We start from the raw sequence: 72,089 nt of genomic DNA, 5'->3' as shown, positions 1-72,089 counted from the left end.
TTTTATTTCATCAAGGATAATTACAGTATTAAAAAATGACAAGAGGAGTAGTGGAATCTTGGTGATAATCTTCAAGTTTGCATTAAGAGGTGTGCTAGTATGACATATGAACTTACTTCATCAAATAAGTGACAATGTTTAAAACAAGTTGAAGAGGAACAAAACAACACTTTAGGCAATCGAGTAAGAAATCTCACTTCAAGGCTAGGAAGAAAATTATTAAGAAAAGCACTCTTGAGACTTGGAAACATGAATGCAATAGAATATGGCTCAAGTTGAAATAATCAACAATCTCAAGGGATGATAGGTTTGAACCACATAGAGAAAATGCTAATGGAGAACCTCGAGTTCGAATCTGGTGTGACGAATGTAACTTGTTGTATGGGAAGGGCTTAGTGGAAGGAAAGCATGCCGCATATACTTGTTTTTCTAACTTCATGAGAACTCACATCATGGAAAGTAAGTGGCATGAAGAAAATTATCTTATGTTTCGAGGGCTTAAAAAGGTGGATATGCAAAGTACTGTAGTGGATCAAGAACTAGATGATAGAAAAGAAATAGAGGCTTCAATAGAGAAGTTTCATTCTTGCATGAAGAAACATCAAGGTATTTTTTTTTTTAATTTTTTTGAGTTTAGATATGCAATTTTATTTTTAAAAGAATAGATCACATATTAGATTAATCTTTTAAATATCAAACATGTTATATGATACAAGTCTACTTTTTTTGTAGGTTAGGATTTTGACATCATTGAAGCTACATTACAAACTTCTGTGACAAGAATTTAGCTTGTGTAAGGTGCAAGCATGATGACACGTGGCTACATTTGTGTCCTCCAAGGTCTGATCTGTATGCAATTTTGACAGAACATACAAAATCAATTTTGTACACAAAGGCATTTTTGAAGAAGGAAGAAAAATCCAAGCCATTGCTCACAAGATTATGTGGATGTCCTCGAAAGGGTATGGTGCATGATCCAAAGCAAACATCTCTTAGCAAGTTCATGGTCTCTACAAAGGTTGGAAATTCAACTCAAAATGATCCATTGGCCTCATCTCTAAATGACGATGAAAATAATGAAAATTCCTTGGTAAGTTTAAACTTGTTATGCTAGGGTTTATGGAGTCAAATAATTGAGGTGAACAAGAAGAGTATCAATGTGAAATCTTTATTAGATGATCAATGTAGCAGCAAACTTTGGTTTTTAGAGTGTTTTACTCATGTGCAAAACTAGATGATGAAAATACATACTTCCAAATAGATAGTTGCTTTCGTCACATTAATTATCCACATATTTCAAATAATGGCCGACCATTCACTAGCTTCTTTTGTGCTCATTGCAAAGGTATATCTAAGATTTTGGACTTTAGGATGAGAGTATATAGGGAGAAGCTAGTACAAGGGAAGAGAGGGAATAGGGAAACTAGATCTAGCAAAAGATTAGAGTATCTTACTAAACAAGAGCTCAGACAAACAACACTTGTTGCCACAAGGCATGCAAGAGAACTTACTTTCAAATTATGCAAGTATAAGCTTTGTCTTGCAACTCTTTCAGTGAAAATAAGGAGCTTGCATAAAGCTAGTATAGAGTCTCTTAATAGAAAAGATGTAAAGAGATTTTGTAATAATGTAAAAGAAGCCCATAGATTGGGAAAATTTGGTGGAAAACCTACTCTATGGGATTTTTTACAAGACATAGCTACAAATATGTTTTGGCTAAAGGAAGATCAATGATATAGTGCAAATATCAAAGCTCTGTATGACGTTGCAAAGATGGGTGGACCAAGGTTGCATAAATTCCTTTACTGCTAACCTCAATGGCCCTTCTCTCTCAATGACAAAGAGAGGCCATACACAAGCCACCCACTTCATACTTGGTATACATGGATATATTTTTTAATGCCATTACTATTGTATATTAGAAGGAGAAAGAAAAATTGGCATAGTAAAGATTCCCTTTATTTTGGTGGAAGATGAAACTACCATAGAGAAGCGAATAAGGAAAACATGTTGCACTATATGAAAAACATATTATAGTATTTATTTCTTTGGGTTACAAAAATTATTCTTGAGAACTTTTGGATTTTATGAAATTTATTGTTTTAATCATAGATGGAACCCTAAAGATGATATGCTTGTTGGATTTGATGGATACAATTCCTCAAACCATGAGTGTGGAACTTCATGCATGATTACAGCTAAAAGAGAAAAAGTGGGCTATGGTGTGATTATTCATGCTTTTGAGACTCGTATCATTGGTGGTTATGCAAGATTCTTTGTTGCAAATCCACTTCATGAAGCCCTTCCACGCTTAGTTGTGGGTACTCATTGCACTTGTAATTGATTTGATGCAAGTTTTTTTCAAAAACAACGGATTGAAATTTCAAAATTTTGGATGAGAAGCTCACCTCAACAATAGATCCTATTATTGGAGATGCATCAAACGGAGATAGTGGACAAAGAAAATTGATGTTGGCCCGATTACAATCACAAACACAGCACTAGATATAGGGTTGAGTGGGATGGGTGGCATCTTTCAGCCAAATTATTAAATGGAGAGTTTTCGGGTCTACATGATCAAGATTTTATACACAATGGAAAAATCTCATATCCTTGATAAATAGAAAAGTCAACTGGCTCTTGGTGATGTTTGGGTTACCTTGAATCATGTTACTATTTTTTATGATTCTTTTTCTATTGACAAGCACATGCTTAAGGAAGCATATATTAGATGAGATGACTATCAGAATCGGGTTGAACACAAAGGATATGTAGCAAGCACGTCCAATGGTGTTTGGAGAAGCTAGCAAACAATGGAAAATATAGAAAAGAGTGGAGCATGGTGAGAAGACAAGCCTGTCATGAAATTGTAGGAGACTATATTGATATTTTCTTGTCTCCACACTTTAACTTGGTGGAGAGAGTCCATAGCAGCAAAAGTTGCATTATTTTTCTAAATCTGGAGATCTTGGATCATGAAACATGCCACATATACATTGTCAAAAAAATTATTAGTAAGGAGGCATTTCTAGATGTGCAACTCTCATGCCACTTTGTTAACTGCTCATTAAATATTTCAAAGACTTTCATTCAGATAAGATGCTTCGGATACATTTGGCTAGATGTGATGCAATGGAAATCTTCTTTAGTAAAGTTGGGAGCGTGGTTGGGCAAGAGCACACTTATGATTTGATGGATATGTTACACAATATAGGGGCCTTAAATAGGCTTTCATATTTTGAATGCAATGAGCATAGTGTGAAATTTACACAAGCCATAAGAAACATGAATATGTATGGAGCGATTTAAATTTCAAAGAGACCATGGAAGAAGCAGATTTAGGTGATTATGGTGGTGTTTCAATGGATGAAAAGATCATTGATGCCTTAAAAAGGGGATCACAAAGTGCTCACCACATTTACAAATGTTTACAAATGAAGCCAAAAGGTAAACAAGATAAGCAATGGTGGCTAGAGCCTTGGTCAAAAGGTGTTTTTGATGCCTATGTCGGTTCAAATTTGCAAGATTTTGATACAGATGAGGAAGTTTTTGTTCTTGCAAATGATGGAGTTGATTTAAAGGAGGATATATCTACAAGTGAGATAAGACATAGAGTAGACTCTCTGTTGGATGAAAAAGACAAAGTGAGTCCAGTAGTGGAGTTTGATAATGGTATGTTTTTTTAAGTCAAAATTGGTAAGCCAACTCAATGGAAATCCCACGTTGTCCAAAAATAGGCTTACAAGGGTGCAACAAGGAGTATATTATAGTAAGAAGGAAAAACATCATACTCAAACGAATAACAATCTATTTGGCATTGGTTCAAACAATTGTGATGTGCTCTTTCAAGAAGAAAATACAATTGAGAAGTTCACAAGGTCATTGAAGACAAGCTCTTCAAAAAGTATCAAAAAAAACCAAAGTGTGTGGTACTTAGGGTAAGTTCAAAAGATGAGAAGAAAAGTTATTGGTGCCCATGTGGAATACAAGAGAGGATTTAGTCTCTCAAATAGGCCATCAGGAGCAGAGGTTCAACTTGGATGGTATCAAAAATCAAAGGAACCAAGGAGTTTTACATATGATTTGATAGATACTGAAAGTGTCATTCCCCTTACAAACCTCACATATGATTGTAACAACAATGAATATGAACTTGATGAAAATGATTGGAAGATCTTCAATGAATTCTTAAAGAACCATTTTGAGGATAGTTGCTAGATTATTGAAATATTTTTGTTTTCAATTCTCATTGGAGCCTAATTGGAATAGACTGTGTGGAGAGGCAATGTTTCCTCATTCTATAAAAGGAAGCCATGGAAATGCCAAGTTGTAAGTTATATAATCTAGGGTCTCCTTGATATTTTGATCCTTTTGTTATAGGTAATCTAAATATTTTGATCTTTCTTTTGTAATAACTCTAAATTTTAGTGCCTTTTTGGTACAAAGTTTGCAAAATATTGATTGAAGGGCTAGAAAAAAGGCCTCCCATGCCTTTGGACTTACTTGCAACAATGCAATATAGACAAGTTGCGGTAAGTTCTTGATTAATATGGTTGGAACATACTAAGAAAATATATTCTAAAAACTACCATAAACAAGTTACTCTTGTTAATTGCAGTGTCCTTATCAGGATGATAGTTACTCTTGTGACTGGAGAGTAATTGTAAATGCCAGAAGATTGGTTCAGTTTATTTATCTCAATGATGATAAACTTATAAAGGTAATGTGAAACATACTGAACTTTAAGATAGAGTTTTATTGCAAAATAGTCCATTGGAAAAAATAACAACGAACTATAAATAGTTTTTTACAAATGTATGACAGTTTACAAGGGATTGCTATACAAGTGAGCACGTTTAGTATATAAGAGCAAAGCTCTTGAAGTACATAATGACCAATTGTATACAACCAACAAGAAGTGGAGGCTTGGACATTGAAGGAGAGGAGGTGCATGTAGCTATAGCAGGTGAAGCTATGCCTTCAACAACCAAAGCATCAAAGATAGGCAAAAGGACTCCTAGAAAGGATGTTCCTTCTCAAAAAAAGTAGCTTTGCCTCAGATTGTAAGCCTTGTGTATAAGTCATGGAGATGGCTGACAAAATTTTGTACATGTATTTTATATTGATAGTAAAGAGATCTTTTCTTCAATATCCTTGCATTGTATATTCTTCTCTCTTCTCGTTGATATCTGTATTTAAAAAAAATATTATAAATGTTTATTAATCAAGAAGTGAAATCAGATATATACCTAAATGAATATAATATGAAATAAAAACTTACTCGTTTATTATTTGTCAGAGAGAGAACTAGGGAGAGAAGAAGAGGAGAGAGAAAGACTGCAGAGGAGAGAGAAAGACTGCAGGAAGAGAGAGAAATAGAGTGACGAGGAGAGAGAAAGACTAGAATTGGAGAGAGAAAGACAGGAAAGATGAAGAAACCATGGAAGCTTGGAGCAAGAAGGGAGAGAAAGATTGTAAATGTATTGATATGTCAAAAAGATGTGGAAAATTACAACTTATCTCCTTATATACCAATGTCAGTGTGACATGGCATATTATCAACATTTTAACTATTTCCAACTTCTTACAATCCATCCCTTCCCAAAAGTTTTTGTCCTCAAAAACAAACCTAAAAGACTAGAAAAGGATAGATGAAACAGAGTACTACTCTGATACAAGGGCTACAAAATAGGAAAAGCACTAGTTTGTACAAAGTAATGGAGAGGATCGTGAGTGGAAAATGAAGGTGCAAAATCCTGCTTAAAACCTCCTGGATCAAAAGGTATTCCATCATAATGATTGTCCAAGAGAATAGAATGCCTCTCAACCACATACTCCAATCCACCCGGATCAAATGGATACAATGAAGTATCCCCATAATCAAATCCATGGTCACATCCATAATCCCCTGGATCATAAGGAAGCACAATGCCATCTTCATATTCATGTATGCCCAAATCATATATTATATCATCATCAAACATGTGCTGGTCATCATAACCATGATCAAGGTACTCATTATCAAATGCGTTCAATGGCTGTTGTAGACCTTGATTAAGTGTAAACCGATGCCCAAAAATATCATCATGAGATTTCTCTAAGAGTCTAAAACCTTCAACATGACCATCTACATCTGCAAGTGTTTCATGTGATTCATCAACGAAGATACCATCAGCTTGTACATCTTGCTCTTCATTGTTCACTTCTTGTACATCTTCTTGGACTCGTACATCTTCTTGGTCTTCTTCTTGCTCATCCTCTTGTTGATCATATTGTTCATTATCCAAATCTTGTTGTTGAAGAAATGGATGCTCATAAGCATAAGCATGTGGACCATAGTAACCATTCTGCTGCCAAGGTTCAATGGGATGATACTCTACATTATGATATGGTACATCATATGTATAAGCATTAACATGCTGTCCAGATGTACTTGCATACTGCTCATATTCATTTGCATGTTGTTGCTGTTCATATTCATAAGATACATGTAGATCATAGTGTGTACCATCAGCATATACATGTTGTCCATAAGCATAAGCATTTGATTTAGGTGTACCATCAGCATATTGATGCTGGCCATGAGCATAACCATTTTTTTGAATGCCTCTTCTTCCAATGGTTCCATCTCCATGACCATTTTGGTTGGATGGCTGAAGTGGAACTGAAGGATCAGTATTTGAACAGGCCTTTTCATTAGCTTCTTTTGATGCCACTTGTAATTGTAAAAGTTTAGAGACTTGTGCCATGAGTAGTTCATTGGACATTACCAATCTATCAATGGAAGCCTTAGTCTGATCAGTAGATTGAACCATCTGATCCATTCTTGATAGCATGGCCTCATGTCGCTCTCTATGCCTTAGTTCATGGGCACACAAAGTATCATTGAGCATGCTAATTTCTCCTTGTTGAGGCTCTTCAGGGTTCTCTTGAAATGTGCTTTCCATCATAGAATCCCTGATTTGCTGTGCATAGTCCTCCTGGACCTTATTTTTGCCTTTATGCCCTGCCATACTAGTGCAGTCCTGCAGTACCCCCTGTCAGTAAAACGGCTATAACTTTGGCTAGAAAACTCCGATTGCAAAACTTTTTTGTGCGAATCGAAGCTTACAATGCCCTCTTCGAGATGAGCTATAGCACGCTATAACAGGTTTAGGACAGAAAATTCTGTAACTGACTTTCAGAGTCTGAACTGTCCAGTCCTGCACCCTGTTTAGACCTGTAAGTGCCCTGTTTTGACCCTGTAATGCAAGAAAGTAACCTCCAAAGGCTACCAAACCCTGCAAAGGGGTATATAGGACCTGTAGGTACCCTGTAGTACCTGCACTTGTACTTCAATATCAAAGGGTGTACCTGTATCCACCTGTAAATACCCTGTGGGTAACCTGAAAATGCCCTGTTTTACCCTGTTTTACTCCAATAGGTACTTGAGTCGTTGGAAAGTCTTCAATCTTCAATTCTCCACTCGCTGTACCTGTGTGAGGGATAAAACGGCAGGACGGGCTCCCTACACGGGCTCCGAATCACCGGGAGGTGGGCAAAGTTCCCCCCGGGTCGGTTGGTTGCACCCCTTCGGGATCTTCGATAGTGAGGGAGGGTCACCTCTCTTTTGTCCCACTATCTCCCCCGGCATCCACCTTTTTCCTCGGTGGGAATATCAACATGGCAGAGGCTAGTGTACTAAGCAATCAGCATGATATGCATTTGGAAAATATTCATTCAGCCTTTCATGAGATGCAATTGATTGAGATAAAAGACTTGAGATGGGAGAAGGGTTTTACCTATGCAATTCAGTGACTCACTGATTGCTAGTACTTACCCTTTACAATTTTCCAATTTAGGCAAAAGAGAATCAACCAATCAATTGGATTAGAGTAAGCAAAGGAATCAATGAATGTATTCAGTCTATAGGATTCAAATGTTATGCTGAAATCTCAGATTAAGGCCCTTCATTCACTGATTGAAGCTAATATGCATTAGACAAGCATTGCATTCATGAATAGATGAATTCAAGCAAAGGTTGGCTGAGAATTTGATGACAATGTTCAATTCTTTAATCTCTCAGTCAAATGGCTTAAGCTCAGCAATTGGATTAATGAGAGAGATTAAAAATTGAAGAGAAATACCTTGACATGGCTGAAAATAACTTGCCAAATGCTTGATAGGGCTCCCGGTTGTCCAATGTTAGCAAAATAATCCAAGAAGCTTGCTTATCTGATGGTAGAGACCAATCTTGAGGCTTCAAATGCTTGAAATTGAAGCATTAAACCCGTTTCCCCCAAATTTTTGCTCCATAGAAGCTCTTGATCTTCAATCTTAAGCCATCCCGTGCTTAATCCTTGCAATTTGTTGAAGAATCCTTGCTGAAATGATTCCACGGGCCAAAAGGATGAAGAATCTTCAAGAAATTGTCAAGAAATGGAAGCTTGGGCTGAAGCTTTCATGGCTGCCCATGGACTGTTCATGTAGGGTTTCAAGAGAGTGAAAAGCTGAGAAATATGGTTTTATTTTGGAGTAAACACACCAAAACCTTGAAGGAATCACTGCCAATGATGAATTAGAAGCACCATAGCTGAAGATTGGCTGAGAACTGGAGGAGAACAGGGCTGGAAAAATCAGCGCAAATTTCGGGCTGCTGTCCAGGCCACGTGGCAGCTTCTACAGGGCATGATTGGTACTCCACTTGTTGCATTTGATGTCTAGAGTGCCATTATGCAGGCCATTGTTGATGGAGAGCAAAGATCAGTGAGAAAAGAAGAGATCTCAGCCAGCAAACTCCATGAAAGCTTGGGCAGAGCTTGAGGAAAGAGGAAAGGAAGACCTCTTTTGAAAAGTAACTGTAGTTTAGTCTCTAACTAAGCCCGGTTAACCATTCTTTACCCTAGTTACCTCCATTTTTGCATAAAATTTGATGATGTCCAGCCATTTAAGCCTTTACCCGCCATATCTGACCTTGAATAACTCCAGATGTAGTCATTGCTAACTGTAGTTGTCCTGCAGCACTCCATTAGTCACTGTCTTGTACCATTTTTGTCTGAAATTGGTTTTGAAATAGGAAAATAGGAGTGAAAATGGAAGAAAATAATGGATCAAAGACTGAAGCTCTGATACCACTTGTCAGAGAGAGAACTAGGGAGAGAAGAAGAGGAGAGAGAAAGACTGTAGAGGAGAGAGAAAGACTGCAGGAAGAGAGAGAAATAGAGTGACGAGGAGAGAGAAAGACAGGAAAGATGAAGAAACCATGGAAGCTTGGAGCAAGAAGGGAGAGAAAGATTGTAAATGTATTGATATGTCAAAAAGATGTGGAAAATTACAACTTATCTCCTTATATACCAATGTCAGTGTGACATGGCATATTATCAACATTTTAACTATTTCCAACTTCTTACATTATTAAGTTGGAACACAAATGAGTATGGTAATTCAATATCTTCATTCTGTAAATCCATCCTCACTTGATGTAGTATACATGATGATCTAACCTTTAGGATTGCAATAATGTCCTCATGGTACCAAACATCAAGATCCACTATAGGATCTTTGCTGAAATTATCAAGATTTTGGTCTAAAGCAACCAGATTACTGCCAACATAATGCCATCTATTATAACAAGAGCTAAGGATGAAATTTTGAGTAGCAATCATATATTTACAAGCTATAGAGTCTTGATATATCTTACATATAATTTTTCCTTCTATCCTAGTGTCCCATCCCTCATCAACAAATTGTATAACATGATCATGTGTTAGTCTCTTCACTGAAAGCATAGCCTTTGATTTTCTTATCTTAGTATTAGAAAAGAAGTCAACAAATATATTAATAGGCATGAACAAAGTAACTTTACTTAGCCTACTTGAGATACTAGGTTTTAATGCTCTTTGTATCTCAAAAAATATTTTACATCTATAGCCCTCACTAGTAGTGGACAATATAAGAATGGTCATAGAAGAATATTTCATTCTTTGCAAGCTTTGTCTTCTTTCTACCTTTGTACATCTCTTCTCCAATCAAGCCATGCATCACATCAATCACATCAACAATAGACTCGACCGATTGCCATTTCTCAAGATTAGAGGGATAGACATCTACAAGACAAATGAACAAATGTTATAATGGAAAACCTTAAACCAAGAAAAGAAAGACTTTAAGAATTAAATCCTTACAATTTGGTTTATGCATTGGAAGATTTGAACTTCTAGGTTCCAAATAAAGCTCTCTATGCATAAACACATGTTGCACCAAAACCTCTTTTATGCTATTCTTATTTACTCCAAGCTTGAAATCTCGGATCCTACCCTTCCAAGCAGAGATGAATGAGCTCTCATATCTTCGCCTTTTCCCACGTTTTGCCTGTTGCATGGTGATCCAACTACCTTTGCTAATGATTGTAGGAATCTATCTTCCATATTTTTGGAATGAGTTAGATACTGATATGGATGTGATTTGGGAGCTTGGACGCCTTGTTGAAGGTCAAATTTCTATATCCATAACACACAGAGAGAGAGAGAGAGAGAGAGAGAGAGAGAGAGAGAGAGAGAGAGAGAGAAGACTATGCTACCACGAGAGGGACAAAAGAAAGGAGGGAAAAACATGAGAGGAACAAAAGAAAGGAGGGAAAAAAATATGTGCCAAGCTTTTTACTAATTTGAATTTAGAGTAAACATGTCATTATCATTAAATCATACATATCATTAAATAAAAGAGGTCGGGACTATATATCATTAATGCAAAGAATGTCATAATCACAAATATAAGAGACTAAAAATAGATATTGATAATACAAATTCGTAATATTATTATATATGTATCTTTTTGTAAAATAATTTTTTACATTTTTTAAAATAGAAATTCCGTTACGGAGGCTTTACTCCTATTGGTCTAGAGCACTCTCTTTCTATCTCCTAAAAGGCATTTTCGAGACCTCAAAACTCCCCTAATGGATTTGGGGTTGAAACAAAGACAATGGATGGCATACAAGGATTCCATGTAGTGATGCGATAGATGATGTGCCTAAGCACTAGTTAACAAACAAGGTTTGTGTCACACAGATGTAGTTCTATGTATACTATATTCAAGTGCATGATGACTCAAATGCATGTCTACTATGAGGAGGAAGGCTATTGCAACAATACATGGTGGATGCATATTGTTGTATTGAGCAATGCAGGCTTGCATGATTTTGTCAAAATCAGCAAAAGTTGTATGCAAAACTTTACCTGGGTTTGAATGACATAGTTTGTGGTGTTGCTGACAATGCTGATGCTCATGTTGTTGGGTGAATGTTGGTAAGAGAATTGTTCTTCCTTCCTCTTTCACTAGTGGCCCAAGGTTCATGCATCAATTGTATCAGGATGCAATGGGAATTGTGTGCAAAGGGGAAGCGAGATCTTTTTATAACTGTTACATGCAACTTGAATGGGCCAAAGATTTGACTTGCACTAGCACATGATCAATCATCCCATGATCACCCTTGGATATACTTATTAATAGAAAATTATTTGGTAGCAAAGCTGGATATGTTAGTGTTATAAAGTTCCAAAAGAGGGGGTTGCCCCACTCTCATACATTGTTGATTTTGGATGAGCCATTCAAGCCTTCCACAACAGAGCATTATGATGAGATAGTTTGCACAGAGCTACTAGACAAACAAAGATTCCTAGCATTACATGCGAGACATTTGTTAGATGTAACATACATGGTCCATATGGGCCATTTAATTCATGCAATCCATGTATGCGTGAGGGAAAGTGTACAAAGAGTTACCCCAAAAAAATAATTAGCAAGATTGTTGTGAATGATATTTGTTATCTTGTTCATAGAAGATGAGATGATGGTAAAAGTCTTGACATTAGGGGTAGTGTCATTGATAATCATTGGATTGTACCTTGCAATTCGTACCTTTCAAAGAGATATAATATACACATAAATGTTGAGATATATTCCACCATAGCAGTTGTGAAGTATCTTTTACAAATATATTTACAAAGGCCATGACAGAGCTATAGTTAGACTTGCATCTGTGAGACCAAAATGTGGCGATACAAATGTGGTGGTTCAAATGGTTGATGAGATCAATAGATAGCTTGATGCTCGTTATATCTTTGCCTCTTTGAGGCATATTTGTGTATTTTGGAGTATCGCTTGCACAGTGAGAAACTTGATGTTCAAAGGTGACAAAACACTATGGTTTTTGATGATGGCGACAATGTGCAGGATATGGTTGCTATAATGTTGGGAAGACCACTAGACTTATGGAGTAGTTTTCCTACAATCCAGTAGTATTCAAAAGCAAGGACGTTGTTGTACCAGGATCTTGGAATGTGAGTAGAAGGGTGTGGACAAAAAGGAAAAAGGGTAATACCATTGGTCAGATGTATTTTGTCTCTCCAACATGTGGTGAGTGGTGTAGTGATGGGTATGTTGAAGAGATGATGAGTGGTTTCAATGTTTGCAAGAAACCTCGAACATGCAGTTGGGAGTGCAATTGAGGAATTTATTTGTGGAGATATTGGTGTTTTGCGAACCATGCTCTCTAGGAGTGTTGTGGGAGATATTTGAGGAGTCTCTTACGGAGGATATTGCTAGAAGATTCAAGATTGGTGGCATGCAAGGTGATTGCCTAAGGATAGAGGTAAGAAATGTGGCATTGAAATATCTGAAATCACTCTTGAGATAGCATGGTCAAGACTCTATCCAATTACCCTAGGATGCCTAAAATACAAATGCAAGGTGAGGTGTTGGAAAAAAATCCTATTATTCTTGAGGAGTTTGAATATGATCAATGTGAGGAGGCACAGACTGTTGAATGATGAAATCAAAACTAAATAATGGACATGCTACTCCACTTCATGCTATTCTTGATGCCTTGGATGCTAGTGAGGGCCACCTCTTCTTCCTTGGATGGGTGGGCCAGGGGGATTAGGGAAGACATTTGTTTACAAATGTGTTTTGGTAACATTGCGTGCAAGCAGTCAACATTTGGCTTTGGCAACTGCATCATTAGGGATTGCCACATTGCTATTACCAAATGGTCAGATAGCCCTCTCAAGATTTAAGATACCATTGCAATTGGAGGGAAACTCTACATGTAATATACATGTGTAGAGTGATATGGCAAGCCTATTGAAAGACATGCCTCAAATTATGGGACGAGGCTCCCATGATGCATTATTATGCTTTTGAGGCCCTTGATAATAGTTTCCAAGATATCATGTCATGCAATCAACCATTTGGTGAGAAGATTGTGTTGTTTTTGGGGGTGATTTTAGATAAAATTTGCATGTTGTGATCAAGGGAGGTTTTAGATAAATTTTGTGTGTTGTGATCAAGGGAGGTCATGAGTGCATGCATGATCAAGTAGCATTCTTTGTAGAAAGGGCGATTCTTGCTCCAAGGAATGTGGAAGTTTAACATTTGAATTTGGAAGCTCTACATTTGATGCCAGGAGATGTGAGATAGTATTACAGTGCTGATAGTATAGTTGATACAAATGATACATCGTTTCTTTACTCAATACAATATTTGAATTCTCTTGATCTAGGTGTAGGATTTCCACCTCATTTATTGCTCTTGAAGGTTAATACACCTATTATTCTACTCTAAAACTTGAATCCTACACGAGAGTTGTATAATGGAATGAGGTTGATATGCAAGGCTTTTAGTAGCAAGGTTTTGGAAGCTGAGATCATTATATGTACAAACATTGGTGCAAGGGTATTCATTCCAAGGATAACCTTTATTCCCACAACACTGCACTTTCTCTTCTCTATGAGGTAGTGACGGTTTCCTATGCAATTGGCATTCGCAATGACAATTAACAAGGCTCAAGGATAGACATTGAATTTAGTGAGCTCTATCTTAAAAGACCTGTCGGGCAGTTGTACATGGCATTTTCATGGGTGAAGTCCTCTACTAGCCTAAAAGTCTTGCTACCTGACAACAATCTCTATGGGTTCCATTATTAATATTGTGTACAAGGAAGTTTTGCAAGGAGTTTGATTGCATTAAGCTACTTGCAATGTGGGTCCTACTTGATTGTTTTGAACATTATTTCTCTTCATTAATTCATCTTATGTATGCTTGTTTAAAAATTTTACTTTTCTTCTATAGGGAAATGAGGACACTAGTGTTTGGTTTACTATTGCGCATCTAAAACGCACATGATATCACAAGATAAAATTTTGCCTTTGGTGAAAGAGTCTAGAATGCGTAGACCTCTTGTGCAAGTAGTTGAGAGTCTTTAGAATCTTCCATTTGTTCGAACATAGGAAGGCCTATTTATAGAGATTGTTTATGAGGGATACATGCAGTGCTACTATGTGGCACCCCCTGTTTGTAGAGCCACATTATGTATCGATCACACTCGAGTAGGATTCCTCCTTCGTGGCAACGATCAGGGTGTCATGACCTGTGTTACTTGGTTGTGCTGCATCAATTGAATATGGATATCAACCAAGGTATTTCTTTACCTTTGATTAGATTGCTTTTGTTGTTTTGTGCGTTCCTGTGATATATTGTTGCTAATGTTCTATTGTGTTGTTGCAGCACTTCTCATGTTTTCTATGGAAGTGAAGTCCACTTCCAATGCTTCGACTGTAATTACGTTGTTTTGTGCGTTCCTGTGATATATTGTTGCTAATGTTCTATTGTGTTGTTGCAGCACTTCTCATGTTTTCTATGGAAGTGAAGTCCACTTCCAATGCTTCGACTGTAATTACGTCACCCATGCATGTGCAGATGTAGATACTTGCCATCTTTGATGGCAATGCTTGCAAAAGAAGACTATTTGAAGAGTAGATGATATACTTTTGGATGTGCAAGTGTCTTACAAATGTCGCTGATTTTATTTCCCTCTTGCAAAAGTGCACTTTTAAAGTATGTGTACAGAATGGTGCTATTGATTTGAGACACTTTTGCGATTTCGGATAGCGTGCAAGTTGCTCGGTATATAGAATGGATTGATTATGGTTTCAAATGGTCGATATACTTGGCTTTTTAGTAATTCTTGCAAATAGTTTATGGTGGTTTGATAGTTTATCTTTTGTTGGTTTTATGTGTGGATTATCTGACATAAGCTTGAAGTGCTTTGGCTGCTCTCTCCAACATGCGTTGTGTTGTTGTGAGAAGTAATATGAGAGAGAGAGAGAGAGAGAGAGAGAGAGAGAGAGAGAGAGAGAGAGAGAGAGGACTTACAACATCATGTTGCATGCTCCCTTGAGACCTTCTCTTACACGTGCCCTAGCATTTTGTGCTAGGAGATAATTAACATCCGCGCTTGCGTAGGAACTAGCACGGAGCATTCCTTTCAAAATTTTAAAAAAGATAGAAGATAGAGCTAGAGAATATATCGCTCAATGTACGATGTACAAACCAAGCGGTTATAAAATTGGCTACTATGGTGCAACCACAATAAGTATACCTTGCAAATTATGCTCTTAAAGTGTTTTGACGAGTTATTCGAAAGGTTAATTAGAAACAATTGCAGATCTTTTGATCGTCACTGAGCATCCGTCGGGATCATGGCGACTGATCAAGGCCAAGGTATACACGATTCTCTTGTGCATGTTGCTGGTTGTCTGTTTCTGCATAGCTCTGTAAGGTCATGGCCCTTGCTTTCCATCATGCAGACGATGTGAGCCTAGTGGTGGTGCTGCTTGATGTAAATCCTTACTTTTGGGGGAGAAGAGCAGCATCAATGACAGGTTCTAGCAGTGGTTTCACATTCAGCGAATTCATGAAGCAGGTAATTCCATTCCAATCATAGATAATTCTGCTTCTACTGAAATCTGAAGTCTAATGGCCTTTGAAAGGGCATTTGAAGCGCCAATTGACTCATCAAGGAAAACATACACTCTTTTTGTAGCTGATCATTCACCCCAAAATGGATTCTTTGTGATGATTGTTTGAATGAAAGCAATGCAAGTTGTTTTGCCTTCCTTTTAACGTCCTTGACAGGGCTGCACTAGTCAGGTCTGTAAAAATAGGCATTCTTCTATGAGCCATTGCTTGTCACTTCAACCACAGGTTTTGATATAATGCTCAATTATGAGGTTTCAGCATTGTAGGTAAGGCCTTTAAGCTTCTTCTTTGAATACATTTAATAGAGCATATGCAAAGGATGTAGGCTGCTGAATGGTCTTCATTGGACAGAATTGAGGCTTTTAGTTCTGCAGTGTGTGCCATGCTGCCATTCCCCATGCAGCTTATCTCAGTTTGGATGGACTGTTGTTTGGACATATGTTTGAGCATAATCAAAGGTGCAGCTTATCTCAGTTTGGATGGACTGTTGTTTGGACATATGTTTGAGGATAATCAAAGGTCCTCAGGGTTTAAGTTGTGGATATTTTGAGGAAAATTTCGGTCCTCAAGGTTTAAACTTGGATTTTGTGGATGTTTGAGGATAATCAAGATCCTCAGGGTTCAAAATTTGGATTTTGTGGATGTTGCAGGTTGCTCTATTTTTAAACTGCATTTTACTGCTTAACAACCTCAACCAGGTTGTTGTTATAGCTTCTGGTGCTCGATCCTGCAACTTTATTTTCAACTCGCATGATGGTGGTGGGGAAGGGAGTAAGCACAAGAAACAGCACGTCAATCCATCATCAAGGATCTTAAAGCAAGTAACCAGGTTCTTAGAAAGGGAAGATGTTTCAGCTAATGATGTGGACAATGAAGCTTTCAGTGATCATTCCCTTTTGTCAGGCTCTCTCTCCATGGCATTGTGCTGTATCCTGTCTTTATTTCATGATTACAAGCATTTTACAAAGCCTTGATTAGATTCCATTCGTATCCAATCATGCGAGTATGGAAGGTCCCAAATTAAGCTTGATATATGTTTATATCTGTGAACATGTAGATGCATCCTCATGCAGACTTGGGGACTGTAAAGTACATCCAATCTCATAAGCTTCTCCATAACTTGAACAGACATCCAGAGAACTTTGAAGGCTGGTCCACCTCATCCTCAACCTAGGGTAAGTAAACATAGACAGAGTGTTATGAGTAGTTATGGTTCAGTTATGCATAGTTTTGAAGTGCACATTTTAACTTCAAAGACATTATAAGGATACACTTGAGTCTTGCTGTAGTATATCTTCTAATATTCTAAGATTGCTATTTACTGCCCTGTGCATGGGTACCACCTAGTGTTTCTGGCAAAATCATCTTATTGTCCCATCAAAAGCCATGAACAAGACTTTATTCAATTAAGGGGATGAAAAATTAGGGCCTAATTCTGCATGCTGGATTTGAGGCTTGAGCTGTCTCTGAGGTGATGCTATTCAAAACTAGGGGGGAAGTTCAGCATCACGTACATGGAGTTTTTGGGGCAGCTTGAGTAGCAAGCTGCTCCAATATAAATGGTTCTTTAACTTATGCAGAACTGAAAACAGAATTAGTACCTGATGGGTAACTTGCTCATTGATCAATAGTTTTGGTTCAATTTCTCCTTGGATTCACTTCTTTGGTCAAAGCTTTCATTTCTAGTGTTTGATCGTGCAGATTTTGTGTCTACAAGGTAAATCTGATGCTCCTCAACAGTATGTATCAGAATTATGATGCTATTTTCATTAGTCTTTCACATGAGTACAACATTTCTAAAAGATCCTTTTTCTCACAGATATGTGGCTGTTATGAATGCAGTGTTCTCAGCTCAACGCTCTATGGTAAGTTTATTTGTGGTGTGTCAATTCGTTTTTATTGTTTCTATAAACAATCCTACTTGTCACAACTCACATAACACTTAGTACTTTCTAGACTTTGCTTCACACATGCATTTGTACCTATTCTTAGACACTTTCAAACCCTATAAACCCTTCAGTTTGATGCAATAATTGAAGACTCCTCTTGGAAAGAAAAATGACCTAGTTATTTCTTGTGATTTTGTAGTACATTTGATAACGAAGGTAAAGGCCTTGATTTTCATGCAATAAAATATTGTGTCCATAGTGACATGCAATGGGTGAGCTGGGCTTAGGCATGTCCCAAACTAGGGGGATCTCCTTTGTCCTGCCCTTGACAGAAGATGTTGGAAATGGGGGTGGCTAGGGTGTGTTCACATGGTTCACAGTCTTTTTTGGGGTGACAATGTGCTGAATGTACGATATCAATGCACAATAGGTGCTATGTCGAGGGAGGACACAACACACATCAAAAGCATTCAGAAAAAAGTGAATATGTATGGTGGTCAATCTTATGAAGAGAGAGGTAATTACACAGACTGTTGAATTGATCTTTAAAAGAGTGTATGAGTCAATACATGTGAAACATCCCCCTAGGATCCAACCTGCATATGAAGGACACAAGCTGTATCCAGGATAAAGAACATAAAGGGAATGGGCATTAGACTTACTTCCCACTCTTGACCTTGGTGGTGATTCAATACTGTTGGCAAGTGCTAGAAGTTAATTTGGAGGTATTGTGGACTTTTTTCTAGATTACCAGGAAGATTTGTAGCATGCCTTACCATAGATTTGAGTTTAGAGGCAGTGGTTAGTAATATCGTGAGCTCCTCAAGCACGACTTGAAGCTGTCACCCTTGCCCATATGAGTTGCTGTTGCTTTGCCCTTGCTTGTTTTTGCCACCCTTGTAACCTCACACCTTGGCCCACACTTTGCGCAACTTGCAACCTTGCCCCACACTCTATATTGCCTACTTGTACTACTATTCCACTCTAGCTCCTTCCCTGCCCCCTTGCTCGAGCTTGCTACATTGCACCATGCACCACCCTACTCCAAAAATGCACCAAGTGTAACTAATGAACATATACAAATGCTTGCTTTGAGACATGGACTAGAAAGGCAGGGAAATTTTAGAAGTGCATACTCTGTGCCCTTGGAACATCAAGCTATGTCTCAACATGTGGGACACCTAGGATACTTTGGTAGTGGATCTGTGTTTCATGCTATGACTGGTCATGTTATTGGTTCTGTAAACTTTTAGCATGCATAATACAAATGTATTTGGCTCTTGGCGAGCAATGCATGGATGCTTGAACAAATATATCTTGGTATGGCAGCTTGTGTGCAAAGTCCCATGTATTATCACATTGGTATGAGATCTAGCAACTGAAATGTTTGGCAATGTTCATGGAGTTCCTGGTATGTTTGGTACCTATGGAATTGGGGCTGGTCCACAAGAAATCATGTTTAATACTGGTTAGGGTGGCATGGCAACAAAATTTGCAGCCACCCGTTTATAGTAACTTCGCCCCCAAAGGGCAAAGCAAAAGACTTTACAAAAGGGAGCAAACTTGTGAAGTTTAATATTTTCATTGGTATGTGGCTCCTTCATCGACTCTTGACCCCTTAGATTGATTCAAATGGTGGTTTGATGTTAGGGAGGGAAGCTGACTTCTTCCATGGCATGGTTGGGCCAGACTAGTGCTTGGGGTTGTGCCTATGCAAGTTGTAGCATTTCTTGATCTCTTGTATTGTGACACCTATTCTTCTTTGGTGCATGACGTGGCATGGAGCGGAGATATCCATGTCATATATGTTGGGTTTTCCCTTACGCCTCACTTCAGCCTACGCTCACATAGGAGTGTCAGTGATCAGTAGGACATTGGGGCACTTTTTACTCTTGATACGAGAGGTCTTTTCCTCGAGACTTATTGTTTTATTTCGTATGTGCCTATGTCACACACTTACGGGCACTTATCGTGTTCCGGTGTGAACACCCCCCTACAACCCTAATGTTTAAGGGTTGTACCTCGTACTTTCAGATTACACTCTTTTAGTCTATTGCATTGGGTGTCGTGCTTCACTCTCCACATTGTCTACTACACTTTGAGCTGAGCTTCGATTCTCTCTTCATCTCACATTTGGTATCAGAGCTGAGTTTAGCTCAGCTGTCACGAGGACGTGAAAATTTGATGCTTTTCTTACGTTTAATTGACATTTGATTAAAGGATTAATCAAATGTGCAATTAAAAGATGCACATGTGTTGCACATGTGGGGTGCAAGCTACTTTTTCATAGTTGAAGGCCGAAGGACCCTGTGAAAAAGATGGGTGTCAAAGGCAAAGGTTGTAACAAGTTACACTTGTTAGATTCTAGGTGAATTTTGGTGTCAGTTTGTCTCTAGGACCATTAATTGGCCATTAAGTGTCAGTGGTGACACTAGGGACTAGGCATTAATTAATGGATTAATGCTTGTCCAAGGGTCAATTAATGCATGGGACCACTTTGGGTTGCAAATGGCCTAGCCAATTAATTTTTGGATGGGCAAGCTCAATTTTCTTGGCATGGATTAAGGGCTGAATTAATTAATTCTGAAAATTAATTAAATGACTGAAAATTGCTGAAAATGGATTAAGAAAGTTGCCACTTGGCAAAACTTTCCCATGCAAGTGGGGGAAAGGCTAAATAGTGCTGAAGGGAGAGGGAAATCTCGTTTTTTCATTTTGGAGCTGTTGGAAAGAGGTGTTGGACTGTTGCTGCCAGCTTTTGGTGCCATTTCCCAGCCATTGGAGACCATTTTGGTGGTGGAGATTGCATATTCTTGACCTTGGGAAGCTGACAATTGCTGCTGATGCACTTTCTTCTGAAGATCACAGTCTCTGATGCTCCTATTGTTGTTGGTGCATCCGTTTAGGACTGGTACAGCAGGGCAGCTACTGATTTTGATCAGTTCTTTGCGACAGATCTCAGAATTTTCTCTCTCTACAGCATTCTCTCATCTCCTTCAGCCTATGCTCAGCCATTCTCAGCAATTCTCAGCCATTCGGAGGAGATCTCAGCCATTTTTGGTGGGCTGATCTGTAATTTCTGCAGTAAACTCTAATTTACAGCAGAAATTAGGGTTTAGCAGTAACATTGGGATCCGTGCTAGAGATTGAAGGCTCAAGGGACTGAAATCAACAGCTGATAATTGAAGATTATCAAGGGATTTCAGGAGCCAGCCCATCCTGAATTGATTTGGGGCAGCATTTGGCCAGCCAAGGGTCAAATTGGAGAAGAAGTCCTGGGTGAATCAAGGGGCAAATGACCCAAAAGGCTTTCTGGTCATTTATGACAGCAAGAGCAATTGGTTAGCAGGAGGAGGTTGAAGAATCTCAAGTTGTACTCCTTCCAATTGAATGAAGCTAAAGAAATACTGCAAGGGGCGCCCGTTTTGGGGCCAACAGGGAGTCTACTGTCCAAGAATGTTATGGTAAAGTGTGTATTTCATTTTATGTGCATTTATTTATTGCTGTAATTAACTCTTAAATCAGGTTATCACCACCCATTCCAAGAAGGAAGGCTGGTTTCATCAGCTTAGCTCTGCTCAGTTCAACTCTGTTCAGCATTTAGGAGTGCCTGCAAGCTCTAGAGGTATGCAACTCCACTTGCTCTACTCTCAGCACCTACAGAGTGCCGTCCTGTGGTGCTCTTTTTGGAGCCTCCTAGCCAGTGCCAGCAGTCCTGTGCCCACTTTGTCCGCTTAGACTGCTTGCGCCGCCAATCAACCAGTCAGCTCGCTCGCTAGCTTTCCCGTACTGCAGTGATCTTGTGCCGCTTGTACGCTTAGGAGCCCGCCAGCTCGCTTGGAAGCACCGCTGTCTGGTCCTAGCCCTCCCCCACTTGGGCCGTCTTCACACCCTTTGCGCTGCCCTAGTCTGCCTGCGCAGCTTGTCTCCCATGGTGCCTGCCGTCTCCTGCTCTCATCCGCTTGTGCAGCGCCGCTGTTTGGTCCTAGCCCTCCGCCACCTAGTCCTTGCCGTCTTCACACCCTCTGCGCTGCCCTAGTTTGCCTGCGCAGCTTGTCTCCTGCGGAGCTCGCTGTCTCCTGCTCCTGTCCGCCTGTGCAGCGCCGCCTAAGCTTATACCTGCGCCGCCGCACCCTGTGGTCTGCACTGCATCTGCTACCACCAGCTCGATTGGTTATACTGATGTATTTTTTTAAAAATTTATCTTTTTTACTCCAGATTCATCTCGTGAAGACGGGCTTTTGCCCAACAGGTATAGCGGTCTAGATACTTGTCTGGGACACGTTGGATGCAAATTTATCAGAAATTTTGGGGCTTTTGAGTTATTTGGAGACATTGGCACGTGTATTGCAATCTCAGTCAGAGATAGACTGTTTTGGACAATTTTAGGGTTTTTGCTTATACAGTGTTGCTGATTTGAATGCACCTTGGATTGCGTGCCTAACATACAGTTTTGATAGAGTGTACCTCAGTGTACTAATTGCAGCAAACTTTGCTGAATTTTTGAAAATTTTAAGATTTCCAGGTTAGTCCAGCTTGGACATTGCTCTTTTGCTTCTTTTGGCATTGATTATCATGGCAAATTAGGGAGGTGATGTCTTTACCCATGTATCCAAAGAGGACAGATTGGATGGTAACAATTAGTCACTTTGGTCCTTCATGATGAAGAATGTGCTTGTTGCGAAAGATCTTTGGGACTATGTCAGTGGAGAAGAAGTTAGGCTCGGAGTTGTGGCTCCAGCTACTCCTCCAGGAGGACGTGGACAACGGGCACCTCAGCTTGTTCAGCCTGTCTCACTTCAGCCACTTCCACAAAGATCAGCAGCTCAAAAAGCATGGGATACATGGGATGCACAAGCTTTGTCGTTGATTGCATTGGCAGTTCAGCGGTCCATCATCCCCCATATTCGTTCAGCAGCTTCTTCACGTGAAGCTTGGCTAACATTGGAGCAGATGTTTGCTGGTAAGAATGAGACCCGCGTCTCTTTCTTAAAGAAAGAGCTTGAGACATTGAAGATGGATGAGGGTGAATCTATGCAGGATCACTTGAACAAAATTCAGGACTTGCATGAGTAACTAATGAATGTTGATGAGTACTATTCAGATGCACATATGATATCTAGTACATTGAACTCATTACCTCCTTCATACTTGGCTTTTCATATTGCCTTAAACCTCACCATGAGAATTGCCGCACAGCAGATTACTTTTCTTCAGTTAGTAAGTTTGCTTCTAGAAGAGGAGCAAACAAGAAGAAATAGTGGTATGGATGTCATAGCCTCTTAGCATGCTTTTATGGCTAGACAGAAGGGCAAAGGCAGCCAAGTAAAGAATGCTCCGCAGAGCTCTGGGACTTTTGGCACCTCACAGGGAAGTAAAAAACAAGGGGGCACGCAAGCCAAAAAGGGCAAATGCCATTATTGCAAGAAGCCAGGCCACTATATCACTGAGTGTAGAAAGCACAACGCTAAGGAGAAGGAGTCAGGAATGTCTGTTTCTGATGCTCCTTTCACTGCTATTGAATCCGCGTCCTTTGTTGCAGACAGGGACGATTGCTTTTACACATGCAGTTATGACACTTCTTGGGCTGATCAAGCATTAGCTCTACTGAGGATGCATACACTTGGTTTTTTGACAGTGGTGCTTCTAGACACATCACATCTCGCATAGATTTATTTGCTTCTATTGGCGTAGCTCCAATTGGAAAGTTTGTACAGTGTGCCAATAATGCATCATACACTGTTAGAGGTATTGGGGAGATTGTGCTCACAGCCATTGATGGCTTTATTATCCGCCTACAGGATGCTTTGTTTGTGCCCGGTATAAAGAAGAATCTGCTCTCTATTTCTTCTTTGGCACGTTGTGGATTACAGGTCCCATTTGATGATGATAGATGCATGGTGAGAGACAAGGAACACATGCCTTTGGTCTTGATTGGCACTTTATGTCATGGGTTATGTGAGTTTGGATGCTCTTTCAATTGATCAGTCAACGTACTTGGCATCCACTCTTACTCCTGCTATGATACAGACAGAGTTATGGCATGCTCGGATGGGGCATGTGAACTTTGGTAGCTTGATGCTCTTACAATGTACACAGATGCTAAATGGATTACCTCTTCCGGAGAGACTTCCTGAGCACTTGTGCGAAGGATGTATTTTGGGAAAAATGCATTGGTTTTCGTTTCCTCGTGATGTTGCTTTTAGAGCCACATCTAGGTTACAGTTAGTGCATTCAGATGTATGTGGGCCTATGCAGACAAAGTCATTGGGAGGATGTTACTATTTTGTGACTTTTATTGATGACTTTACTTGATTCTGCTAGGTCTATTCTTTGGCAAAAAAGTTAGAAGTATATAATGCATTCTTGGCTTTTGTTACACTTGTTGAAAACCAATCTGGCTGTAAAATAAAGACTCTCCGTTCTGACGGAGGGGGGAATATATGTCCTCTATGCTGAATTCGTTTTCGAAGCAAAAGGGCATTGTTCGTCAGCTCACTACTGCTTATACTCCATAGCAGAATGGGATTGCAGAGAGGAAGAATTGGTCACTCATGAAGATGGCGAGATGCATATTGAAAGCAAAGAGCTTGCCTCACAGTTTTTGGATGGAAGCTGTTATGTGTGCTTGCCATGTTTTGAATAGATGCCCCACCAAAGCATTAAAGAAACCTTTGAGGCTTGGAACAGCCGGAAACCTTCTGTTGGACACTTTCGTACCTTTGGGTGTCTTGCATATGCACACATTCCTCAGGTACTCAGAAAAAAGTTGGATAACAAGGTTGTCAAATGCATTTTTGTGGGATATAGTAGTGAAAGCAAAGGCTACAGACTCTATGATCCTGTCTCTAAAAAGGTGTTTGTTAGCAGGGATGTACTATTTGATGAAAAATCAGAATTGTCCCTTGTTGGTTTTGACACATATGAGGCTGCCCGTGATGTATTTGAAGGGCTGCTATCCATTTCATTTGGTGATTCAGCTGGAGTTTCAGCAAGTGAACTTAATGTTCAGGCAGTTGCTCCATTGGAAAATGCAGAAAATCTGCCATTGGTTGATCTGAATGTTCAGCAAAGTGCTGAAACTGAAATTCAGTAAGAGCTTATGCACAGTCAGGAGGCAAGACAAATACCTAGATAGTATTTATAGACTATGAAATATAGCCATTTGGATGCATCCATGGCTGGTCGTACTAGAAGGCAAGCTCGTATGCATGATACTGCACATACCATGGAGTTTGTTATGGCAGCAAACATAGTTGATGATGAGGAGTCTGAATGTTTTGAGGATGCACAACAAAGTGTGCATTGGATGGTAGCAATGCAAGCTGAATTGGATTCTATCACTAAGAATCAAACATGGGATTTAGTGTCTTTGCCCTTGGGAAGAAAGCCATTGGAACAAAATGGGTCTACAAGCTGAAACAGAATGCAGATGGTGTAAACGCCCCGAACAATGTAGTATGCTTAACAATTATGATATTCGCTTGTTTTCGAGATTTAATATAAAAGAGAATGAACACTTAAAGCTGAAAATGAAAATTACTCACAAAATTACAGCCATGAAAATGTAAAAGTAATGGAGACAAGATTGAGGGTTGAAGATGGCCCCCCCCCCCCCCCCCCCCTCCCCGAAGTAATGTATTTCTGCTCAACCCAATCAACCTGAGAGTGAGGAGAAGTAATTCTCACTCTCAAGATCATGCAAAGATGTACAAACACACATGCATTATCTATTATGCAATGATAAGAACTGATTTCTTAACAGTATGAGAGAAGAAAGAGGGAAAATCAGCCTTTCCTCATCGTTGATCAGCAGTACATGGATAGGGCTTGCTTCTTGTTGCTAAAATGGAAGAAAGAGCTCGAGAAGGAGGTGCTATAATGAATTTATAGGCTTGCTGTCCTGTAAAACAGCAGTGATAGAAGAGGGAATATGGAGGAATTTGATAATGGAGAAGTGGGGGATGATGATGGGGATGGATGGGGCCAGTTTCTGGCTATCTGTGGGTGCTGTACATGAGTTTACAGCAAAGAGAAATGATGCTGAATGAAGAAAAACGAGCTCTTATTTATAGGAGAGGGAAGAGCTAGTACAAAAGGGGAAAGTGAAGTAGCACAAGACAAGTGTCCAACCACATGTCATGAGATGTGACAAGTGGTGGGACACTTGGAAACTTGTGTGACAAGTGTCTTGACACTTGTCTCTTCTCTATGTCCTTCCTTTTTGGACTGAATACTGTCAAGAATAGAAACAATCAAATTTAGTAAGCATAGTCAGAGTACAGAATTTACTATTTTTAGAATGATATCCCTATTTTTTAGGACTAGCATTTTTAGGCTAATTCGAGGCTCCTAAAATTTAGGGACCTCCTAAAATTTAGGGACCCCTCCCCCCCCCCCCCCCCCCCCCCCCCTCCCCAATATGGGTGTCATATGAAAGCTTTTTCCGTGTACATCGCAAAAACGGTATCAGAATCTTCATGTGACTTTCCTATGCAAAGAAATGTGCATTTCAAGCTTTCAGCCCACACATGCATATTGTACAAGCATTTCATGATTATGCCATCTTGTTGATTGTAATTGTCTGTTTTGGCGGATCTAGCCCACAAAGGCATCAATCTTTTCTGTGTGCAAGTCTAACCCTGATATGCGTGAGTTTTGGTCACAGGCGCCCAATCGGGCCATATAGGTGGAAGTGTGAACTATCTTTTCTCTAACCCACCGCGTGGGTCCACCATAACCTATGACCACTCATCAGTGGCCAGCTCCAATGCACTTTTCTTTATATCTAATTAGTGCAAGGAAACAAATTTAATAAATCATTATATAGACAAATTAACGAAAAAGGATACAAATTCTGTTTCTATAGAGTTGTAACAGTCCTCTGGCTTTTATTCAGCTATCCTCAGCTGAAAAGCTTCTTGATATGGCTGAAGAATGTCTGGGTAATCCTTCATGAATTTTTCATCTACCCACTGTGCATATGTTGTGGGTAGATTCTTGAATTTTAGTAAGAATTTTCGTGTCACAAGGCCACTTCTCGTGGTTCGATCCTTGTGAAACAAAATCTGTTCAGGTTCCAAGAGTTGCTCTGTTTCTTCAACTTTTGGGGGATCTTCAGTAATGGGTTCCTTTGGTTTTGGTCCTAAGGTTTTAGCAAACTTACATGAAAAGCATTGTGTATTTTCCAATGAGCAGGAAGCTCAAGTCGATAAGAAACTTCATTTATTTTCTCAATCACTTTGAAGGGTCCAAAGTATCTACTGGAGAGCTTTGGAAAAGATGAATTTTGACCGGAACCTTGTTTGAGCCTGCTTTTATCAAACTTTAGCAAGACATATTGACCTTTTTCAAAAGCCAAAGGTCTTCTTCGTTTATCTGCTTGCTTCTTTTGTCGCTCTTGGGCAACTTTGATAGTGGCTCAAACTTGATCCATTGCTGTTTTTAAATCTGAAGCAAACTCATCAGCAGCAAAAATCTTATCTTTAGTGCGAATAATTGGAGGAGGAATCACTTTACCCTGTACTATTTCATTTGGAGCTTTCCCTGTGGATGAGTGCATTGTATTGTTGTAAGCAAACTCCAATAATGGAAGATATTTCTTCCATTGTGACTTATGTTCACTAACATAAGCTTTCAACATATCCAAAAGAGTGAGATTCATCACCTCTGTTTGGCCGTCAGTTTGAGGATGAAAAGCTTGTTAGATATGATCAATGCCCCACCCTCATTAGGTGCTACCAATGATCCATGGTGCTCAAAGTTGTAAGGCCCCCATTATGAGGAGAAGCCAAATGTGAGCCCGGACATTGGTTGAGTCCTGACTTGTATATCAGATGAGGTCTATGTAACCGGATGGCAAAAAGGTGACGGTTGTGGGTCTAATCTTTGGGTTAGACGGAGTGGTTAAGCTGGTAGCAACTCGAGGTACATTGCATCGAGTTGTGGGGTCCGATGGTAAAGGGAATATTCCCTGGCCGACTAGTGGAGGCTTATATGGTAGGTCGGTCAGGCCAACCTCTCGGCCTTCGCAGGCTATAAAAGCTAAATCCCTTCACAGCCATTGATCACTCATCTTTCACCCAGTCAGAGTTGTTGTTCCAGCTAGCCTTAAGCTCTTCACCTATCTTCTGGCTAGATCGCCATCTAAGCTTCACACAGTGGAAGCGCACGGGTGGACAGAGCCATCTTTGTATCAGTTGTTTGGAGTTAAAGAATTTACTGATTCTCCTCTTATTTGTTGTGTACTCTCGATCTCTTTCTCAGATTTTGTTCGCTACGCCGTGTAATATTTTACAAAGCTGAGGAGAACTTTAAAGTGGTTCCCAAATTCTCAAATAAAGCACGCCAAAAGTTACTTGTGAATTTGGAGTCTCTATCTGGAATGATCTCAGAAGGCATACCATGTAATCTGAAGATATGTTGAATGAAAAGTCTTGCAGCTTGTGCGAATTTCAATGTTTTATGACATGGAATAAAATGTGATTGCTTGCTGAATCGATCAATTATGACCCAAATCATATCATGACCTTGAGGTGTTCTTGGAATACCTAAGATGAAATCCATTGTGATAGATTCCCATGGATCTTTGGGCACTGGAAGAGGTTGCAACAATCCTGGAGTCTTCTGCCTATCATACTTGGATTTTTGGCATACTAGACAAGCCTCAATGAAGTTATGTGTATCTCTTCGTAATTTTGGCCAATAAAAGTAGTGCTCAATTGCACTTAGAGTGGCTGCCCTCCCTCTATGCCCTGCATAAGGGGGTTCATGACTTTCTTTAAGCACCTTTTGTCGAACAGGAAGAGTGACACAAAGGCGATTGTTCATGAGAAGGTAACCGTCTTTGATGGAATAATCTAGATGAGAACCTCCTTGCTGTAAATTTGACCAAATTGCTGCAAAATCAGTATCTTCATTATAAGTATTCTTCATCGTTTGAAAATCTTCATGATGAGCCACTGTAATAGTTGCAATGCGAGGCACTCTAGAAAGTGCATCAGCAACTTTGTTTCCTTGGAGTGTACATAATTTGAAAATGAAACATAGACAAGAAATTTTCCCATCTTGCATGTTTCTCCTACAAATGCTTTTGAGTCTTGAAATACTTCAAGCTCTGATGATCAGTTTCAATAAGGAATTCATTGCCTAAAAGATAATGTTTCCATATCTTCAAAGCATGAACCACTGCTAAGAGCTCCTTTTCATAAATGTCATACCTTTTCTCCACATCATTTAGACGATGGCTTTCAAAGGCTACGGCATGGCCTTCTTGATTTAGCACTGCACCAATACAATCAGCGCAAGCATCTGCTTCCACCACAAATGGTTTTACCAAATTTGGAATGATAAGAACAGGTCCAGAAGTAAGAGCTGTTTTCAGCCTTGTGAAGGCTGCCTTCTCTTTTTCCTTCCATTGGAAAGAGGTCTTCTTCTTTGTAAGGTCATGAAGTGGAGAAGCCATATGTGCAAAATGCTTGATGAAGCGACGGTAATAAGAGCATAAGCCAAGAAACGATCGCACCTCATGTACATCATGAAGATGAGGCCATTCTTGGATTATCTTGATCTTTTCAGGATCCATCTGAATCCCTTCAGAAGAGATGACATGCCCAAGGTAATTTATTTTATGCATGAAAAATTCACTATTTTTACCATTTACCAAGGGTTGATTTTGTTGAAGTAATTGTAGAACAATCTCCAAGTGCTGATGATGCTCCTCTTCATTCTTGTTAAAGACAAGAATATCATCAAAGAAAGTACCGACATATTGTCGATGCTCTCTAAAGATGCGCTCCATCATTCGATTAAAGGTGGTTGGTGCATTGGTTAATCGGAAAGGACCCACCAAGAATTCATAAAGACCGTATGAAGTGCGGAAAGCAGTTTTGTATACATCTTGTGGTATTACCCTAATTTGATGATAACCACTCTTTAGATCAATGCGGCTGAAAACCTTTGAGCCTCCTAGACGATCCAATATTTTGTTGAGGGCTCGATAATCAATGCACATCCTGAATGTGCCATCTTTCTTTTGAACAAGAAGAACTAATGAACAAAATGGTGAGCTACTTGGCCTAATTAGCCCACGGTTGAGTAGGTCTTCAACTTACTTTCTGATTTCTTCTTATTGAGGACGGCTCACACGGTATGGTGCTATATTAGGAGGAGAACTACTCGGAATAATATCAATATGATGGTCTTCTGGCCTTTCTGGGGGAAGCTGATAAGGAAGATCTTCCGAAAAACAATCTTTATACTTTTCCAAGAGCTGAAGTCGCTCTTGGTTTTCAGCATTCATATTATCATAGGTATGGTGTCTCCAGAAACTCCAGCTTGGATCTCGTACTTCTTGCCTTTGTTGGTGAGTTCTACCTTCTTTTTCTGAGAGAAGATGGTTGAATCTACTCTATGATTCCAGGGCATGCCAAGAATCGCATCGCAACCATCAAGGTCTCCGATACAGAAGGTATCTTCGTCACTGTAGCCTTGAATTTGAAACTTGAGCTTGCCAATGTAGGGTGTCACAGTCTTCACTGTGTCACCTTCATCAGCATTTAAAGCTTGGCAAACTTCTGCCGGAGTGTCCATCTCTTCATTCTTTAATCCAAGCGCTTTAGCTAATTGCAAGGAAACGACATTTTCATTCGCCCCAAGATCTATCAAGAATAGTGCTTGCTTACCTTGCAACTGTCCCCAAGCTTTTAATAATTTGCGCATCTCTGGAGTGTGAGTTGTGTTTGCAACTACATCACTGATAGCATTGATTTTCAGTGGCGACTTAGGCTTGTTGTCAGAAACCTTGCTTTGTTCTTTGTTTGGACATTGCTTCGCTATGTGGCCTGTTTGTCCACATTTAAAGCACTTCCCTTCTTTCATGAAGCGCTGCTTTTCTTCTTCGGAAAGTTGCTTTGCTTGTGGGTATAGATTGGAGCGAAATTGAGGAGCATTAGGAGGTGCATAGGGCTTTATCTTCTTTTGATTTGATGGCTACTTTTGCCACTGTTTTTGTCCTTCATTTGGGGCTGGATACTCCTCATCATTAGCTACTCTCTTCTTATCATTCTTTTGGAATGATTTGCTGCCATTGTGCTCCATTTCCCATGTCTCAACATGGTCAATGAGTTCCCTGAGACTAGAACAATGATAATGATTAAGAGCAGTACGAAGTTTAAAATGCAAACCTCCTTGAAACTTCCTAAGCTTTTCCGAACTGTTGATCTTCTTGAAATATTGGATCTTCAAAAGTAGCTCCCAAAATCTCTTGGTATAGTCACCAAGTGACTCATTTTTCCTTTGCTAAAGCCGATCCCATTCCATTTTTACATTTCTTTTGAAATGAACAGGAAAAAATTGGCTTTGTATCATGCGAACAAAGGACCGCCATGATTTTGGGGCAGCATGATCATATTCCAACCCCGTCCACCAAGTATGGGCTAAGTCGGTCAAATGTAAAGCTGCAAACTTAATCTTTTCTTTTTCTTTATACTTGTCACGACCATACAAAATTTGAAATTGACGAATAAACTTCAGAAGAAGATCAGGATTTCGGGAACCATCATACATACTGAACTTGATCTTCTTTTCAAGTTGAGATAGTGACTTAGTCTTCTTCTTCTTCTTATGCCTTCGTCCATGCCCGGATCTTGAGGTTGAAGATGATGAAGTGCTTGATGGAGATGAGGGTGAAGAATGTCGATGCCTTTGACGATGATGAGGTCTTCCACGAGAAGGGTGTGACTCTTCGTCACTAGAAGAGGGTCCATCAGAGTAGGTGCCAGATGACTTTGAAGAAGAGGATGAGCTTCAACGCGATCTCTTTCTTTGTCTTGAAGTAGAATGGGACTGCCTCTTAGAAGTAGTTGGACTTATTGATCGGCTCCTTTCATTGGTATGGCTTTGTCTCCTTGAAGCAGATGGGCTTCTTTCCTTGAATTCTTTGGGATTCTCAACTTTTTCTAGTTTGAGAAGTTGCTCACGAATTTGCTGATTCTCCTCTCTAAGACTTTGAATGGCTTGAAGGATAGCACTGGACTGATCCATTGAGACTCTAAGAAAAATATGCTCAAGCACTCAATGCAAGGGCTGAAAACAAACAAACTTATAATTGTAAGCACTACCGGTGTTGGGGTGAGGACCGAGCCAAAGCTCTGATACCACTGTAAACGCCCCGAACAACGTAGTATGCTTAACAATTATGATATTCGCTTGTTTTCGAGATTTAATATAAAAGAGAATGAACACTTAAAGCTGAAAATGAAAATTACTCACAAAATTACAGCCATGAAAATGTAAAAGTAATGGAGACAAGATTATTGAGCGTTGAAGATGGGCAACCCACACACCCCCTTTCCCTCCCCCCCCGGCTCCCTCCCCGAAGGAATGTATTTCTGCTCAACCCAAGTCTCTTAGGGAAGAGCTCAGTTACAATCAACCTGAGAGTGAGGAGAAGTAATTCTCACTCTCACAAGATCATGCAAAGATGTACAAACACACATGCATTATCTATTATGCAATGATAAGAACTGATTTCTTAACAGTATGAGAGAAGAAAGAGGGAAAATCAGCCTTTCCTCATCGTTGATCAGCAGTACATGGATAGGGCTTGCTTCTTGTTACTAAAATGGAAGAAAGAGCTCGAGAAGGAGGTGCTGTAATGAATTTACAGGCTTGCTGTCCTGTAAAACAGCAGTGATAGAAGAGGGAATATGGAGGAATTTGATAATGGAGAAGTGGGGGATGATGATGGTGATGGATGGGGCTAGTTTCTGGCTATCTGTGGGTGCTGTACATGAGTTTACAGCAAAGAGAAATGATGCTGAATGAAGAAAAACGAGCTCTTATTTATAGGAGAGAGAAGAGCTAGTATAAAAGGGGAAAGTGGAGTAGCACAAGACAAGTGTCCAGCCACATGTCATGAGATGTGACAAGTGGTGGGACACTTGGAAACTTGTGTGATGTGTCTTGATACTTCTCTTCTCTATGGCCTTCCTTTTTGGACAGAATACTGTCAAGAATAGAAACAACCAAATTTAGTAAGCACAGTCAGAGTACAAAATTTACTATTTTTAGAATGACATCCCTATTTTTTAGGACTAGCATTTTTAGGCTAATTCGAGGCTCCTAAAATTTAGGGACCTCCTAAGATTGAGGGCCCCTCCCCCCCTCCCCCCAATATGGGTGTCATATGAAAGCTTTTTCCGTGTACATCGCAAAAACGGTATCAGAATCTTCATGTGACTTTCCTATGCAAAGAAATGTGCATTTCAAGCTTTCAGCCCACACATGCACATTGTACAAGCATTTCATGATCATGCCATCTTGTTGATTGTAACTGTCTGTCTTGGCGGATCTAGCCCACACTTCAAGGCATCAATCTTTTCTGTGTGCGAGTCTAACCCTGATATGCGTGAGTTCTAGTCACAGGCGCCCAATCGGGCCGTATAGGTGGAAGTGTGAACTATCTTTTCTCTAACCCACCGCGTGGGTCCACCATAACTTGTGACCACTCATCAGTGGCCAGCTCCAATGCACTTTTCTTTATATCTAATTAGTGCAAATGAAACAAAATTTAATAAATCATTATATAGACAAATTAATGAAAAAGGATACAAATTTTGTTTCTATAGAGTTGTGACAGATGGATCCATTGACAAATATAAGACAAGGCTTGTAGCTAAAGGCTATGCACAGAAGAAAGGCATTGACTATGAGGAGACATTTGCTCCTATCTCTCGAATGACGACCATCACGTCTATGATTGCTCTGGCTGCCCATTATGGATAGACTGTGCATCAATTAGATATTAAAACTACATTTTTACATGGGGAACTTCATGAGGAAGTATATGCATAGCGGCCCATTGGTTTTGTAGTTGAGGGATCCAAACATGTGGTTTGCAAGCTGAAAAAGGCTTTATATGGTTTAAAACAAGTTCCTAGAGCTTGGTATGCAAAGATTGATGCCTTTTCGCTCAGCCAAGGATTTATAAACAGCTCATCTGAGTCTACCCTTTACGTATGTAAAGAGGGGAGATCCATGCTGATCATTTGTCTATATGTTGATAATCTTTTACTTACAGGGACTCATGTTGATCAGATTTCAGCATTTAAACAAAATTTGCAGCAAACTTTTGAAATGTCAGACTTGGGGTCTTTGCATTATTACTTGGGCATTTAGTTCATACATGATGCTAGAGGTATTGGTTTATCACAGTCAAGATACATTGGTAAACTTCTTGAGAAGTTTGGCTTACAGGATTGCAAGCCAGTCTGTACACCGATGGAACCTGGACTAAGGCTGTCATTACATGATGACAATGATTTGTTTGATATACACACATATGCTCCAGCAGTTGGATGTCTTATTTACCTATGCGGACATACCGTTTGCAGTTTCAGCCTTGAGCAGATATATGCATCAGCCATGCATGTCACATTGGTAAGCTGTTAAGCATGTCTTTCGTTACTTGCAGGGTACTAGATCTCTTGGATTGCTTTATGCCAAGGGGGGACCGCTGCAGTTACATGCTTACAGTGATTTTGATTGGGCTGGTGATTATGATTCACATCACTCCTGTAGTGGCAATTGTTTCTTTCTTGGGTCATCTTGCATATCTTGGCTAAGCAAGAAACAATCCATTGTTGCCACATCGTCATGTGAAGCTGAATATAAGGCAGCTTTACTACCACAATTGAATGCGTATGGATTAGACGCTTGCTAGCTGATCTGGATGTATCTATTATGGAGCCTACTCCTTTGTTCACTGACAGTCAGAGTGCCATTGCAATGGCACGGAACCCAGTGTTTCATGTACGCACGAAACACATTGAGATACATTATCACTTTGTCATAGAAGAGGCTACATGTAGGTGATATTAACCTTGTCTATTGTCCTACCACTAGTAATGTGGCGGACATCTTCACCAAAGCTCTTCCTCATGACAAATTTGAAGCATTTTGCAATGCTTTAAATTTGATTTCCTTTGGTAACGGATGATCCTTGTACTTTTGATTACTCTTCACTCCAAGGGGGTTTGTTGGGTTTTCCCTTACGCCTCACTTCAGCCTACGCTCACATAGGAGTGTTGGTGATCGGTAGGACATTGGGGCACTTTTTACTCTCGGTACGAGAGATTTTTTCCCCTAGACTGTCTTTTTTCATATGTGCCTATGTCACACACTCACGGGCACTTATCGTGTTCGGATGTGAACACCCCCCTTTTAGGGTTGTACCTTGTATTTTCAGATTACTCTTTCAGTCTATTACATTGGATGTTGTGCTTCACTCTCCACACTGTCTACTGCACTCTGAGCTGAGCTTCGATTCTCTCTCCATCTCACAATATAGTAGTGGAGTGACACTTCTCACATATTCCCAAGCCAGAGAGGGATGAGTGTGAGAGGGAAATAGTCAGGCATGTTGATGCTTGCTACAATTCATATAATGTGTTGGATCCTGAGGGAGGCTTTCTATGTGTGTTGATATAGTTTGGTGGTTGCTGGTTTGACTTTCACACACAACTCGATTCAGACTCATAATGTCTCAGGCACCTTCTTCTTCAAATCCTATGATGCCCTATCAGGCTTCTCCATCATTGGAGGCTTTGAGAAGTCATTATGTCTCGAGGAGGAGGTAGACACACCTTTATCTTTACTATCTTCTTTTTCTCATTTTGGTCATCTTACAGATGAAGAGTTTGATGAGTACTTGTTCATCATGTACAATTCGGTTTACACTCCTCCAATGAGTGCTACTACTCTGTTTAGACTGATTGGTGAGACTGGCCATCTCTTTGATCTTGGGTGGAGGGACCATGATAGTTGGCATGTCTGGCGACCCGTCTTCTTTATCTCCACGAGGCCTTGTGTTAGGTTTGTATAACCCTTTTGAGTTGTATGAGCCAAAACTCTCTCCTATTTTTTCTTTTGTTGTGCAAGATTTGAATGATTTTCAGTATATTAACTTTAATAGAGGAGGCTCTCGAAGTAGATACCCTTCATCAGGTATATATCTACCATCTATTTCATTTGAGCAAGTAAACCACACTTCTCAACTCCCTCCCATCCCACCACTATCTTCCTCACATTCTAATCTACTCACATCTTTATTCTAAAATCTTGGATTCCATTCCATTCCGCTCAAAGCACACTAGGGGTTGGATCTTCTATCTCTGCTTCGAACAGTTTCTCTTTCTTCGTTCCACCATCTATCTACCCTCCATTCCCTCCACCTCTTGGTGTATCATTAGGGGGAATTCCACCCTTTAACACTATACCTTTCACCTATCCCCACTTTACTACATCCTTTCACTTTGGGACGATTGTGATAGGTATCCCTCTCACTATCCCTGGATACTCTCGATCCCCTCTATTGACCCTACCCCCATTACACCTTCTCCATCTCCTACTACTACCACTCTTGTTGCAATGACCAAAATTGCCTTCACGGATAAGACTCGTTTTAACAGATCGAATTTCACTTGGTTGAGCTTCATGCAACAAGTGCTTGAATCTCAGGGAGTTTAGGACCTCGTCATTGGTACCAAGCCTATGCTGGTATCAATGGTCGAATTTCACCATTTGGTTGAGCTTCATGCAACAAGTGCTTGAATCTTAGGGAGTTTGGGACCTTGTCATTGGCATGGGCGGCTAGCTCACTTTGATCACATTCGTCAATGGAGAGCCTACAATGCCATAGCCAATGTTGAGTTAATGGAGGGTTTGCTTCCTAAATTCCACTCTCAATTACAATGTTTTCCCCTCGTATCTGAGCGTTGGAGTCATCTCATTGATCACTATGTGGCTTGACATTACACTTGACGCATCAATCTCAATTTTGAGCTTCAGGAGTTTTCCATTAAGGAAGGGGATGGTTTGAAAGTCAAGTTGGCCGAATATCGGCGGTTACTCGCTGAGTTTGCTAATATTGGCTCCCCAAAGTTAGACGATGATCAAGTTACGTTCTTCTTAAATAAGTTGCTCGACAAATACTTCCACTTTATTCAGTATATTATCTCACTACCTAGATTTTCAACCTTCTATGAGTTTGAGTGCCAGTTCTTGTGTTACGTGAGGTTGCACGATTAAGTCCACAAGAAGTGCTCCACACACATCCATTTAGAGGGGTGAGGGTTCTTTGTCTCTTCCTTGGGAGGGAAAATGACGAGTGGCAAGAACTTGCAAGATGCGAAGGCAAGCCAAAACAAGGGTGACACCACTTCTTTTGACAGAACTAAAGAAACACGATCCCTTTGGCAATAAATTCCTAAGAAAAATAGGTTTTGCACACATTGCTAGAGGTCAGGACATGTGGATAAGGAGTGGCGTACCAAGGCCTGATGTCTTTCTCCTAGAAAACCACCGCAGACTATTGCGAGATTGGCTAGTCCAGTGGGGCAACACCTCCCGCTATTGCACCGTCTATTCCATCTGCCCTAGCGGCTACTGGATATGTGGCACGCGGATAGTCTCAATAGCCTATCTCCTTCACTACTCTTGAAGGATTGGCTGATTGGTTTGCTAGTGGCTCATCTATTGTACTTTCTGCATCCATTCCTAGGACATTCATTGTACCTTCTAGGACCACTTCCCTACCTTGCCGTACGCGATGGTGGCCACACACATGCTTTTTGGAGCATCGCACTACTCACCTCTGTACTTGTAGATTTTTTCCTCTCTTTTGTAGGGTTTTGTATTTTAGTATAGGGCTAACATGCAGGCTTGCATCAATGCTTTCTAAGCTGGAGAGGAGATGTGTGCTGTTCCTTTCATGGTTCCATTTGCTTGGAGTTTAGCTCTTCTACTAGTATGGAGGCTTCTTGTTCCGCAGTGGATTGTGTAGTATCTTTCTTGATGCTATCATGGCGGTACTTCTATCCTTGCTCTTCTAGTAGGGGTGCTTCATCATCTTTATCCACATGGTTCTCGGCACCACACGAAGACCGACATCTTCAGGCTCCTCTTTCTTCTTCGACATCGACATCGACATCGACATCGACATCGACATCGACATCCCGGTTGAGAGAGGCTTCCTACCCTTGGTATTCTACAGGTTTTGGCACTTGTCTTTGACATCAGCCTTCTCCCCCTATTGTACCTTCCTCTATGCATTGCATGATTTCATCATCTTTGTACTAGGGCGCTTGGGCAAGTGAACGATTTCCCCACGAGGGACACTATCCAAGTGGCACTTGCTGCATGAGCATGTCGGAGTGCAACGATGCGGAAGCGTGGGACCAAGACTGAGAGAGTAGGGTGAACATAGAGAGGGGAGAGAGAAAGAGACAGAAGAACAAGAAGATCTGCTGTATGAAGTATGCTGAATACAAAGGAATGCAGATATGTACACGGGCGCAGTCTACATGTGTGCGTATCTTGACCTTGATAATGTCTCCTTGCTGGACACCTCAAAGTTTGCTGCAATTTGCCCGATCTTTGCCTTGAAATCTGCAACTGCAAGTGTAGGAGAGTATGCTGGTGTCAAGCTATTTATAGCCTGCTGAAATATGAAAAAAACTGTTAGGTCGGCTGCATTAAATGCAGCCTACTGTACTGCAAACTGGCTGACTGTACTGCACTGTCCAACTGGACCGCCACGTGGCAGTCTGATGCATCCTACCTATTTGGCTGCTGATGTGGCACTGCTGATGTGGCATTGGCAGATGGTAAACTTGCAGGCTGCTTCGCATACCCAAAACACTCTCGAATGACTGCTCTATGCATCCCATTGTGTAGAGCACCATTGGATGGATCCTAAGCTATTTCCATCGACGGATTACACTACCATCCTTCTTCCCATGATACTTCATTACCCTTTCCCTCATCATTGACATTCTCGAGTGGTTGGGTAAGCTTGTATTGTTTTGTGATGTCTTGGGTGTACCATCCCTACTCCCATCTTTTGGGCCACTGTTACTTAATCGGTTGCCACCCCCTAAAATTAACTTTTTACCATCCAAAAAAAAAGTTCAATGTGGTTCCATCTACCTTTTTAGGACTTGGTAGGCCACTGGATAGCTGATGAGCACCCTTTGTCCGATGCCTTGTCCTCGCTGGGGTGACTACTTGGACTCCTTTGGTAAGATAACCATTGGCTCTGTAGTCTTGGTAGGATATGTGCACCCTTTGTCCAATGCCCTGGCTGCTTTGGGGTGGGACGTGGGGTAAACATTGCGGGCCTTCCCTTTTAGGCTCAGTTTTGGGCCTGAGAGGGGATGTTGAGCTAAAACATGCTTTATAGCTGATTAGCATTTTTAAACAGCCCTAAAACATGCAAAAAAATGAAAAACAAAAATTTGGGTGTGTTGTTCGAGAGAGTTTCAGTGGTTCCACAAGACCCTATTTTTTTGGGTCACCCTTCAACATCTATAAATAGACAAATTGCCCACCATTCAGCCTCATCTCTTCCGTGTAGGTTTCTCATCCTTGTGTGTAGATCTCAGCCATCAGTCTCCCACCACGTGGCAGTCCAGCCTTCACAACTGTTGCTATCACCTTGTCTGCTCCTCTATTGTGGTATCCTACTGTTGCGTTTTACTGTTGTGTTCTACTGTGGTGTTCTACGGCTACGTTTTGCTGCTTTGCCCACATCATCAAGCATTAGCCAATTGACCTGGGGAGTAGCTCTAGCTAGTATGAGTGGCTTCAGACAGCTTTATGTGGCAGCAATTAGCCACTTCAGTGGGCCAGTATCCATGAAACATTAGAGAGGAGTGATGAATAGTGGTCAATGAAGAGGGAGATTAATTGAGAGTGATGAATAAATGTGGTGTAGAGAAATCCCACAAGATGTTCTATCTATAGGGAATTTTGGAGCATTTTTCTTACCACGTGCATATCTGACTCACAAAACAAACAAAAGAATGCCCACAACATGTCTTATCTATAGGGAAATTTGGGTCATTCGTCCTACCATGTGCAATAAATGCCAATAATACAAATAAAGCCTTTTTGGGGTGGTTAATGGAGGCCAATATGAGGAATTAATGCATTGCAATTAAATGTTAATGCATCTAATGACTTTGGTTGCTCAACATTGTGTTCTCGATGGAGAATGAGGATCTTTAGCGCAAAGAGCACCACTGCTCTAGTATGATTTAAAGCAACAGTAGGTTTTGTAGGGGAATCAATTGAGTGTATGACAAATACTAGCAATGAATGGACTCATAAACAGAGAGAATGAATGAGTGATGAATGGAATTCAATGATGATACAATGACCTAGGCCATTGTGTCTCTAGGACCATGTTTGAGGAGAGCCATGGAGTTGAGATGGCAGAATGACTCAAGATGATTACACAGTCCCAGTTGATGAAGGGTGACAGAACCTATGGAAGGAGTGAAACATAGTCCCCCATGAAGTGGGATGTCAAAGAGGGCAATGGATGTGGGCAGCAATGAAGGGAGTGGAACGCCATCCTTCAGATCAGTAGGATGTCGATGATGAATCATGACTCTAGGGAGCGAAACACAAGTTCTACTTGCAGAAAATGCAAACGCCATGATCAGTTGATGAAGATTATGAAGGAGCCAGCTGGCAGTTGGTGTCTGGCTGTTTGCAGGAGCAGCAGCAGAAATATCCAATCAGTGTTTGCAACCCTGCATCTATTTCTGCTGTCCAGTTAAGATTTAAGTTCAGTTCTTTTTACCTTTGGAGAATGTGCTTGCTGAAACTCTTTTTTCATTTGCAATCTGTTGTAAGTCTGGCAAATATTAAATGGAAGTCTTGATAATTTTAAGGTTATATGATAATACTTTTGATCTGCAGTCTCAGTTTCTGCTTTTAATGTGGAACACATAGTCAATGCATGCATATTTTAATGGGTAGAAAAGTTATGTTGAATTGATGATGCTTTGAGTGACTACCTAGAACCAAGTGACAGGGTTGAATTTTTCTAGCTAGTAGTCTGTCATTGAATTTTTAGACTAACCTTTGCTGGAGTCGATTACCTACTGGCATGTTTAGTGAAAAACACCCTTCATGTTAGCTCCCTTCTTCAGGGAATAATGAAGGCCTTTTGTGCAGATTCCAATCGATACTTGTATGGTGGGCAATGAACATTCTGCATTCTTGCAACAGGTAGCTTCGCAATCCCCCCTCTGAGGTCAAGTTACTAGTTATCCTCTCTTAAATGTTTAGAAGAATGAAGATGAAATGTTAACCCTTCCCCACGCAGGCTGCACATCTGACTAATGGTATATACATGAAACCAACACAACCAGAAGGCCTGCTCCAATATCTGATGGTAAGTAAATTTTGTGGTAGCTGTTTTTTGCTTATATATTTTGTGTTATTTCATTTACTGCTGAATATGGAATGACTCGTACATCTGCCTCTTAATGTGATGCCATTCTGATTAATGACATATTATATTGTGCAAATAATTTCACTGCAAATCTGAAGATGCTGTTGTGTTTCAGAGATGACACAAGTATAGAAACATCTTTACAACTTAAAATTGTCAGATACAAAACACTTTCAACCCAGGGCAGGGTTAGAAGAAATTTAAGAGGGAAAACCGGAAAAGGGTTCATAAACAGAAATAATGAAACTTCCTAACTGCTGGGAATGCAACCTAAAATAGAATGTTAAAAGAAGAAAATGATTGAAAGGGCTGGAACATTGAATAAAAACAGAGGCTCACCACTCTCCTGCACCAAATGTCTACAATAGTGATGCGGTGTGTCTGGAACAAAATTTTGATGTTTGTACACCCGTCAAATTGACAAACAGTTCAAAATCTTAGCAAGTTTCAGTATTCTGTTGGATGCATTGGAGAAGCAGCCTAATGGAGCAGGCAAAGACTGAAACCCAGCTTCGGCAGCAGCAGGAGATGAAGACATAACAGTCTTGATGATGACAGAAGCAAGGAAAGGCTGGTGATGGCAGAGAGAGAGCAGATACCAGAAGAGTGGCAGCATTTAAAGGCAGAGAACAGCAAGGTGGCAGCAGTTTAATGAAGTCGATGAGGAGATGATGATGTCTATAATGATGATGATAGTAAGGAGAGGTAGGAAAGTTGGCACTGATGTGAGATAGACAGTGCTAAAAATGGCTATGATTATTTTGTATAGATTTTTTTAAGCCAGTCGTGCTATCAAAGCTCTTTGAAATATTTTCAAGAGGAACTTATTTCAGGGCTGTACGAAGGCCAAAGGAATTTAGCTGAAAAAGTGAGTTTATCTTGTAGGCTAATTCTCTGTAGGTTAACAGATGGCTCCATTGCGAATGCTTTTAAGTGTACTCTGACCTCGGAAATGGTGAGCTTGTAGATTGGGATGACTGCTGCAAGGGAAGGGAGTAGCAAAGAATGAGAACAACTAAATGGGAGTGTTGAGGCATGGGAAGCTCTGAATGATGGAGGCTAACTAAACGGAATGCAGTGTGACGAGATGTCCTAAACAAAAAGACACAATACCAATGGTACGACAAAGCACAAACTGATAACACAAAACTACTTAGGGTTAGGGTAACTTAGAGACAATGAACACAAAAAATAATGAAGTGAATGATTGCTGAATATACAATGCTCATGTTACACACTATGCAGAGAGTGAATACTGTACCACAAACTCATGTATCTCGAGGATTAGGGCAAGGGTAATGAGCTGGAGAGTGTGTTGTACTTTGAACGGATCCTGAAACGCAGCAAGGCAGCCTCCGAATGTCAAACACCAGCAAACGCAGCCAAGGAAGGATGGATCAGATGCAGATGGCAGTGTAGGAGAGAGGACTAAAAATGCAGGTGAGGAGAGAGAAAGAGTAAAAACGCAGATGACAAGACCAGCAATAACAGTCAGCAAGCCGAAATCAACTTTGAACAATGTGTGGTAGGCTGGAATCAGGCGCCATACTGTTGTAGACAGCAATGGCCAGCTTCGACCACAATGTCCTTTGCGTCCGGGGTGTGGGCAACAAGCTGAAAGACTTGAAATTTGCGAAAACGAGATTAAGGGAGAGTGGTGGGCTGCATGCCTATTTATAGAAAGTTTGGGGCACCTAAATTAAGGTTTTGCATGTGGGACACAATAACTCTCTAGGATTGTGTTGCTTTTTAAAATAAAAGATTTGCTTCATTAATTAAGTATGTTTTGGGGCTATTTAAGTTAAGCTAATGCATTTTTAAAGCTCAACATCCCCTCTCAAGCCTAAAACAGAGCCATGAGAAATAAACCCTCAATGTGTATATTCTCTTACCTCAAGGCGTCTCACCCCAAAGTAGCTAGGGCATTGAGCAAAGGGTGCATGTTGCCTGTCCTAGTGATCTACCAAGATCATAGAGGCGATGGTTATCTTACCAAGGGAGCCCAAGTGATCACCCTAGAGAGGCCAGGGCATCGGACCACTGGTGTGCGTTGGTTGTCCAAGGGCTTACAAAGTCCTGCAAACGTAGATGAAATCAGCAATGGATTTTGGTGTGATTTGTTCAAAAGATTTAGCATTTAAGTGAGGGTTTTGAATTAGGATTCGTTTTATTGAGTCAATGTGCCTTGAAGTACAGGAAAATAAGAATTGATGGCTCCACTACCGTTATACAACAAGCAAAGCAATCCCATACACTACTAGGATAAGTGCCTAGGGATAATGGAAGTGTGTGTGTGCCAATCATATGAAGAATATGTGGAGAGGCAAAAAAGGATGATGGTGAGCTTAGCAAGACGAGCAAAGCAAGAAGCGAGCATGGGGACAGTGCCGGGGAGAATTGCCATATGTAATGCCATGAATATGGTGGATCTAGAGTCCACCACTCACGAAAGATCGAAAAGGGAGAAATGCATACATATGCATGTTTACATGAATAGAATGCCAATGCATGGGAAATGCAATGGGTTATGCAAGATTTCATGCTCATGTAGAATGCGATGCAACGGTGCCACTGGACAATGCCCTCCTAAGGCAATTGTTCACTTCTCCCAGTGTCCTTTTACAATCATGTCATCCTGAGAGTGTGGATGAAGTTACAAATGTCCTTAAGGACAATACAAAGAATAAATGTTTGAAATGTCCAAAGTTAAACTGTAAACATCATCATCGTCATTGAGCAAGAAAAAAAACTGTCCCCTCTCAAACTGGAGGGAGAAGTAAGAGGGAAGCACCCTCTCCTTGTCAATTTGAAGAAGTAGAGGAGGATGGATCCAAGCCAATCCGAGGTAGGATGTGTTGTAGGATCGGTCGATTGACCGCTTTGGTCAAAATGTTTGTAAAATTGTCACTTGAAGGCACAAACTCTAGGCGAATAGTGCCTAGCTCAACCTGCTCTCTGGTGAAGTGGAAGTGGACTCCCACATGTCGTGTCCGAGGGGTGATGACTGGGTTTCCCATAAGTGCAATGTCACTCTGGTTATTGTAGTAGACAATTGTAGGAGAATCACAAGGAAACTGAAGCATAGCTAGCAAGCTTCTTAGATAGATGGCCTCAGTGGTACCATCAAAGATTATAATCAGCCTTTGCCGTGAAAGCCGCCACTGTCTCTTATCTATGGCTTAACCAAGAAATGGGAGTTGTGCCTAAGAAAAAGAGGTAACCGCCATGGAAATGCTAGGTGTCAGGATCTATCGCCTAGTAAGGATCGGTGTAACCCTACAAGCATAAACCATGCCTATAAGTTAGTTCATAAGAAAAAGTACACTGCAAATATCCCAACACATGAAGATAAGCAATCCAATGTGACATCCTAGGCGTTGAAAAATACTAAGTACACTAATTGAGTATGCTAAATCTAGCCTAGTATGAATCAACCAAAGAAGCTTCCCTACAATAGAACGATAAGCATGAGCATCAAAAGAATAGCCCATAAAAATCAAGAGATTAGTTGGGGGAGCAAGCTTTTCTATCTTGTCGTCAGGGGGGGGGGGTGTGTGTGTGTGTGTGTGTGTGTGTGTGTATGCACGACTCCCGAAGACTCTGAAGTGGAAAAGCCTCTTGCCAAAGAATGCCTCGTAGGGAGTATGTTGAGGGACTACCGTAGTTGGGCATCGAAGGAGGATGTACATTGTAGTGTTGACAGCCTCAACCCATAGACAATCGGAAAGCACTACTGCGAACAACAAAGAGCGTGCCATGTTCAAAACTGTCCAATTCCTACGCTCTACAACTCCATTTTAGGAAGGGAAGTTGCTAGAGGTAAGCTGGCAAGAAATGCCACGCTCCTATAGAAACTTGCAAAACTCGTGGGAGATAAAACTCGCCACCGCTATCACTCCTCATGGTATCTACATGACGTCCAGTCTGGTTATAAACCAACAGTACCCAAGTACTGAAATAGGTGAAAGCATCAGACTTGTGCTTGAGAAAGTAGATCCATATGTATCGAGAGAAATCATCCACTATATCAAAAAGAAGTAAAGTGCATCATTTAAGGCGGCAGTGGGCGTCGGGCCACAAAGATCAATGTGAATCAATCTCAATGAAGCCTCGGCTCTATGAGTGGACTGGTGTGGGAATGGGATACGGTGTTACTTACCTAGCTAACATGCTTTACAAACCTCTCAAGATAGCTTCAGGCGGGGAATGCCATCAACCATCTGGCAACGCGACAACTCATAAAGAGAGTCGTATCTAAGATGTCCGAAGCGGTAATGCCAGAGATGCTCAGTGCTCGAAGGCCCCGTGCAGTGACTAAAGCCTGGAAGCGATAGAACTTCAAGTTCTGGACTGTCGACATGGTAAGAAAGTGCGTTAGGTGATAGAGGCCATTAGGTTGTGCCTTGCCGTGAGCAATGATTAAACCAATCTTATCATCAATGACTTCGACTGCGGTCGATGTAAAGAAGATTGCTTGCCTCAATTGACAAAGCTGCTTAATAGACAATAAGTTCACCCCAAGCTGGGGGACATGATAAACGTCATCCAGCATAGCGCGATCTCAGCCCTCATTAGTGGCAAAGTTGATGCGACCACAAGCCTGGATCTTGATCCACGAGTTGTTCCCTACTCCGACTCTCCTAGTTGCAGGATATTTGGTGAGAAAAATGTCATCTATAGGGGTCATGTGATGAGTAGGTCCACTGTGTACAATCCAAGTAGAAGCAGAAGTGCTTGGTTGTGACAAGTGGGCCTCTGCGACCATCTTCTCGGAAAAAAACTTACAGATATGGAAGAAACTAGTATTTAATGCCTCTAAAGAGATGATGTGGGCCTTTGCAAACCAATCAAACAAGCTCTTTGGCGTTGAGAATGTTGTCGATTGTGATGGTTGACCCCGGTGGCAGCATGAGATTGAGCTTTCCATGGCCCTTGAGATTGGTTGCCATTGTGGAGGTTTGAGACTTGGAGCCCCTCTTGCCTTTAATCGACACTCGTCAAAATGGCCAGCCTTTTGATAGTGTTGACAATACCTACTCTTCTTAGATACATTTTGCCACCTTGGTTTAAGAGAGGATTGGATGTTCCCTTGGGTCTCATTACATAAGGTTTGAGTAGAATTTTGAGGTTTCTTACCTTTCCCTTGTTGTACCTTCTGAGAAGTGGCAACAAGGGCCCTCGCTATAGGAGATGCCCCATGAAATTGATTGAACAGTCTAGCATAACGCAAGATTTGTCACTCAAATTCATAGAAAGTGGGCATAGTGGGCTGCGAGATGTCCTGCTGCACAAAGTTAAAGTATTTCCTTGGCAGCTTGTTTAGGAACAGTGTGACCTGGTCATCAAGGGACTTAGAAGCCCTCTTCGTAGAGAACTCAGCAAGGAGTCGCTGATACTCAGACAACTTGACCTTAAGGTCATGCTTATCATTGATGGTGAAAATCTGAAGCTCATGGTCAAGATTAATGCGACGGGTTCTATCTTGAGCCGCATAGTGGTTAGTCAAGTGTGCCCAACGCTTTGACGCTAAGTCAAAATGTTGAAGTTGAGAATGAAACTCAAGTAGTAAGCCCTACATCAGCTCAATTATAGCAAAGGCATTACGAGCCTTCCATGAGTGGATGACCTCATGTGGAACAAGTGCGGCATCAGGTTGGGGTTCCAACCCTTGCATAAGATCCCATAGGTTTTGGGAGTCTAAGACATGCCTCATCAAATTAGACCAAGTGGTGTAGTTAGACTTGTTGAAACAAGTCTTGTCATTGAATGAGTTCTTGGCAGATGAGGAGCTAGAACCATGAGGTGTCAGTGGATAAGTGTGATGCATAGTAACATGGAACGGGGACGGGGACGGGGTTGGGGACGGGGGACGGCTAAAAGCAAGGAACGGGGACGGAGGGTGGGACGTAGGAGGGAACGGCATACATAAATAGCATTTGAAAATGTATGCATATAATGTGGTGGATGGATGTGTGGGCATAGTAATAGGGGGTGCCCATTTTGTAGCTTCTCATCCCAATCCCATCCCCATGTTAGAGACCCCTCTCATGGTAACAGGGGATAGCAATTTATTATTCTTGTCCCTGTGGGCCCGTTCCTATTCCCATCCCTAACCCCAAAACCAGTCCCATGTTACAGCGCATGTGGGTGAATGTATACTACCAAAGAATATGCAAAAAAACCACCCCCTAAAAGACACCCATTCCCACAACCCACCAAAAAAAAAAAAGAGGTAAAAAACGTCCCCTGACAGGGGACGGGTTAGGGGACAGTCGGGACGGGGAGATGGCTGTTGGGGATGGGACAAGGGACGTCCCCATCCCATTTTGGCGTCCCCAGTTGGCCCATCCGTTTGGGATGGCGTTCCCGCGTTCAAGGGCTTCGGGACGGCCGTTCCCTGTTACTATGGTGTGATGTGGTGGTGGATAAGATGGTGGAGGATAAGGAGGGGGATAAGAAATAGGGTAGACAAAAATAGACTGTTGATGCCTAGCGAGTGCCGATTGCTACGGAGGCATTGGAACAAAAATGTTTCCATAAGGTGCTGAAGGTGGAGGTGGAGATAGAGGCATTGGGGCATGGTAGCCCTATTTAAGAGTCGGTTGGGGCATTAAAGAACGACCAAGTGGCCCACTAGGTAAAGCCATAGAGGCAAACTATGGTACCAAATGATCCATACTCGAAGGATGCTCTGGAGGGGGAAAGCTCGAAAGTGTGCATGTGGGAGAATGAGCTCCCATCATGGGTACACCACCCGAGTAGAAGAAAGGAGTCCCAAAGGCTGTGCCTAATAGAGGACCCCCCGGTGTGGTGTGGTGAATACATAGGTGCACTTGGTGGAGGCTGAAAGGAATGTGGTGCGGAAGATGAGGGAGGGATGGGTGCAATCCCAAATCGATTTGTGATGAGTGTAGATGTGGGAAACATCATTGGTTCCTTTTGTCCATTAAGTGCAACAAAATGAGATGTACCTACTCTAGTATGACCATGAGAAACAAAATTATTTGAAGGAAAAGGAAGAGAAGAGATACTTACAAGCTCTTGCTTCTTTTTCTTACCTTCTCTGGAGTTTCAAAGAAATATCTATCTTTCTCATTACTTCCACCAAACCAAAAGATGTTGTGTATTACCCCTTCTTTAAGAGAATCTCTCGAACCATGAGAAATAGAAGAATTGGATACCATAGAATCAGAAACAAGATTGTGCATACTTTGCACTGGAAAAAATAAATAAAATGGTAGCGGTATGCAATCCGTGCCAGTTTTCACTTGAGGATGGCTAGTCCGAAGGGGAGATTCCATCGTACTTGCATGGTCAATAGTTCTGTGTACTGATTCTAAAGGAGGAAACTCAGGCGTACCTTCAATCTGCTGTTGAGCCCTATGGCTGAAATCTCGTACGGTTGCTGAACTGAAAGATAGTTCGAAGTTTCTCCATCCATGCTAGATCTAGCAGGGGCAAGCTGGGAGACCCACTCTTACTCGTTTCTTGACATGCTTGGTTGTGAATCGTGGAGCGTTGTGTTGGTATTCGAAGTCATCTGAAACTTTTGTTGTTTTTGCTTTTGCGAATGAGCTCTCCGATCAAGTCCAAGGTTTCTCAGAGAGAACTTGGCTCTGATACCATGTGATGAGATGCTCTAAACACAAAAGTACAATACCAATGGTACAACAAAGCACAAATTGATAACATAGAACACAGTTAGGGTTCCAGCAAACACAGCCAAGGAAGGCAGGATTTGATGCAGACAACAATGCAAGAGAGAGAAAGACTAAAAACATAGGTGAGGAGACCAACAACAACAGTTAGAAAGCTAAAATAAGCTTCGAACGGTGTGTGGTAGGTTGGAACCAGGCGCTAGATTGTTTTAGATAACAATGGTCAGCTTAGACCACGATGTCCTCCGTGTTCGGGATGTGGGCAGTAAGTTGAAAGACCTGAAATCTGCAAGACGAGATTAAGGGAGAGTGGTGGAATGCATGCCTATTTATAGAAAGTTTGGGACACCCAAATTAGGGTTTGGCATGTGGGACACAATAACTCTCTAGGATTGCGTTGCTTTTTAAAATAAAAGGTTTGCTTCATTAATTAAGCATGTTTTGGGGTTGTTTAAGTCAAGCTAATGCATTTTTAGCTCAACAGGAAACCTGTAACAATCTGTAGTAACAGTACTGCCACTAGAAGCATGGTGGTGATGTGGAGGGAGGGACAGCATGTGTGTGTGTGTGTTTTGGGGGAGGTGTGTTGGGGTAGGAGGCAGTAGCATGGCAAGAGGAGAGAAGGGCAATGTGGGGAGTAGAATGTGAGGAAGAGGGAGGGTGAAGCAACGAGGGGACTCAAGTAGGAAGGAGGTTGAGAGAGAGAGAGAGAGAGAGAGAGAGAGAGAGAGAGAGAGAGAGAGAGAGAAGAGAAGAGAAGAGAAGAAAATATATTAACGTCTGCTAAAGAACAAATCGGCCTATGAGACATATCCATGTACAAAGGAATATCCTCATGATGTCATGAAAGTGAAAGTGAAAAATGGAAAATCCTAAGTGTGCAATAAGTGTAGGCATCATCATCTGGGCAAGCGCTCAATGTGTATAAGTAAGTCCATTTGGAGATGTGAAACTATGTGCATGTGAGAAACAATGATGCCATGCTGATCTAGCATTGTCCAATGAGTATAGGGGATGTAAAATGCAATAATTGGGTAGGGGCTTTTGAAACAAGCTCCTAAGTAGCTCTTGGGGGTTGGCATTGGCTCGATGGGCCAGGTATTTCTCATGTTGTTGTTGAATCTAGATGACCTCTCACTATTGGGAGTATGGCCGTCTCTTATTAAATGCATTGTATCATCATCCAACCCTAATCTCTTGTGCTCTTTGTAGGGACAACCCTCTCAGTCTTCCTATCCTTGTATCTTTATATTCCCTAATTGTTGTGGATCCCTGATAGAACTCAGTCAGGATTGTCTGTTGTGCTCTATCTTGTGTACCTACTGTCACAAGACTGTGACAACTATTACCTTTTTGCTGATTTCTTTATTACTATTTTATTTGGTTTTTTTTTTTGGAAGGATCCCTCTTGGAATCTAAACGCCTGAGTTGCATGGTCAGTATGTGAAATGGACAGGAATGTCCAGTGAATCAAGGCTAGACAGTTAAGGTCCAGTACAAGTCTGGAAGAGACTGATGGCACTGTAGATTGACAAGCCTGGAAGAGACTTGTGAAAGTGTATATGGATAAGTGTGTTGAAGAATTAGCTTGGAAGAGACTAGTTCAAAGTGAAGATGGACAAATCTCCAAGAGATTAGTCCATGTGGGGTCATCAGTGGAAATTCACTTTCAGTTGAGCTACATTACAAATTTGGATGTAGCCATAGTCTGCAAAGATGGTCAGAAGACTAGTGGGGATGCAATGGAAGCAACTCCTAAAATTTAGGGAGTTACTATTTTTGGACCCTAGAATCTGTTCGCGTCATTATCTTCGTTTTTGCACGAGGATTAATCCTCTGGTCTGTGCCGAGGTCAAATTCTGCACCGAGCATGGAGAATTTTAGACCGGAAGGCTAGAACGGGAAACACCTTCCAGTGCTGCCATTTGGCACAAATTTGTGCACTTACCTCTTTAAAGAGGGGCTGGCGTGCAGTTTTTGGGCTGAAGGGGCTCATTTGTGAAGGAGAGGATGGACAGTTGCTGATGGAGAAGATTGGAGAGCTTGCTTACCTTGTCCATGATGCACAGTGGGTGGAGCTTGCTCCCTACTCTCTTTCTCTCTCCCTGACAGTTATGGTTATGCCTCAGTTGAAGGCCTTTCTGCTGATTCATGTATAGTTGTGTGGGAATATGCTGTTTTTGCATGAGGCAAGAGCCTCCTTTTTCCAGGAACAGGAGCAGTTGTTTGCTGCCCTCAAGCAGGAACAGGTGAGGGTGGTAACCTCACCAAGCAAGTGTCTGAAACAACACTAAATCAGTTCTGTTTTTGGATTGTTCAGAGATTATTTCAGAGCCCAGTTGATGTCAAAATCAAGGGACACTTGGGACAGATGTTGGAGAACAGTACAGGGAACAATATGAGCTGAAAACAGATTTCAGAACAGGTCTGAACCAGTAATTATAGTGGGCTGAACAGTGCAGGGAATAGTATGAGCTGAAAACAGGTTACAAAACAGGTCTGGGCCAGTAATTACAGTAGGCTGAAATGGTCAATTCTGCACTCCAACCAGAAGTTTCAGAATTGGGCAGAGTTTTCCCTCTTGGTCACCTTGTTTTGGGTCTGTAATTGTATTGTTATGCTGCCAAATTTCACCTAGAATAGGTGAAAGACAGCCCATTGTACCTTCTCTCTTTTAAAAATAAAGAAATACCACAAGGGGCGCCTGACTTAGGGGCCAACAGGGTGTCTATGTCACAACAGAAGCATTCTAGCTTCTTGTATGTCTTCTTGATTCTGTGTCTTTAAGTTCAGGTAAAGTAGGCGACTGTGAATTGGGTGAAAGCATTTATATATTTTGGTTGTACACTACCGCCCTTTCCAGCGAACAGGCCGGTTTCGTGGTTCCATTGCCGGGATCGAATCACTTTTTCCCTAAAGAGTGAGCCAGGGTTTGTTTGGGTCTAAGACACAGAATTGTGCATTATGGCTGATAGAAAGGAAGACACCAGAGAGGAAGCGTCTTCATCACAGGAGATCCCTGTTGTTCATGAGGTGGGAGAGTCTTCTAGACCTCCACAGTTTGTTACTCCTCCTGTTATGGTTGAGCCACAAGTTCTTACGGCTTCTTCTATGGATGAAGACATTTTCAAGACTCAGTTAGTTGCTGTTGTGAGTATGTTTACTCAAGTGATGCAGAATCCAAGGTTTTTGGCATTTTTGCAGCCCTCCCTTCCTTTACAGCAAGCTGGGCAATCTGCAAAGATTTCGGATCCAGTAGAGGTCCAGGATAAGGGTAAGCATGCTGCAGATTCAGTGGAAACACCAAGGCAGCTTGTGGAGTCAATGGAGACTCCAAGATTGGTTCCGACTGTCCAGGAACAGGTAGCAGAAACGCTAGTTACACAGGCATTGCCAGTTCAGCTTGCCACTTTACAGCAGCCAAATGTTGGTTTAAATGGACAGGGAAATAGTTTTTAGGCTTTACCACAGGTTTTCCCACCGACCTCTGTAAATCCTGGGCACTTTGGAGGTGGATCTGTATTTCAGAGTATGGCTGGTTATGCACCTGGAAACTAGATTTATGTACCAGGAACAGTGTTTGGGGGTACACAGGGTTTTACGCCAAACCCCATGTATGGTAATACAGGCATGCAGCTTGGATTTCAGGGAGTTTAGGGCAGTTTTGGCATGCCATAGGGCACTTTTGGTATGGCTGGTTATCAAAATCAGCAAGCAAGTATTGTGTCTACAAGCCTTGTAGTTAGTGGTCCGGCAACTTCTATGCCACCTGTTAGTGTTCCTATGTTACAGGCATATCCTACGGACCCTTTGATGGCTCATGAGAAGCCAAAGCCTTACAAGGAAGGTGGTGCAGCCGTACAGTTTGACATCTTTCGAGGATTTGAAGATAGGACTAAGGCTCTTTCTTTCTTACAGCAGTTTGATGCCGCATTTGCAGGAGGGAACTTTACAGAGCCTTCCAAGGTCCGGAAAGCTGCCACTTTTCTTAAGGACAATGCTAGTCAGTGGTGGAGTACACTGTTGATGCAAGGACAGGCTCCTGCCACTTGGACTTACTTTAAGCAAGTATTTGCTTCTGCTTGGTTGACCAATGAATTTGAGATCGATGTTATGTCAGCTTGGCACAATTTGGATGCATCTAAATGCAAGGATCTGGAAGATTATAACAAGAAGTTTTGGGAGGCTTTACTTCCAGTCACTTCTTACAGGGTTGTGCCATTGACCGAGCAGATAGAGAAATATTGCTGCGGGCTGCCCAAGGAACTGCGGAATTATTGTACAAAGACAAAGGTCACCACTTTTACTCAGTTAATTGAGAATGCCACTACAGGAAATGCATTATTGTTGGGACAGTCAAGTGGTTTTGGGGGCAGCATTAAACATGACAAACCTGAGAAATTTTCAGCAAAGAAGCCATTTGGTAAACAGGTTTATCAGATTTCTCAAAGCACAAGTAAACCTTGGCAGTTCAAGAAGAAGCCAGCCAAGTTCTTTGGACAGCAGTCAAAGGACCAGAAGAAACCTTTTGCGCGCAAGTCTCTTGAAGAGAGAGAGGCTTTAATGGCTGAGAGGAAGTGCTTTATCTGTGAGCAGACCGGTCATATTGCGTCTAATTGTACGGACAAGAATAAGAGATCAGCTGATGATGATAAAGAGGACATGAAAGGAAAGAAGCCCAAACCTTCAGCAGGTTTAGTGCCAGATATGCTGGGAGACAAGCCACACTCGGATGCTAATGAGCTTTGCAGAGCTTGGGGTAAAGTTAGGGATCAACATGTACTCATTTTCTTTGATCCTGGAGCTAAAGGCAAACTTTATCTCACACCAGTTGGCTTCTACTTTGGGCATTAGAGCAGATGAGATGGGCTACACAGCAGAGGCAGGGTTGGCATGTCCTGGCCACTCAGAGTCTGTGACACCCATTCTTGGAAAGTTGAAACAACCAAATTTAGTAAGCATAGTCAAAGTACAGAATTTACTATATTTAGAATGACATCCCTATTTTTTAGGACTAGCATTTTTAGGCTAATTCGAGGCTCCTAAAATTTAGGGACCTCCTAAAATTTAGGGACCCCCCAACATGGGTGTCATATGAAAGATTTTTCCGTGTACATCGCAAAAACGGTATCAGAATCTTCATGTGACTTTCCTATGCAAAGAAATGTGCAGTTCAAGCTTTCAGCCCACACATGCACATTGTACAAGCATTTCATGATCATGCCATCTTGTTGATTGTAACTGTTTGTTCTGGCGGATCTAGCCCACACTTTAGCCCACACTTCAAGGCATCAATCCTTTCTGTGTGCGAGTCTAACCCTGATATGCGTGAGTTCTGGTCACAGGTGCCCAATCGGGCCATATAGGTGGAAGTGTGAACTATCTTTTCTCTAACCCACCGCGTGGGTCCACCATAACCTGTGACCACTCATCAGTGGCCAGCTCCAATGCACTTTTCTTTATATCTAATTAGTGCAAAGGAAACAAATTTAATAAATCATTATATAGACAAATTAACGAAAAAGGATACAAATTCTGTTTCTATAGAGTTGTGACAGCAGTGGTATAGTCTCTAATATCTATCTCCTAATTCGAGCTTGCTCGGTCAAACATTGCATGGTGAAAGTATGGTGCACTATGGAGAAGCCTTGTTTGAAACCTATATGTCCTACTATTTGCATGGACTTTTCCAGGACAGGCGGTTAGCTTTGCCTCCATCACAACTCCATATAGCTTGGCCAACAGATGAACAATTGTGATGGTTCGATAGTTGTTTGGATCAAAGAGATCCCCAGTCTTATGGATAGGCACAATGATATGTATAGTCCATGTGAAGATATGCTAGGGTTTGCACAAAGAAAACATAGAACGCATGAATACAGTGAAACACAGTAACTTAGACAATAACACAATAAATGCAAATCCTAAATGAAGACACAAAAAGCAAAATGCAAGATGCAAAATACAAAAATACAAACACAAAGAAACTGAAGTGAATGAATCAGTGCTGTAAATGAATGAGAGAATATATAGAATGCTCAAGGGCAGAGCTGTCCAATAGCTGGTGGCTCTTCTGGGTAGGCGGACGGAGGTGTCGATGTGTGTCGTTCGTTGGAGATGGATCTCGAGTGCAGTGACCACTAGTTGGAGTAGTGGCTGATGAAGAAAAGTGCGGGAAACACAAAAATGACCTGCTGTAGATGCAAATGCAAATCAGCTTGATGTTGGAAATGGAAGGGCAAAAGGCCGGAAATCAGAATACAACAATGTTTAGGGCTGGAACTGGTAAATGCAGCAATGTAATTGCTTGAAGATAATGGTAGGTGATCACCAGTAGTAGTGGGAGGCTAGGCGACAGTTGTAGATCACGTAGGAGCAGTTGCTTGAGGCTAGACAGCTAGTGGAAGAGGGCTGATGTGGTTGAAATTTTTAAGATAAGGATTGATTGAATGGTAGGCAGCATGTCTATTTATAGACGTAGAAGGATTCTCCCGAATTAGGGTTTTGCTTATAGGACACAAACTCTCTAGGACCGTGCATCGTTTAATGAAACTTTTGGTAATTTACATGTTTTGGGACTATTTTAAAGAGCTAATCAGTTTTAACTTTTTAGTCTATTTTTAGCTCAACACCCCTTCTCAAGCCCAAAACTGTAACCAAGAAGGAACTAGAAAAAGCTCAAGCCTATTCTTACCTCAAGGTATCCAGCCCCAAAGTAGCTAGGGCATCGGACAAAGGGTGCATGGTGGCAGCCCAATGGTTTACTAAGACTATAGGGGTGATGGTTATCTTACCAAGGGAGCCCAAGTGATTATCCTAGAGGGGCCAAGCCATTGGACAAAGGCAGATTTGCCTGAAATGGCGCTTTGGGGGTCCGAAACAAATGTGAAACAGACTGATTGAAACGTTTTGGTTTCGAAACACATTTTAAAACGGCTATTTTGGGATGGGTAGTGGAAAGTTGTGTTTCAGATTGCCTTTTGGAGTGAAGGATCATATGATGTGAACGCATACAAGAAATAGGTAGATAAATCCCCAAATGGTATCAAGCCTAATGTCTTGTGAAAGTCTTCAAGCTTTTCTCTAGATAGAGCTTTTGCAAACGCGTTTGCCAAGTTGTCTTGTGTAGAGACATAAACCAAGTCAATCTCCCTACATAGAGCCTCTCTCTGACATAATGATAACGCACCTTAATGTGCCTCGTGCGAGCATGAAAAATTGGATTTCTCGCAATTGCCATGGCACTCTAACTGTCAGTATAGATAGGAGTGGGTGATTGATGTCCCACACTAAGATCGACCAAAAGGCATCTAAGCCATACACATTCCAATGTAGTTGGTATTTAGTCTCACAGCTAGATGTGGCTATTGTAGACTGCTTCTTGCTTAGCCAAGAAATACATAAATCACCAAGCATGAAACAATCATCACTAGTGAGCACCTGCGTGTTGAAACAACCAGCCCAATTACTTTCTATGAATGCATGCGAGCAAAGAGAAGTGCCTTTAGGATAGAAAAGGCTCAATGTTTGAGTGGCTTTGAGATAGCAAAAGACACGTTTGACTGCTTACCAATGTGCTGTGCATAGAGCATGCCAACTGAGATACCCCAAATTGAATATTTGACCGTATGTTACACAAATACAATAGACAATTAATGGCTGGCTGATAAAGAGAAATATCGAATGGATCCTTGCATCCTCAAATGTAAACTTGTGGCATGTAGTAGCCAAATGATCCTTTGCTAGGTGCCATTGCACTTTCTACAGAACTAGCTTCCATGAGCATACAAGTGATTCATCAGAAAGGAGGAAAACATGGAGAATGGACCAGCCGCGTCAAGGATATGCCACCATGAGCCTTGAATGGTGGTGTTAGTGTGCCCAAGTCCTTGGTCTTCCAGAAAGAAATGAGCAACAAAGACCCAAGGGTGATGGTTAGTGCAGATAGCTTGAAAAAGTGACCACCGAAGAACCACCATATGAGTCTTAGCATCTAGAATAGCTTTGCTTCCATGTTGCTGCTGTCTCTCTCTCTCAATCATGTATGATAATTTACATCCTTTCATGCGATAGTCACTAGAAAAGTTTTGTCCTATTTTGTGTTTTGAGGTTTCATTTCATGTTTTGTCTCATTGGCTACCTCAAGGTTTCAAGATATATCATCTATAAAAGTTGAAATTAATATATAATAGTAATATTAGAGGAAGAATATAGACCCTTAAAATGAAAGTTGTTATTCCACTTAGATCCTAGAGTCAAAAATTCTAAAGCCTAAAACAAAAACATCCATTTCACTTGATCATTTAGAAATCAGCATTCACAACTCACAAATCACAACATATAGGCTACAACATATGTATAATACGTAATGTGAAGTAGAGGTGAAAGTTGTTATTCACAAGTGGAATCCTTGTGGGGAGGTATTTTTCACTTGAGGAGTTGGAGGCCCAAGGCAGAGAAGGAGGTGGTGTGTGGAAGAGGTGGAGGAGAGTGGATGTGGAGGAGACACAAGGAGGTGATGCCATGTGCAAAAGAGGGTGTGGAGAAAACACGTTTTGTAAAAGAAAAACAGCCTGCATGTTTGACAAAAAAAAGAAACCCTGAAAAAGCAAAATTTGTTTCATGAAAATTTGTACTATATAGCATTGGTGGATATGGACTAGACATGGGATGCATTTGACTGGATTTAGTTTCTTTCATTATTTACACGATAGTTTTGACATGACTTCTTGTATGATGATTTGTCTCATGAGGCCAATTTGACTTCTAGTAGCCTTTTTATATGTGTGCATGTGTGCGCCTTTCTTTCTTCTCTCTCTCTCTCTCTCTCTCTTTTTGCCTCTTTGTTATGGATGAAAGCCCACCATGACGTAAGATTACAAAACCTGCTCATGTCGAAAGGGAAATGCCAAAATTTAATATGTTCATACAAAAGCCTGCTGCATTGAAGAGATTAGGCAGGTATGACTTTTTTTTTTGTTTGCTGCAAATTGTGCAATGGCCAGGAATTGTGTGGCTGCAAGTACTGAGCAGTTTTCAAATCTAAAATAGCCTTGGCCGTTGTTGTCAGCGAATATGGTGATCTGATAATGCAGGGAAGAGCACTTCCGTTCTTCTAGCTTAAAGGCATCCTCTAAAAGAGTGTCTGTTGTACTCTTCAAAATCGTGGGGCACAATTATGATAGACTGTGCAACTAACTTTGATATAAAGAAGGTGCATAGCCCATCCGTGAGAACCAACTGGAAGGTTGCACATGTATACCCCAATTTATATCGATTACTGTGTCATCATCCAGTTCATGCATGCTGCTAGACACACATTGGTCTCGTTTTCTCAATATTGAAGTGGATAAGGTGAAATACCAAGCTAGATTACAATGTTGTGAGCCGTAATAGAATTGTCATTACTTGCCTTTTGAAATGGATCCTGTAACTTGTGGTTATGGATATTTTTAGTTTCAGCTGTAGTATGCCATTTATATCCTATGATCTGTCCTGTGATAAATGCAGGTAGTCTTTGCTACCGACTTACATTCACGGAAGTTTTTGGAGCTTCCACGACCTGAAGGTGTTGATTTCCGCGCTTCGTAAGTGGACTTTCTAATCATTTCTTTCTGGAGGGCTCTTTGATATTTCTTCTATTTAGGATCTAATTATGTTGCACCATTAACACAACTCACAGATGGGGCTTATGTTAGTGATTGAGTAAATTGCAGGTGCTTCTGCCACAAAAAGATTATAGACATGGGTTTCATATGTTCTGTATGCCTTTCCATTTTCTGCGAGAAACACAGCAGTTGCTCTACCTGTGGGTAAGATGTCTGTTCCTCTGATAGTAACCAACAACACGCCAAATCTCCTAAGATGGATACAATTAATCGTGTTGTAGTGGCTATGGAAAGAAAGTTTTCTGCTAGGCATGCAAAATAAAATGTGAAAGTGGGAATCCAAATGTGTCTCGGATAGAACATGGGATAGTATGTAGTTGTTGCATGCCTTTGTAACTGCAGCGAATTAATGGGCTCCGGATTTGGCTGATGATAGAAATTAAAACAAGTCAATGAAGAGCCCGGCAAACTTATTGGAAAGCTTTTAATTTTAAGAAACTTTCTGTTTGAGTGCAGGGCTAATTTCAGTCAGAGCCGTGCTGGCTCTACATTAGGACAAAAGAGGAAATCAAATGAAGCTGGTTAAGACTTGTGGCATGCCAAAACATTATTGGATACTTCACAACCGTGAAATAGCTCATCCATCATGAATGTAAAATGCGACAGCTATATCTTACAAGTACGTGCAGTGGGCATCCTGTCCTGTGGTTGATATACTTAGCGAAACAGGTCATTTAGAGAAACACCATCCAATTTAGGTGGGATGGGTCTGGACAGCATGTGCGCTAACCATGTGTGTTCAAGGATAGGTTTTTGTGTGCAAAATTCTACAATTGTGTGCGCACAGAGGAGGGGGATAATGTATATATGCATGCACAGAGAGAGAGAGAGAGAGAGAGAGAGAGAGAGAGAGAGAGAGAGAGAGAGTCTCTTTTACGAAAAAAAAGAGAGAGAGAGTCTCTATGCATATAGTTTAGTTTTTATGAGTCTCAGACTTTTGGTTGAAGCCTCCATGGTAGTTGTAAAAAATCTCATATCTTGTTTCTCAGTGACTTGATTTTTCTTCTTGAGCTTGGGGCAAATAATCTTGGTATTGTGCTCAACATATGGAGTATACTTGATAGAGGTTTTAACCAGGCCTTAACTCAGTAGTAGCCATCGCAAATTTTGGTGTACTTTGTGCTGATCCTTCTAGACATTTCCTCCATCTTCAGCTGATGATGTTTCATTCCTAATGATCAAGCATCACTTGGTCACTTCTAGAAGGCAAGAAAGCTGCTATTTGAACATCTGAAGCTTCTCTTTCATCTTTTTCAAACCCTAGCTATGGTAGAATAGGGCAGCAGCTTCAATGGTCAAAAATCTTGACAAATCTTACAAGATTATGCATCTTCTTCTTCCTGAGGCTTTCTATTTGGCTATGGAGGATAAATGGTAGCAAGATTTAACTTGTTTCTTTGTCTCTTCAAGCTTTTTTCACCTTCCAATGGCCATGGACAGTAAGCTATTGCTAAAACTCTTTTAATCCTTCAAGATTACCCAAGAAAGCTTATATTTAGGACCAAAGGACATTGCTCCAGCAAGCATTGAGGTGGAAGATTGAAGAATTGAATAACTTTTAGCACTTTGAGCCTCTTGAAGCTCATAATGGAGTTATATTTTGGGGCTTTTGTTCAAGAAGCTTGAATCTTCAACATTCAAGTGTCCAAGCAAGCTCGATGCTTTGATTTTTCACAAATTTAATCTTCTTTAAGCATTTATGGATTGATCTTATGGATTCTTGGAGCTTCATGATAGATTCATGATGGATTATGGAAGTCTCTTTAACTAATGAACTAAAGCTTGTATCAATCATCTTTTTCAAGCTTGATCAAGATATTTTACTTAATCTTTGAAATTTTTCAATATTTAATTGTTTTTAAGTTTTTTCACTTGTTGATAGGAGATTATTGATCAATTAAATCTTTGAATTGATCAATAGATAAGAGATTAGTGCTCTTTTAATTAATTAGAGTATTTTTCATTGAATTTCAATATTCATTTCAGTCCTATTTTATCATGGATGTCATTTACATTGTCTTTATATATAACCTTGGTTTGGTTGTATGATTTTTATTGCCTAAGAATGAAATATTGTAAAGGGTAAGTACTAGCAATCAATTAGTTTCATTGAATTACATTGGTAAGATCCTTAGTCAATGTTTATTTCTTTATTCCAATATTTCATTAATCAATTATACATATCATTGAAGATTGAAAGAGATTTTCAGCTATGAATTTCATCTTTGATTGATTAATTAGAATGCTCTTATTATGTTGATATTTTCATTGGAGAAAAAGGTGGATGTCGGGGGAGATAGTGGGACAATAAAGAGAACTCTCCTCCACTATTAAAGAACTTGAAGGGGTATAACCAACTGACCCAAGGGAAACTTTGTTCCACCTATTGGTGATTTGGAGCTCGTATATGGAGCACGTCATGTCGTTATATATCTCACCACAAGTACCACAAGTGAAGTCATTAAAGATCTAAAAACTTCAGCTAGATAGCATCGATCGGGACTTCATTGATCAATTATATGGATTATGTAGGTTATTATAGGTTTACTATAGGAGGGATTTAAGCCATTATACTCAAAGTAGAGGACATGTGTATTATGTAAAAACAAGGCATTTGGACCTTCATTTGAATGAATTTTTAGTTATCTACAAGTGCTACATGTCATTTCAAATTGATTATGGATCTTACACGGAGTATTGTACTCCAACAGTAAATTGAAACCACTTTTAAAAGGTTTTTTACTTGGTTACAGGTGTTATAGAGTAATTTAGAAAAATTTCAGGACTTATATAGGATATTGTAAGTTATATTTAGCCCGCATAAGTTATACACAGGGTACCATAGGGTTTGGAGACCTTATCTTGGATATAGGGAAGGTGGATACACTAGAACAATGCTTTTATAGAGTGTAGGATTGTTTTGGACAGTAGTAAAAGAATGTTTTGTTTTGATTATGAACTTTGAGTGTTATAGCTTATCTTGAAGAGCTATTTGCGAGCTTTAATGTTCATAAAAAAGCTTTTGATTTTGATATGCGGGTCAAAAGTTGTAGCTATTTTTGTATCAGGGGATCTACTAGGATTGCACTAGTTGGAAACAAGGGAAAGAAAAAGACTAATGATGATGTTCAGTACCAAATTAGAGAAACACGTAAGGTAATACTTAAGGCATGTCATGATGATTCGCAAGAATATGGTGTATATAGTACTCTTAATGCTACTCTTTGTAACCATGAGACCAGACATTTCATCAGACACATGGAATTAATTTCTAAATTATTAGATCACGTGGTTGAACAGTTGGTTTAATCCAATATGCAAATTAAGGAAGTCATGGAGCATATGGTCAAATCTATTAAGGATTACTTGGAGAAGTTTATTTCTTTTACTCGAATAAACTTAGCACTCAGATCTCTATACTTGTGGCAGCACAAAAAATGATAGACAAAGAGAGTAGATATAAATAGTCATTTCAGCCATCAAACAATAATCCTTAGCTAGGTATTATTGAAAAGAAAGGGATACCACACAACACTTGTGAAATTAGGGAGATTTTTAAAAGAGCCGATGAGTCTATTTTGAGTGTTTATGGATCAAATCCTCCTTAAACCATTAGAAACTAGCCACCTATTCCTCTAGGCAAGTTTCAAACCAACTATCATATGAGTTCCTCTAATATTTCAAAACCCAATGGTAGTTACATGGACTGTAGCCCAAAGTATCTAATGAACAACAAGGCTTTGTTGAAAGAAAACTCTATGATAAGATTGTGTTAACCAAATATAGTGGTCATTCATCATCATTGGTTGATTTGGAGGAGTGGACTTTAAAATTAGAGTCTTTGATATTTTTCCTAAGTTAGATGTCTAAAAGACTCATTTTGCTACTCTTCACCTTAAGGGCTTTGCTTATATATGGTGAAGGTACATAAAGAGGGAAAATCAATAGGTTGATACTTGGGAGGAATTCAAAGCTAAGACGGCTCAGGTGTTTGTATCTTCCATTGAGAAAGAAAAGTTGGCAAGAAGATGGTATCAGTTGGACCAAAGAAGCCTATTAGTTAGAGAGTATACAAAGCAATTTTTGAATCTTACCATGCATGTGTAGTGTGAGTGATAATGCAAAGTTGCATAAGTATATCTATGGTATGGAGCTTAATTTGTTAGTTGATATTAAGGCCCAAAAACTTGCCACACTATTTCATGCCATTGAGCTAGCAGAGGTATGCTTGTAAGTATAAGAGGGACATTTCAATGCAGGCTTCTTTTGGATAGCAAAGGGATGTTACTAAACATGATAACTTTGGTGGTAATTATGAAGATTAATATTCATTTGGCAGTCCCAAAGTCCCTATATACCCTACTTTTAATGCTTTAAGATAGCAAAATGTTTCAAAGCCAACAATTAGTCATAAAGTGGAGCTTAGATAAGGTGACAATAGACCTCAAAGTAATTCAATAAACAATGACAAGTTCATATCTAAGAATCTTTTCAAGGAAAGAAAATAAAAGGGTCTATGCTTCAAATGTGATGAAAAGTATACAATTGATAATGCATCCAAGTGCACTTTCAAGAATGCCGAGGATAAGAATGACAATATGATAGTACTCAAGGTGGATGGTGTAGTTTAATCTTATGAGATTGTGGATGGATTCTCATTTGACCTTGGTGGGCACATTCCTTTTGATCTTGGTGGAACAAATTTACTTTTTGCTGCCATTATTTATTCTATATCCATGGATGCTTAGATAGGTTCAAAGAGCCCTAATACACTTCGTATGAAGGATACCAATCATGGAAAGGATGTGTTTATCTTGAGACAATAGTGGTACGCACAGTTTTGTGAATAAGTTAGTTGTAGACATGTTACATTATTTTCCCATTGATTTATAACAATCCATAAGAGTACAAGTAGCTACTGGTGAGAAGGAAATCAACACTCAAATGTGTCCACAAGTTCCCATACAAGTTGAAAATTATGAGCTATGTGTGAAACTAATTGCTTTGTAAATGGAACTTATAGATATTGTGCTTGGTTGTGATTGACTGATGACTTTAGAAAAGATTAATATGGATTTCTTGCAATTGTACATGGAGTTTGCCATTGATAGGCAGTCTATCTATTTACAGGGAATCCCAAGTAAATTTAATTTTCAGCTTATCACCATTAAATAACTTAAGGATTTTTGTTTTGTACCTAAATAAAGAGGTAGAAGATCAGTCTAAGAATTCAATAGAGCATCCAACTTTGTAAGCTCTACTTGGGGAGTATGGGAACTTAATTGAAGTATCTATTTTATTATCTCCTAAGAGATCAGTGGATCACCCTATTATTTTAGAGCCTCATTCAAAGCCAATCAATAAGCCACCCTACAGACTGTCGAAATGCAAGTGTGAGGACATAGCCAAGCAAATTAAGAAGCTTTTATAGATGGGATTTATTGAGCTTAGTTCTTCACCTTATGCATCTCTAGTTTTGTTAGTGAAGAAGAAAGATGGATCATTTAGGATGTGTATTGACTACAGGGATCTAAACAAGATCACAGTGAAGAACATGTATTCAATTCCTAGAGTTGATGATTTGCTTGATGAGCTCAAGAAGGTTGGATTCTTTAGCAATATTTATTTGAGGTCTGGATATAATTAGATTTGTATGCGAGAGGGCGATGAAGTTAAAGCTTCCTTTAGGATTGATCATGGACTATACCATTTTCTAGTGATGCCATTTGGGCTTACTAATGTGCAAACTACCTTCTAGAGTCTGATGAATAAGATTTTACAGTCTTTTCTCGTCCTAGTCTTATTTGATGACATATTGATTTACAGCAAGACTCTACAGGACCATTTGTTATACATGAGGAAGGTTTTTGATGTGTTAAGACATCATAGACTCTTTTGCTAAGAAGAAAAAATGCTCTTTCATGAAAATTGAAGTAGAGTAGTCGGGCCATATTGTCAGCGAAAAAGGAATATAAGCTAACCTTAAGAAGGTGCATTGTGTCAGAGATTGGCCAACACCTATCATCACTACTTCACTTAAAGGGTTTCTTGGTCTATCATCATTCTATTGTAGATCCATTAAGCATTATGTGGCTTTAGCAGCTCCTTTTATTGTCAGGTTGAAGAAGGAAGCTTTCTTTTGGGATATACTTGCAGTTAGTAGCTTCAATTAGTTAAAGGAACTATTTATTTTGGCTCCTAATCTACTATGCTCGGATTTCTAGGGAGTTTATCATACAGTGTGATATTAGTGGCTGTGGCATAGGGGTTGTTTGCTATAGGAGCATTGAGTTATTGCCTTTGAAAGCTGTAAGCTTACAGATAAAGAGATGACTATGAATATCTATGACCAAGAGATATTGGCTATTCTACATGTGATAAAGAAATGGCACCATTATTTGTGTGGTAGTCGGTTTAGAGTTCAAAGTGATTAGAGGGTCCTAAAGTATTTATGTATTCAATCAAATTTTACCCTTAAACAGTGTAGGTGGGTAGCTATTTTACACAACTATGATTTTGACATCACTCATACAAGGGCCAAAGACAATGTGGTAGTAGTTGATTCTCTATCTAGAATGTAGGTATGTTGGGTTTTACTTTTGACCGGGTTATATGGTGACTAGATTGAGGAGTTACAGAAAGCTTATCTTTTGGATGATAAGCTTAGCCATGTACTTCAAAAATTAGAGCAAGGTCTTATGAAGGAAAACTCACATCATAAGCTTAAAAATGACCTCATTTGGCTTAATGGAAAGATTGTTATTTCCTCTACTTCTTCTTTTAGGCTGAAAATTATTGAGGAGTTATATTCTTTACCCATAGCTAGTGGATACTAGTGTTTAAGACCTATGATAAAATCAACAAGAGCTTTGACTAGAAATGAATGTGGAAAGATGTTAAGGACTATGTCAATAGAATAAGGATAGCACCCGTAAGCCAAGTGGTTTATTACAACCATTGCCTATTTTAGAAGGAAAATTGATATATATTACCATGGATTTCATTACTGGTCTACCTATAACAAGAAAGGATTATATAGCATTTATGTGATAGTGGACACGCTTACTAAGGCAGCCCATTTCTTTCCTACCAAGACTTAGTTCATTGCTTTACAAGTGGTTAGTTAGTATATGGAGCATATATTTAGATTATATGGACTATTGCATGTGATTATGCATGATAGGGATACCAAGTTCCTGAGTAACTTTTGGCACATGATATTCAGCTCCATGGGTACTAGTTGGCTCCTTCTATAACCCATCATCTGTAGATTGATAGTCAGAGGCTAAATAAGTGGTTGAAGACTTATTTTTGCCATTTTTGTCATGATGTACAATGTGTGTGGGATTTATGGTTGCATTTGGTTAAGTTTGGTTATAATATCTTTACTCATGCTAGCATTGGAGTTTTACCCTTGAGGCTATCTATGGCTACAAGGTGCCCCTATCCATAGTTATTTCCAATGAGAAGATTAACCCTCATGGAAATGAAGAATTGGAAAGAATGTAGATCCTTTTTTAACAATGTAAGATAAATCTTAGAAAAGCTCAAGATCAAATGAAAGTGTATGTTGATGAGAAGAGGTGACCCTTGGAGTTCCAAGAGGGAAAGTCAGTTCTCTTGAAAGTACCCAAGTCTCGATATTCTACTCTAAAGGATGGCTTTAGCAACAAACTTGCTTACATGTTCTATGGGCTCTAGAGAATCTTGAATCGTATTAGAGATAGCATATCGATTGGAACTTCTCTCTTCCATTAAGATTCATAATGTATTTCATGTTAGTCAGCTCAAACCCTTTTATGGTACCCAGGTGGAAATCGTTGATGAGTTGTCTATTATGGATGAATGACTTATTCACTACATTCTTGAGGAGGTTATGAGTTAGCATGAAAAGAAGCTTTGCTCTCGCTTCATTGTTGAGTATTTGATCAAGTGGAAGGATTTACCACTTGGAAAGCTTTTAGGAGGCCAGATTCCATTTTGGATGAGTTTTTTTATCTATGAGACGCAATGGTGGTTGAGATAGTCACATGGGAGCTAGTTGCACTCTAAACAAGGTTTGAATAGTAGTCTGTTTTAGAACAAATTTTACTCTGCCTAGTTTTTAGAATTCTGCCACTTGAATAGGGTCAAAGCACTCTTCAATAACTATATTTTGATATGTGGCACACCCTATTTGGATACTTCTATAAAAACTTATAGTAGTTTTCTTCAGGTTGCCTTATTTTTTACAATAAGTTATCTATTCTTTACATAGTCTATTTCTTGAAGATTTGAAGGTTTCAATTTCTTTTGAAGATATCTTGATTATATATATGGTAGAGGCTTTCCTTTATGTCTTTATTTTAGTAAATAACTCTTTATTACTTGATTCAATTCTCATCTTTTGTATAGTTGACATCAGAGGAGTACTCTATTTTATCCATACTTCTTTGCCATTGTGAATTTGTTTTTATGGGCAAAAACCTTTGGGCAAGGATGGATTGTAAGAAGCTGGGAATACATGTATTAGTGAGAGAGAGTTATTAATAATACCTACTAACATTGATATATGAATAAAAGATGTGAGACGTGATTTTTGGCATCTTTTATCAATATACAATTTTTATCTTTCATCTCACCTGCTTGCACTTGGCTCTTTTATGGCTTCTCTTTCTTCTTCTCTATCTTTCTAGTCTTTCTCTCATTGTTACTATTTCTCTCTCCTCTTTTCTCTCATGCTCTTCTTTCTCTCATCTCCCAGTCCTCTCCTTGACATTAGTTATTTTAGGTCTAAAATAATAAAAGTGCAGAGAAATGAATCAAAGCCTCATCTAAAAACCATGTGGATGTATATTTGTCACTTTTTGGGCATGATTCAAGGCACAATGTTGCAACAATAGGGCAATCATGTCACTCAAATTTGTCATTTTTTTGGGCTTGCTCTTGTGAAGGTCTCACATATGAGTCTTTTTGCACATAGGAAATCAAGAGTCTACAAATTGGATATAAATGAAGGTGCTCTTGTGCTAATGATTGTAAAGTGTTTAAACTTAGTTCTGACCTTGTAGAGTGAATGGCATTGTCATGTGTGCATCAAAGTTTATAGGAAAAATTCAATGTGTTGTAGTTTGTGGAAACTTGAAGAGATAAGAGATAAGTGCTTGATAAATCCAATGTAAAAAGTTAAGGTTAAAAGCAAGATGCAATATATAGACAAATACATGTCTAGCTTATCCATGACATGAACGTTTGTTGTCACCATTGTAGCGAAATAGATAAATATATAAACATTACCAAGATGTCAACTTGGATTGGAATGGAGATAAAATGGCATGTTTTTCCAATGTGGGGTATGTGCATTAAAGGTAATGTATCAAGCTCTTGTGATGTGGCATCTATGGTAACTTCTTATTTTTTTTCTTTGGGTTGTTCCATACTTGAGAATTTGGTTGGTATAAAGTTTTATTATGTGGTGTAAGCCTACCAGTGATAGGTCATTCACCTAGGATGTCCCGCCCTTGATGTATCCTACGATTGTGTTGTGGGGGCAAGGGCTATGGGATTAGAAATAGAGCTAGCCAATTGAGGCCATTGGGTATATCTAACTTATGGGCCCTTAGGAGCAGTGAATGTTGGTAGGCTTATCTAATGTGGTCTTTACTTCTTTTCCTTTTTTAAATATTTCTTTTGACTTTGAGTTAGAGCTCAAGATTGGGAGAGGGTGGAGTGTCCTTTGAGATATCCCTCATTGAAGAGGTATTTCTTAACAGACTCTTGGAATTGCAACAAAGACTTTGGAAAGAATAGGTGGATTGTGTTTGGTGAACTTATTGTCTACCATATGTTCCAATAATTTTATTCAATAGGTAGGTAATAGCAAAACTTGGAGATGGAGTTACATCATTGTATATTTGTAAAAATCTTTGAGCTTTATTATTATTTACTTTTTGTATATTAATTCTTACACTTGTATAAATAGGCAAGGATGAGAGTCCACCTACATAAGGTGTCATGGGCTATTGCAATAGCTTGATCAAGAGCTTGCAAATGGTGATAAAGAAAGGATTTGGATAGTTACTAAAGTCTCACTTAAAGTGGTTGAAGGAAGGTACTATATCTAATGGCTAGCATAAGTAAGTCTTATTCATATTAGTGAATCTTACATTGCAAAATTTAGAAATTTATACCTTCCATGGTATTTTATATAATTTACCATGCCTCCATGTTTTGAGAATAGTAAATGATGCTTAGCATGAATGCCCATAGAGGCTAGATGTGTGCCCAAAAGAGGCTTGCCCATAAGTGGCTTTTTATGAGAGAGAGACAATGATGTATGCTCTAGGAAGAGATGTTTAAAATTCCATAAGCACAGAGAGGAAAAATGGTACTATCCAAAAAGCTATAAAGGCATGTACTTGACACTCATTCCAATGTAATGGTACTATCAATTGAGTCACTCAAGATTGTGTTTATGAGTTCAAGCTAATATATCTTGGAACCTAATCCACTTGAGTTACAATTCCTTATTCTGATAATGTATCGTGTGTTTAACTTGTGTCCACCATAGCCGATCTAGTTCTACGTTTGTGTTTCTCAACATGGTATTAGAGCCATGGCTAAGCTAGATAGCTAGTGGACGCATCTTACTTCTTCCTTGCATAATTTAAATCCGTCTTATTTCGATTTTTTCTCCTTGTACATGCCATCAAAATCCTATTTTCATCTCAATTTCTTCAAGCCATCCACATATTCATTGTCTTGTATGAAGTGAAGAGAAGCATGAATGAGTCTTATAAAAAAGGGCCTTAAAAGGAAATATCATGATGGCAAGTGGAGGAAGTAAAATACCACCCACCGTGATGGCAGGTGGAGGAAGTAAAATACCATCGCCTTGGAGAGGACCGTGATCATTGGGTTTGTAGTCTGTGGAAGAGTTGCCTCTGCTGTGGGAGGGTGCCGTGTGTAACTGTAACTGATCGGGGGTTAGCAAGTTCTTGGATCTTCAAGGGGGGAGCAGAAGTGTGCGTACCTGCACAGAGGCAGAGTCACTCACCATCCTACTCCATCACAAGTCTTGCACGAACGTACCATATTAGCTCCTTTTCCCACCACCGTACAGCTCTTGTATTCGCAGCATATCTCTGCACCACAAAAAAAATGTAATGGCGTGCACCATAGTAGTAAGTGCTGTGGCATCCAGCTCGAGCTGGGAGGTATTGTCAGCGGCATCTTCTTCCTTTGTGAATGCCCCCAAGTCCGCCTAGGCGCACCTGCCCAGAGGAAGCGCTTGGAAGCTGGGGCAGTGTCTGTGAAGTGCAGTCTGCAGAATGATGGCGTTAATGGTGGTGGGAGGTGAGAGGCATTAGCAAGGGCTGTTGTGGGAGGGTTGATGGGAGTAGCACTGCTTGGGATGATGGCTAGGGAAGATGTAGATGTGGCATTGGCTTTGGGAAGATGTAGATGTGACCTCCCAAATTCAAGACGCTGCCAAGGATACCGTGACCAAGATCACATGTTTGGATATGCAACAGATGAAATAGAAGAATTGATGCTTTTAAGTCATGTCCTGGCTACCATGCTTGGGGCAAAGCTAACTGAGGTTTTTAAAAAAAAAAGAATGGTACTTGTGCGCATGGCTTCGTCCTAATGGGAAAACTCAAGTCACTGTTGAATATAAGAATGATAATGGTGCAATGATTCCTCTTCATATGCACACTTTGTTAATATCAACCCAGCATGATGAAACCATTACCAATGATGCGATTGCTGCTGATATGAAAGAATATGTTATCAAGCCAAATAAAATCCAAAAATGTATCATGAAATTCATCTCACGTATGAGAGTTTGTCAAACCAAGTCCATGTACCCATCAGTGTGTTTACTTGTAAACGCATGAAGACAAAGAAGAAATCGGAAGAATGCCAAAGAAGCATGAAGAAGAAGATATTTTCCACTGTTACAAACAAAATGTTTTGCAAAAATTTTCCATCATGGATCTAATTTTCCCTTAGTGGATTTTTTTTTCCATAGTGGATGTAAAAACCCTACCAAGATGTAAAGTTTCAAGTCTTAACTTGACTAGGGTGCCAAAGATCTAGTCTCCTAGTTCATGTTTGCATGTAGGGGGGATAAAAGCCAACAAGGGTAGGAACTCATCATTTGAGGGGGATATTGAGAATAGAAAATGATGCTTAACATGAATGCCCGTAGAGGTTAGATGTGTGCCCAAAAGAGGCTTGCCCATAAGTGACTTTCTATGAGAGAGAGACAATGATGTATGCTCTAGGAAGAGATGTCTAAAATTCCATAAGCACAGAGAGGAAAAGTGGTACTATCCAAAAAGATATAAAGGCATGTACTTGACACTCATTTCAATGTAACGGTACTATCAATTGAGACACTCAAGATTGTGTTTATGAGTCCAATCTAATCTATCTTGAAACCTAATTCACTTGAGTTACAATTCCTTATTTTGATAATGTATCGTGTGTTACTTGCGTCCACCATAGCTGATCGAGTTCTAGGTTCGTGTTTCTCAACACCATGGATAGGGAGAATATAGCAGATCTGTCCACTCATCTTGGTGAGTAGCAAAAAGCATACCATACTTTCTTGTCATATTCAAGAATGGGGTAGTGCTACTTTAGTTGCCTTGGCCATGCATTCCTAGGCTTCTTGAGGTAATCGGTTTTATGTCCATGATGTGTTCACTTTTTTTTCTATGGTAGGATCTCTAGTGGGTGTGGTTGGTCTACCACTTTTTGAGATCACGACCTTAAGGCTTGTACCATTACTTCATATTTCTCTCTTTGATGTTGGTCCTTTATTGCAAGTGGTTGCTTTTCCATTTCATTTCTATCTTTGTTTGAATGCATAGATATGTTTGTTGGGGGGTGTTATAACAATAGGTGGCTCTAGAGGTACATGTCTTGACTTGGTATCTTTTGTTGCCATAACATGACTACCATTAGTTCTTGGTCACCATAGCCTTTGTTTCATAGGTGGTAAACTAAATCTTGGTATGTGCAAGTGACATTAGGTCAATCTCATGAGTTTGTTTCATACTCTTAAAGATGCAGGTGACCAATTCGAATTGAGTGTTAAACTCCTTTGGATCTTCTGCTTATGAGCCTATAGGACTGTCTCTCAAAAAAGCCTTGCTACTTGGTCATTACATATTTGTAAATATCAATTTGGATGAGTTGACTCTCATTATATAAGGGAAAATCTAAATCAACAACTAATTTTGTTAGTAGTTTTTCATGAAGTATGGGGATCTCATCCTTCACCAAGCCAATAGGTTTTGTTAGACTTATTACAATGGTTTCCTCTAAGCTCATGCAACTCTCAATTGTCCTTGGAACCAATGATGCTCCTGGTTATTTTGCTTATGGTGGAGAGCTACTCTTTCTCTCTTATGCTAGTTTGAAGCATGATAACTGCTATTTGACCATTGATCTCTTCTTACTATTTATGTAGCCTCTCCATTTCTTCCTTCTTCGCTTTAAATGCTGAGTCACATTCTTTGAGTTGTACTTGCAGGCCTTGCATTAGTTGACCTAAGTGTGTAATGAATTTCTTAAAGGCTCATTATGTTTCGTCTAAATGATCCTAAGTTTTTGTTTAGCTTTGACAACTACTTTGTCTCTTCTAAGTTTTTCATAAAGTTACTCTAAAGCTCCTTGCCCATCGACTTTGCTCTGTCCTATAATATGCTCTTGTAGGTTATTGATGGGCTTGGTAGGGCATTCTTGCTCCTTTTGAGTCTCATTAGTGGTCTCTTTAGTT

The 72,089-nt window shown here is 40.1% G+C and overlaps 1 protein-coding gene and 1 pseudogene across 5 annotated transcripts; both read left to right on the top strand.

The window, feature by feature from the left end:
- Positions 1-15,327: 15,327 nt before the first annotated feature.
- On the top strand, positions 15,328-59,191 carry LOC148024910 (basal transcription factor complex subunit-like protein). 5 transcript variants are annotated; one of them, XM_087694581.1, is made up of 12 exons: positions 15,328-15,412; positions 15,485-15,540; positions 15,627-15,742; positions 16,449-16,725; positions 16,927-16,973; positions 17,485-17,537; positions 17,618-17,663; positions 40,713-40,766; positions 40,864-40,932; positions 58,161-58,237; positions 58,367-58,462; positions 58,775-59,191. In XM_087694581.1, the coding sequence occupies exons 2-12, from the start codon at positions 15,519-15,521 to the stop codon at positions 58,842-58,844; spliced, it is 927 nt and encodes a 308-aa protein (XP_087550707.1). In that variant the 5' UTR covers positions 15,328-15,412; positions 15,485-15,518; the 3' UTR covers positions 58,845-59,191. The 5 variants fall into 5 exon arrangements, with proteins under 5 accessions (XP_087550707.1, XP_087550709.1, XP_087550706.1 ...); XM_087694583.1 differs by having other exon boundaries at positions 15,402-15,540; positions 17,500-17,537; XM_087694580.1 differs by having other exon boundaries at positions 15,402-15,540.
- Positions 52,320-57,769, top strand: LOC148024911 (uncharacterized; annotated as a pseudogene).
- Positions 59,192-72,089: the final 12,898 nt, after the last annotated feature.

Source organism: Lygodium microphyllum, chromosome 15 (assembly GCF_053477565.2).
Source record: "Lygodium microphyllum isolate KBCC chromosome 15, Lygodium_microphyllum_v1.1.10, whole genome shotgun sequence".
In the NCBI taxonomy this organism is placed as follows: Eukaryota; Viridiplantae; Streptophyta; class Polypodiopsida; order Schizaeales; family Lygodiaceae; genus Lygodium; species Lygodium microphyllum.
The sequence above is the reverse complement of the archived record's forward strand: the minus strand, read 5'-3'. Positions and strand labels throughout refer to the sequence as shown.

Coding starts and splice junctions, on each gene's coding strand:
- LOC148024910 (XM_087694579.1), top strand. CDS start 15,602: ATGGCCCTTGCTTTCCATCATGCAGACGATGTGAGCCTAGTGGTGGTG. Junction 16,974..17,484: donor CACCTCATCCTCAACCTAGG/GTAAGTAAACAT, acceptor TTTCATTTCTAG/TGTTTGATCGTGCAGATTTT. Junction 58,238..58,366: donor GGTGTTGATTTCCGCGCTTC/GTAAGTGGACTT, acceptor AGTAAATTGCAG/GTGCTTCTGCCACAAAAAGA.